This window comes from Amblyomma mixtum, chromosome 3 (genome assembly GCF_055824585.1).
Source record: "Amblyomma mixtum isolate Tamu chromosome 3, ASM5582458v1, whole genome shotgun sequence".
In the NCBI taxonomy this organism is placed as follows: Eukaryota; Metazoa; Arthropoda; class Arachnida; order Ixodida; family Ixodidae; genus Amblyomma; species Amblyomma mixtum.
This window is the reverse complement of record NC_143014.1, coordinates 106,052,401-106,112,648: the sequence shown is the minus strand read 5'-3', so window position 1 is coordinate 106,112,648 and position 60,248 is coordinate 106,052,401. Positions and strand designations below refer to the sequence as shown.

Below are 60,248 nucleotides of genomic sequence, written 5' to 3'. Positions count from 1 at the left end.
TCCTAGATTCATCATGCGCTTGAGCATGCCGCAAAGCTGACGTTATGGCTTTTTTTTTTTTCTGGGAGGTAGGGGTACAGCTGGTGCCTATACCATGGTCCATATCTATACACTGTGACTTAAGCGCACTGCGAATATGCACGTCCTTTCACTGGCTCAAGATTTCTGTTGCGTTCTCAAGCTGTCCTCCTCAGTCACGCGGAGTGGGTTCTCTCATGCACGAATACATTAACTTGTGAGTGCTGACTCACTGGCTGCCTGCTGCCTGGCCGTGCATTCTAATGCGCTTTGAAGAATTCTGCATATACCTGAGCTAATAGAACCTACCCATGAATAAATACATCGCTCAGTAAGACGACTATGCGCCATGAGCACATTAGCACATTATTTCCAAGGTTTAGTTCCGTTCCATCTATCATCACCCCCTGCTGAGTCTCAGGACGAAGGTGCTCTTCTGTGCTCAAGCAGGCAATTTTTGCTGGCATCGATGCAGGCGAACGGTGAAAACGGCCACGTTCCAAGATCGACGCGTATCATGCATCATTTGAGGTAGCCCAAGTGAATCCGGATCTTTTATGTACCCCACATGTTATTCTGAAACGTAAACCCGACATATTATCTTGCTGCCACTTCATTAGGAACCAGTTTTGCTTCTGCAAGGGAGGCGGATTAATTTCATAGCTTCAGTCCTTCCTTTGCTCAAATAAATAAATAAGACGCCATTATTGAATACGCACTATACCTAAGACAGTCCTGTCGCCGATTCTCAGGATCGCATGAATGAGTGAATAAATGAATGAATAGAGGATCAATCAATCAATCAATCAATCAATCAATCAATCAATCAATCAATCAATCAATCAATCAATCAATCAATCAATCAATCAATCAATCAATCAATCAATCAATCAATCAATCAATCAATCAATCAATCAATCAATCAACCAACCAATCAATCATCAATCAATCAATCAATCAATCGTTTGGTTTGGTTTGGTTTATTGGTGTTTAACGTCCCGAAGCAACACAGGCTATGAGGGACGCCGCAGTGCTCCGGAAATTTCGACCACCTGGGGTTCTTTAACGTACCCTGACATCGCACAGTACACGGGCCTCCGGAATTTCGCCTTCATCGAAATTGGGCCGCCGCGGCCGGGATCGAACCCGCGTCTTTCGGGCCAGCAGCCGAGTGCCGTTACCACTGAGCCACCGCGGCGGGGCCCAATCAATCAATCAATCAATCAATCAATCAATCAATCAATCAATCAATCAATCAATCAATCAATCAATCAATCAATCAATCAATCAATCAATCAATCAATCAATAGTAATGTGAATAGCAAAATAATGAAAATTTTATTTTCCATCTTCTTGCACACAAATATACAGGAATACAGGATTGTCGACGCTAAGCGGGAGGCTTGTGTGACTAGGCCTGGCGACATAGGATGACAATGAAAAATGGCTGTACGACCACAATAAATGTTAGGGAAAAAGAGCAATGTCATGAACACACACTGAATTTGGAGACGCTTGACTAAAACAAAAATTATAGAATAAAGGCGAGAAACAGTTGACAAAAATCTTCACGTATTTGTCAAGTTTTTTGAACGTGAGCATCCTTCACAGATATCCGTCTGGTTGGGTTTGCAACATAAAGGACACTTTGGCACCAACCAAGGGTTGGGAACTAAATTCCAGCGGTTCGGGACCAACTCGGTCCTTTCTTCCCAACGTTTCGGTTACCTCCACATGCGCGAATGGCCTTTGTCAGAAGACCACGTCGAAGAAGCTAGGCCTACTCCCTGCTACGTGCCGAACAGACTGAGACACTAGACAGGTTTCGTTGTTGCGACGATTCCTCTAAAGTACGCGGTGAACACGGTGATAACAGAGTGGAGATACATAATGAGCTTCTTACCGGTCTTATCTGAGAATCTTTTGAGGGATTGTCTTGAAAAAGAAGGGGGCGTGAAACCTTTTCGAAGCAACGGTGACAACAACTGCCGTAGTGAAGGCGTCAAAGCGGCCAGGACCCACGACTTTCAGATTCATTGGCATCGTCTTCCCTCCCTTTCCCGAGTTTGTAGCCGGGTTTGCGCATCGCCCTCGCTGCGATTCGTGTGTTGGTCGACTCCCGAGCTGGGAAAGCGTGATTTTGAAAAAAAAAAAAAGACACACAGGTCCATGTTAACGCGAGTAAATATGGTATTTCGTTGTAACCTGGACAAAATATATCACATAACAGGTCTAATCCTTCAGCAAGGGAGCTCCGAGCGAATGAAGCGTTTCTTTCGTTTTTTTTTGCGATAAGGCTCTGTATTTTAATTTTCATAAAATACGGAGTCATTGTTCGGCTGAACACGCATCGATTTGGAACCGGGACTTCTCGCAGTGTTTAAGCACCAGGCGGCCGCTGAGAGAAAAACTAAAACAGCGACTTCAATATTTGTAGCAGGCGGAATGGAACCTAAATTAGCTGGTTATTAAAACTATATTTTCCAACGCAAACAAAATTTGATCCTACGCTGCGATCCTATGAAGCGAAAGGCTTCTTAGATTTTAATCGCATATGAAATGGGTGGTCAGCCAATAAAGATCGCAGTTATGGCAGCCTTGGAACAAGCCTACTTGTAACTCATATAACACAGCGGTACGTGAGCCATAGTGGACTCGGTTATTACACCGTCGCATCTTAACGCACCGCTGGAGTCCGCTGCAACCTCGTCGCTCTAAAGAAAAAAAACGAAACACCGCTTCCATGCATCGGTTGCTGCCGGTTGATTCCCTAAGGCGGCGCCAAACGAATACTTGGCTAGTGTCCATGATCCGAAATGGTTTATTAGTTGTGATTGATACCACGCGCCATTTAGTGTTAACAAAACAGGAATGAAGGCGTCTGTGTTTTTCGCTGTCTTCCGGGGTGAAGGAGTATCATCGATAGCTCTACCACTCTCCCCTCTCTCCATTCCAAGAAAGTGCCCCCTGCAAAGCCCACATGGACACGTGACTGCAGACGGCAGGTTCTCATTTTCTAAAGCGTGAGCGCGGAAGCTTTCGGCTGCAGCTGTGGGTGCAAAAATCACTTGCAAGTTTCTATGCCAATCTCCACCTTATATTCCTCCCCTTGCTTATTTTTAATTACTAACCATTATTTTTAAGTGGCTGCGAGGACACTGCGGTTTTAAAAGAAACAACCACGCGGACGAGGCTGGTCGACCTGCCCACAGTGACGTACTTCAGAAGATGGCGGATCGGGCTAGTTGGTGCACGTTTCACATTTTTCTAAAGCGCTGAAACAAACAAAAATCGCCTGCGGTTTCTTGAAATAAACAGTTGGAAGTAGCGCTCGTCCCTGTCTGTTCCTTCTTTGTCCATGTTGTTTTAGCGCTTTCGAAAAATGACGGACTTCAAGTCTGTGTTCCTATATCAAGAGCTGAAGCAGCGTGTGAGCTACGCAGGTTGGAGTTGGAATTCATATTTTCTGCGTGGAACACTGGCCAGTTTTCCAACCATCGCCTCAAGGCATTGGATCCTGGACTGCGCCTTCGTCTTCCCCATAATATACCGCGTCGTGAAAAAACTTTTCTTTGACGTCTTTGGCTCGGCGTTGCATTTACAAAAGAATACACGTTCCGGATTGGGATGGCCGACAGCCCTGCTTGTGAAAGATGTGGCTGTGAAGAGACAGTTGCCCATCTCCTGAGTGCCCCGCTTTGGCGACCGAGAGACGTACCGCGTTGTGCGTTGGACCGCCTCGAGCAGAGAATAAGATCCTGGGGCTGTGGCCACAGCAATCGTCTGCCTTCAAGGCCTACAAGGCTCTGTTCAGCTTCTTGATAGCAACTGGCTTGAGGGGCCAGTTGTGACTATGCCCTTCGCCCCCTCTCTTTTTCTTTTCAATCCCCTCACACCTCTTCCTCTGTGCAGGGTAGTCAACCAGAACACCTTTTTGGTTAAAATCTCTGCCTTCCCTCTCCTTCTTTATCTCTCTGTCTGTCTCTTTATTAACAATGCGTCTGCCTATTTATCATTATAAGTACCATAATATGAACTTCAAGAGAAAGCATGCCTCACCCAAGGAATTGAGGCTATCGTTTTGATGCGCTAGGTGCGGCCACTGCTACCTCGCCGCAGCCCTCATCCTGCGTGCTCTATTAAGCACATGACTCTGTTTCTGTGTCTTGTGCAGCGTGCCTTCTGGGAGTTCTTGAGACCCCCCTCCCTTCATTTCTTCTTTCGAGAGAGCAGGCTCATCCGGGATCAAATGCAAGACTCTTCGCTGCTTAGGTAACACCGATGAAGAAGTATACAGTGGATGAGGAGGCTAGACAGCCGGGAAGCGATGCCCAATGCGACGGGAATTGACGATGGCATAAAAAAACAACTAAATTGAGAACCATGCACTGCAAGCAGCAATGAAGAATGTTATCAGGAGGGATCATGCTGCCGACTTTTACGCACACCTAAATGGAAAACAAAGCAGGAAAAAAGAATAAAAACATTGTTCCAGCAATACCCAGATACTTAATTTGGTACTTATCCGTAAACCCACTACGCACCGTGTGCGTACATGAAGAACATATTTCGTATTCATGACACGAATGGCTAATTCCGAAACAGTGGCATACTTGAGGCACAGACACGCGCATTGACTGAACACAGCAAAATACCAAAACAATAACAAATGCTGCTGGTGTAGGATAATCCTTGATTTTGGATCACTTACAGTCGCTTTTTGTTGCGAGAGAAAAAAAAAATCACCTCATTTCGTAACAACTACTGGTCTTTGAGGTTCCGAAGAGGAGCAATTCCTGATGTATCTCACCTGCAGAAAAGTGACCTCTTTTACGCATGTGAGCACTTCCTTTTGTACCATCGCACTGATATGCCACGAGCGCGAAGCCATGTTGAGGGCGCTGCTTCGCGTTGCCCCTTTTATATTGGCAGTAGGCCATCGCACTGAACTCAGTAAAGTGGTTGTTTTATTTTTTAATCAACGTCATTTTTTTCAATAAACTTTTTTTCTCCCTTTCTGATCTGCAATGCATTTTTACGAGAAAGCATCACATGCAAGTGAAGCGTTTTTCTTTTTTTAAATAAATACATGTGACAGATTACAGTTTGCAGGGTCACTTTGATTCTCATCGAAGTAGAGGTTAGAACCAAGGCGTACTGTCGTACCCGTTAGCGCCAAGGGACTTGCATTTCTGCGGAGCTTGCAGGGCTGCTTTTCGACAATTCGATTAAGTTCGCTGTCAAACAACGCGTTTCAAAATACTGCCTCAACGACAATATAACGTAAATACATGAGAGCGTAGGAAAATGTTTGTTAATTCCTAGATTCTGGTCTGCATATGTTATGAGGTAATTTGCTCGCGCATGCGTACGGTGCTTGCATCCCGACACCTACAGTGGGCGTCTAGAGCGTCCATTCGCGCCGTACAATTTCTTCCACGCGCGGCCAGACGACCTCTACCACTTCAACGTAACTGGCCGCTGCGGGCGCAGTTTTCGTTTCCACGATGGCAAACTAGCGCGTGGGCGGTGTTTGCCGACTCGACCCTGCACTCTCGCAAGTATTCGAACGCGCTGCAGTGAGTGGCCAGCGACGTTAACTGTGCTTGCATACCAGAACCTGTGTGTGTGTGTGTGTGTGTGCGTGTGTGTGTGTGTGTGCGTGCGTGCGTGCGTGCGTGCGTGCGTGTGTGTGTGTGTGTGTGTGTGTGTGTGTGTGTGTGTGTGTGTGTGTGTGTGTGTGTGTGTGTGTGTGTGTGTGTGTGTGTGTGTGTGTGTGTGTGTGTGTGTGTGTGTGTGTGTGTTGCAACAAGGCGTTGTGCAGCGAGGCTGCCCGCCCACTGCGACAATTGCAGACACGATTCAAGCTGGCGGTGCTGTCAGAGTGGCGCGCAGTAACTTTTCCGAGGTCCTCCCATTTTATTGTCCAAGAGGGACGCAGCACTCGTTGTGTTCAACGTTGCGTGGCGCTCACCACGCTCGCTCTGGTGGGATTCAAGTAGAAGTTCGCCCTTTTTTTACCGCTATCCAGCCGTGACATTCGCATGCCGCGTAAGGGCATTTGCGTGTCCGACCGAACGCAACCAACCTACCACTGTACCGCCAATCACTGTACCGCGTGTCCTGCAGCTGCATGGGGTTCTGCGCTTTCTAATCAATCCGAGCAGCTCTAAACCAAAAACGGTCAGTGTTTTTTTTTTTTTGCAAATTCGTATTTATCTTGAAAACACTGAATTTTTAGCGGGTCTGGTCTGGAAATACCAGCGGTTATTCTATGCGTTCGGCTTTGGGGAACATTTGTCGCGAATGCCACAATGCGGGGAATCTTGCGCCAAGATGTGCAACGAAGGAACAAAAAAGCGGAGATTAAACAGAGCAATGCAAACAAAAGAAAAGCACTTTGGTCACACTGAGCATGGTTTTGTCTCAAGCGACAGCGCTGACCGACAAGGATGAAGTGAAGAAGAGGGATGAACCAAAGCACACACAGTTAGCGCGGTTACTTTAAAATGATCCACCGACAGCCCGACAAAATGTGTCAGGATTTATTCTTTGCGCTGTCCCTCTTTTATTTATTTTTTTTTCAATGTACCTAAAGCGCTCAAAGGCATAATTTTAAAACGTTAATTACATCAAAAACACAGAAATAATCCATGAACACTACAAAATAGAATACAGTTAGCGAAAAACAAAGAAGCTTTAACAGCACTAGTGGCCCATATAGATAAACCTTAACAGACTTTCATTTTAGGATACTTCTTTCTATGTGTGACATGTCCACGCAACCAACTACGAGAACAGTAAATATGAAATGGGTACGACACTTTCTAAAACAGCCTGGAAATTGTGACTTGTAAAAACTTCTTTCGGCAACATATTCCAATCATTTATTGTGTTGAAAAAAAAAGAGTATTTCAGGATATTAATCCGGCAGTTATAATTTTCATGGTAATGTCCATCCTCTTGAAACATCGTGAGGCTCCTTTAAGTGGACGGTTGTATCAATTCTATTTTTATTGTTGTAGATATCACGCAAATCTTTAATCTCAATGATTTTCTCCACTGGGATAACAGTTCCCTTCTATGTACTCCTATTCTTGTTACCTTCGTTTTAGAGTCTTTTGGAACCGAATAAATACATCCCGAAGCACTTAATTTCGTACATTACGAAATGACAGCTCCAAAATGCTCCGAATTTCTCAGATGTAAATTCCGGCAAACACCTTGCGATTGAGTCCGAAAATTAACACCGAAAATACAGAACATTACCCACGATCCAGATGTAGCTTTGGGACATAAAAACAGCAATTATTAAGCCTAATTTAGCCGCCGCGGTGGCTTAGTGGTTATGGTGCTCGGCTGCTAACCCAAAAGATGCGGGTTCCATCCCGGCCGCGGCGGCTAGAATTTCTTTGGAGGAGAAATTCTAGAGGCCCGTGTACTAGTGCACGTTAAAGAACCCCAGGTGGTCGAAATTTCCGGAGCCCTTCACTACGGCGTCTCTCATAGCCTGAGTCGCTTTGGGACGTTAAACCCCATAAACCAAACCTATTAAGCATAATTAAGCCAGCAACAGAAACGGGAACGCAAGAAGAGGAAGTACACAGCACAGCGCTAGACCGAAGACAGCTTTTCACATTAGGCTGCACTGAAATGACACGTGCGTCAGTGCACCGTTTCTGCCGCTTACGAATAGAGAATTTAAGCTGATAAAAACAGTGTGAGCCTGCGCATTGGCAACCTGAAGGTTGAGCGTGTTTCAAGTCACATTACATGCGAGTGTTTTGGGCACCTGATGCGCATGCTTTGTTTGGTTACCTGGGTAGGACATCTTTCAATAAAACATCAGTTGTTAGTCCAGCGCTGTCCTGTGTACTTCTTATTATTGCGTTCCTTTTTTTTGTTTCTGGCTTCATTATGTGTGATGCACACCATCTAGCCCGTGTGGTTAACCTGCAGTAATTATCGAATTAAACATTGCCTCTTTCCATCAAGGGCACCTTTACCATTCTCTGAAACGACTGAGGTCTGAGTTTAGACAAATAATGACCATGTTAGACAAGCCTTAAAAATGGTTTAACTTCGCAGTAATAGAATGCGCATTTCTGGCAAGGGCTTGATCAACTGCCAAGGCGCGTTGTGTTCGAGAGCTTTACGCTCATGCCGGCGTCTTTGCCGGTCTTCAAAAAATCTTCATGCATGCCTCTTAATTTCCTTCTGAGTATTTATGTTTAAATGCGACACCCGAACTATGGGCAAAGTTCCGTGTTTTCGGAGTAGTTCGGAAAGTGTTTGAAGGAGTTTCGTAGCAAGCGTGGCTCAAGTGGGACAGAAATTTGCCCTGGTGGGGAGCTGAGCTGAGGAATATATACTGTTGGCATTTCAACTTTCGGCTGCTGCAGTAATCCGCGTGTTCAGACAGCATTTCCCTTTTGTGGCTATTCCAACATCTCCCAGGACTGCGTAGTGACGCAGTATTGAAAGCGTGTTATTTTTCCTGTGTCCTTTGCCAAGAACGCACTATATATTAAAATTCTCCTTTTCTTCCTTTTACACGCCGAAAATGAGGCTCCTTGAGATGGCGTCTCTGTAAAACATCACGCGATACTTCCACGTAAAACGATGACACTATTTGGTTTGGCTCCGTTCAATGCTGTGATTGAAAATATTATTAGAAGCTGAAGGGGCTGTGCACACCTCGTCGTTTTTTGTTTTTTAACACATCCACCGCGTACTGGCACGCTTTAAACATGAACTCATGCAGCGGGCAGGACTTCTTTTTCTCTTTTTTTCGCCCCTTTTTCCTAAGTCCACAAGAAGCGGTGTGCCCTCTCGCCCCTATGAGAAGCCGCAGCCGCAAATTGCTTGCGTCAGCGCCGTAACGGTGCATGGAAAGATCCGCTCGGTCACTATAAAAGGGCCCACGCAGACGCCACTCCGTTGGCAATCGCTCGCGGATTGGGAATCTTGGCTCCTGTCTCCACCTTGTAACGGACGCCCTCACGCATACGGACCACCTGCGTGTGACACCCAAGCGTGAGTACGCTCGCCCCACGTCTTTTTCCGCTGCCCATGGGCGAAAACTTCGCATTCCGACGCCCCATTGTGAGCCGGAGCAGTAAGAGCAAAATGGGAGCACAGGAGCGGAGAAGGGTTACTCCCTGCGTCTCTCAAGCTTGCCCGGAAATTAAGGGCTATCGTCGTTTATTCGTCAACTGTTCGGATACCGCAAAGCTTCAGGTGCTCGCAATGTTCAAAACGGACGGGCATAAAATAGGCGCTTAAGAGGACAAGTTTGAGCCTGAGGACGACGAACTCATGCTCACTCTTTACCTCGCGCGGGGCTCAGTGACGAGGTTGCGAAGGTTGCGTTGCAAAAAGTGGACGACTTGTTGTTGCCACGGTGTTTCCCTAGTTTGTAAATAAGTTCGCAGCAATGCTGAAGATTTGCTCGCTAACGCAGTTCGATATCTTTTAATATCGGTCCTTGCGTGTCTCAGAAGGATCCCGTTTTTTATCAGGAATTCCACAAAAAACTTTTGAATTCAGGAAAACTTCCTTAACCTTCGTCATTATTACTCTGTGCAAGGTAGGAAAGAAATTCCTGTGCTAGAAAATTATTTATTTTTATTATGCAAGTGTATTGCGGTGAATGCACACTGCATTTGCCACCTCTCGGGAAGAATTTTAAATCCTGTAGTAATGAAGACGTGCAGCTAGATTCGTATAGAGGAATGCTAGTGCCTCTATGATTCCCCCTTGAAGTAAAATTTAAATCTTCATTGTCATGCGGCTCGTAACGGAGAGAAGATGAGCAAATGGTTTGTCCCGAACATAAAGACTGAGCCTTGAGAGGTGTGCATTCGTGATCTGCACCTAGTACCGTGTATCAGCGTGAGAAATGGAGCAAACCTCAACTCTGTCGCAGTGTACAGTAGGTAAATGCATGGACGAATGCAGCCAGTTAAACGCTTATGCGCAAATTTATGCTCTGAGGCTTTCGTGCAGCTAAGTCGTTCATTGCGTGCACAAAACCCTCAGCCTAAATGTATTTGAACTGAACTTGACTTCGTCTGCTCCAAAAACAACTTACAAGCGAAAGTACTGTGCAACAACGTTGCCCAGGTTGCCTACTAAAAGAAATTAATTAGCAAATTTCCTTAATATTTATTCTCAGGCCTGATTGACTGTATCAAAGAGGAGATATCTTTCTCTAATATACGAAATGTCGCCTACACAGTAATGTCTTCCACAGTGTTTGTTGCCTTATGCTCAGTAACAAAGTCCACGGAAACTGAAATCTTACATAATAGCGGTAACCAACCCCTTCCCAGCAGCTTTTTTTCGCAGTGACTTGCGGATGAAAATGGCCAGGTACAAACTATTATGCGCAGCGGCACAAAGTACACCTTGAAGGGACACTGAGGAGAACTACATAGTATTGTTGTTTGCAGTATAAATTGATTCTTTGGCTACTTCTGGTTATGTTCAGATTTGTCCAGCAGCAAAAGTCTAATTCATCACAGAGAAAAATTTGATTTAAAAATCTTTTTGCCAGTCGCTTCAAGCTCATGACGACCTTGCCGAAAAGGACTGTTTGCCACTCTGTGAATGGAGAGGCAGAGTAGCCTCTGGGATCCACACCCAAAAGTTGTCGCCGCAAGCATTTTACATGCGGAATGGGCTGGTGGTGGCGACGCCTGTATCTTTTTTTTGTCTTTTCTAGCTTACGACACCCCTTTTTTCGATCAGAGTGGTCTCTTTTTGATTAGAACGTGGCACCATATCGATATAAGACGACTTCTATTTGTACTGTGTGTGCCCATACTCAACAATTCTGGACAAAAGCATTTTCGAGCGGGAAACCGTTTATGAGTGCAGCTTTTTCATACAATGTAATATTTCAATATATTACATTGTATGAAAACATTGTATTACATATTACAGCAAGTTCATACGCATGAGAAATGTGGATGCAACTGATAACGCTTTCTACGGTAATTTCTTGGTACGCCTGCACGTTGGTGATAATCGCGTCCCTGCAAGCCCTAGCTTCACTTCGTGTCCAGTGGCCAGTTGTGGCGTCTTTTTTACGCGAAAAACACAGCTTTTCGCATTGCTTCTATGAGAAGGAGGCATGAAGAAGGTATGAACTATATACAGACTTAGCGAAAAGTGTTTGGGCCACATGGTTTGCTTGCTTTTCAGCCGTGCAGTGGGGCACTTACGGCACACGTGTAGCTCAGAATTGCTGTGTGTTATATGGGGAGGGAGGTGGGGGTTGGGGGGTGGGGGGGTGGAACCCTCACCTTCCCCTTTCAAGGCCTATCGGGTTTTAGGAGTCACTTAACTCAGTGCTCCACCAGACAGCTCAAAAGCAAACTGTGTAGACTGCAGACCCCCCCTTATAATGACTTCTCAGTGAATAGTGGCGGGGGCCAAAATAAAGCTAAAAATAATTGTGGACGAGCAAAACAGCCTGCACCTGCTAGGCATTCACAGGCTCAAAACAATCGAAAATAAATAAAGAGGGCCTGAAAAAAAAAAAAAGCCAAAGCGAGAAATTTTGGAAAAAAGCCAATTGAAAAAACAAAAAAGTGGGCAGGTAGCGCCAGCAACAAGTCCCAAGGTGTCTTAGCGAGCACAGAGGGATGAAAAGATCCCCGCGCGAGCTGTTTTATGGAGGAATTGAGAGTCTTTAATGGAAAATGCAGGTACCCCAGGATACGACATTATTCACTCAGGATAGCAATTTCACAAGCCTAATAAACAAATTAAACATGGACTTACAGAATATTGTTTTATGGTGTGAAAATAACTTACTACAACTTAATCCTACAAAAACCACTTTCATGATATTCCGCTCTCATCAAAAGCATGTCATCCCGAGCCCAGCCGTTTATCTGGGACATCATATTATCACTGCCTCCGAATCCGTTACATTTCTCGGCATCACGCTTGACTGTCATCTAAAATTTCATCTACACACCAAATCTATCAGTAAAAAAATTTCATTTGGAATAAGGGTGTTAATAAAAACTAGACTTTTCTTTCAACGCCATGTTCTCTTATCCCTGTACTATGCTTTCATTAACAGTCACCTTAATTATTGCCTATCATCATGGGGTAATACCTATTCATGCCATATGTCATGTATTTCTCATCTTCAAAATCAAGCGCTTCGAATTCTATCTTTCAGCCCATACACAGCCACTGCTTCACCTCTTTACTCTGACCTAAACATTCTGCCATTGAAATTCCTCCTTAATCTTAGGTTAGGTCTTCTAATCTACCGCGCTCGCAATAATAACAACCAACTTCTCTGTTTTTCCGTATCTTTCCTTTCTAATTGCAATAACACTAGATTCTCTGAACAAAATAATATGCTTCTACCAAAAGTGAACACAAATTATGGAAAACAAACTGCTTTTTTCTCCGCCATCAAAACCTGGAATTCATTACCACTAGCAATCAAATCCGCACGTTCGCAGCCCGCTTTCTACACTTTACTAAAAAAACATCTCCTATCAACCCATTCAGCTTCATACCATGCTTAAGGTTGCCTTCATCTTATTTTATGTTCCCCACTCTGACAGCAAACGGTCATATTGTTAATCTTCTGGAACCTCTTTTTTTTTCTTTTTTTTTCTTTCTCCGCCTGTGTATTATATCTGCATTTATTCAATGCCCATTGTTATCTTATGTCTTTTTGTGTTCTTTCTATTGCTCTTATGTTTTGCTATTTTATGCCTTTTTTTGTTAAATTATGCCCGCTAACTATTGTATAACTTATTCATTGCCGCAAATTACACTAATAGATTTTAACTTGATTGTATACTTTTATAGCTCCTCTGCCAAACTTATGCACTTTCCTTATGTATTCCTGATGGGAGGTCCCCCAGACAGTTTTCACTTTGGGACCTCCTACTGTACTAACTTTTTTATGAAACTCACAACTCATTTGTATTTCGTTTTAATAAACCTTCAAACCAAACTCGGCTATCTTGACAACAATACATAATGTTTGAAATCGGTTTGTAGCATAGACCGCGTGAATCGCTGATACTTGGTTGACGCACTGATAAGAGATGGCACTATTTAAACGACACTGGTAGAGTCACTGGAGAAAAACCGCGATCCACGTAGCACGCCAGTGGCCTTGGAAGCTTCATGATCACCGCCACCTCATGTGCTCAGCACAAAAAACGCTTTCACTGCATTCTGAAAAGTTTTAAAGTGACTCTAATTCGGCTGCATTCGTCACACTACTTTTTAGGCAAAGCAAGCACTGGGAATGAAGATAATCTTGTTTTTTGAAAGAAAAGAAAATGCAGATTTTAAACTCATTTCAACCCCAACGTGTGTAACTTCGCGCGGTCTAGATGGCACCATAATGGCACTAAAAGCCGACGACTAAGGTTAGACCCAATTAAAAGGTCCTGAGAAGTAGCACACTTTTTGCGGGAAGCAACAGGCGGCTGTAGCCATGAAGCTTCCAAAGCGGGTGGCTTGTGGAAAAGCATCGCGATGCTCAGAAAATTTTTCTTTCCACGGACTCTAGACACAGGTAGTAAGTGCATGAAACCACAGGGGGCGACGCCTGCCACGCTGGCACAAAAGGGGAAGAACATAAATAATTGTCATAATCACCATCATAATCAGCTAATCTTTGTCTACGGGGCTCGTTCTACGCGTCCACATGCTTAGCGGCTGTAGTGCTACAGGCCACTGATGGGGTTACACGTTTCGGGGGCCAGAAAGCGCCCAGAAGATCTAAAACGCTACGCGCGTTTTACGCCAGGGCAGAGAAGGACTCGACTGGTCGGTAACGGCAGATTTATGCGGGAGCACGCGAACATGAAAAGGATTATAAGGCGGCTGAAATGCGGCCAACTGAATAACAGCGGGCGGACGACGTCCTAAACACTTAAATGATCAGGCTGAGACCGGTTCAAAGAGTGTGGCCAGTAGCTACGACCCTCCTCAAAACTGATATGCCTGTCGTGCAAAACATTTAGTACTGACAATCGCGGCGACTAGACAGAGCGGAGCCGAGACGGCCGGGATGGGAAGCGACAATTTGTTTTAATGTAAAATGAGAAAGAGCTGCGTCACGAGAGGCGCCGCAACACACGTTTATGCAGTGGTGATACGGACGGTGACTTTTAGTGCGTAAGCGCTAATCCGATGGGTACCATCCCCTAGCAGAATCGTCCGTTGTATGTCCCGTTGTTTGTGCGCGCCGTCCCGCGGCACTGCCCGCTCATCGTCGTCTTCTACGTAGCACAAATCCGTGCTTTCGCACTGATTCGGATGTAGTAAACACTCTGTGTAGTTTTTTCTTTGTTTCGAAAAAGTTCCAAAAGGGGGCGTCTTCGGAGGGTGGAGGCTTCACACACACTGCCAAATGCTTTCTCGCCAAAAGAAGACTACACTGCAAACGAGTAAAAAAAAAACAACAAGCTTTCCACAAAGCACCCTAGACATTAACTAATCTATGAGATTCGACTGAGTTACTAGTCTGAGCACCTTGAATGTAACTATCAGTCTTAGCTGCGTTATACTAGATGGCATACGCCTTCTCCTTGTCCCGCAAACATTCTGTTAAAGGCTTGGGCAAAACCTGCTGGAGAGTTTTCCATAGTCCCGGAACGTCTGCTTCTGTCTTTTGCTTCCCGAGCTTTGAGGTGAGTACTCAATGTTCCTAAATATTGATAACTGTCATCACGACATGGAAAGTATTCAACGTGCATAAAGTTCATGAAACACCAACCACGTCTGATCAACCGTGAAAAATACTGGACAGTAACCTGAAGTTTACTCCTACAATCATCTAAATCGAGGCAAAACGTCCGTGACCAACGTTGGTAGTAAGAACCGCGGAATACTCTACTATGAGGACGCGGCCCAAACTCACCGAACCTCTGCCATGGCGTGGGTCAGAGTCCCTAGGACAGAGAGCTTGTACCGATATTTGTACGCGCTATCGACCTCTTGCTCGCTTCGCTTCAGGCCAAACTAAGGACTGAGGAAATCGCTCGGCAAGCCATCGCACAACAGCACCTGCTAGGCCGCCTACTTCATCTTAACCAATAACGCGAACATCGGTGGTACAGTGAGCAGTATACAAACAATAATAACTGCACTGATATGCACGGCCGAGTAGAAATGGAAGCGCAAAATATTACTTCGGCCCTGTTCAAAATACCTGATGATCTCGACCACAGTTGTGTGGAAACGATGGTGAATTCCGTCAGCAATGTGATCACCTGGACACCTGCCCGCAAGGAGGCATAGTTCCTTCGGAAAAGACGGCGCAGCCATGTGAGCGATTGTGATGATCCCATCGTCAAGGCAGCTTACCGGCGCTGCAGACGGGATCGCTAATCCCTAAGCACACTAACCACCGCCGGCCCTGCTTTCAACATAGTCGCAAACAATGCTATACTGCACTAATTTGCGGTACCTAGCTAGCGGGACCACACTGCGATCTGCAGGTTCCAGCATTGAGCGACATATCGTATTTAATCTGTAACAGATGGTGCGATAAAAAGGTTATTCCAAACAGCCGTCCCCACCAAGCTTCCAACACCGCGCACCATACCTGCGGAATCGTGGCTAACAAGTGTACGATACTGAGAGATCTATTCATCGGAGTAATTTATATTTTCTATTGTTTCTTACATGGCCCCTACTTTGTGCCGTAAGGAAGGACTTTCCATTCAGAGGAAGGCTGCCTACCGTACAAAAGTTTGCCCTTGTCCTTAATCATCAAAAAGGCCGCCACAACGGCTTCTACAGCGCAGATAAACCGTCCCACCTGGTTAAACCGCTTCAGTTGAAACTAAACAACTACAGGTTGTGGCAAAACGCCCTCCAATTTCGTGAAGAAATGACCTTTCAAAACGTTCCGCGCCCTTTTATCGGTAATCGTTGGTACGCGCATACACAGGGCTCAGAATCACTAGTCGGATGGATTCAAAAGGGTTTTCGTATTATTTACAAGCTATGCTCAAAACGCCCACGGCTGTCAGTGCGTCATTATTTTTGAAATGCAATGTAGCGGTGCAAGGAATGCGTTTTGTTCGCGATATAAATCGCTGATGGTCACGACAGGTTGGTTCTGTTCTGATGCTCCATTCCGCTTCATGTCCTTAAAGACCCCCATGGGGGTATTTTATAAGGGGTGAGATTTACGATGATTTAGAAACAATACGTCTTCAACGTGAGTCTTTAGCGTGATTTGTTATATTGTCGAGAAACGTTGTTCGGCAGGTCATGGCGGCGAGCAGTGGCAAAGCGTTTTCGCTGCACGGGGAAAGAGGCTTGGAAAAATTGGTAGTTTAAGTAGGCAGACCGGAAACTTGAAGCGCACAGCCCGTGTAATTTGTAATAGAATAACATAACGGGTGCTATTCGGGGACGAATAAAAGCATTTGCTAAAGAGGGAACGGACGGCTTCGGGATTTCGTCTTCAAGGATAGAACATGGAGATAGTAAATTTTATTGGCGCAAGGGCAGCTTTGGCTAAAGAGCACCATACCACAAGGTGTTTTATCGTCTACACAAGGTGGGGCTAAAGACCCATTTTCCAAGCATTTCACCCCCCAGAAGCCGAGCACCCCGTACCCCCCGCATACAAGGTGGGTGCGCACATCCCTACCCAACCATGACGGAACGCTAGTATACAACGTTGGAAAGTTCCATCCTAACGATATTAGAATGGAACGCGAATATTGTACAGACGTGTAGGTAGAATGGATGAGTCTCACGGTGTGGTTCTATATTTGGTGCGCATTCTGCATGAGGGCGACGGAGTAATTTGTTGTCTACCCTGCTGGAAGGGCACACAACGCCAAGTCTGTCCAGTGATCGCGAATAATTCGGGCATCTCCTGTCTAAAGCTATTTTCTGGCCAGTGCTTTCTCAAGTCAGAGCATTGTATCTCTACTACACTGTGAACGAAAAAGAAAATAGAAAAAGTAGTGCATATGGACCTCAATTGATGGAAATAAAATTCTCCGAAGGGAAACAAATGCTAGCTCGTATTAAGAACTTGGGATTGGACTCGCAAAACTATGATGAGTTTCCGTACGCAAGATGATTCGTGGTTGTCGCGCACCCATGCGCTGACCGAACGTGATAGCGAACATGATAGCAAAGGTGCCGACGAATCACGAAGCGATCTTACGCACGAAGAAGAATGGCCGCGAATTTCGCTCTCAACAAACGCATGACAGGGGCGCTGTGGGCGCAAATCCGTCGCCGTATACGTACGCGCAGCTGGTCAGAAGCTCTTGTGTGTCTGGCAGGAATCGCTGCTTCTGGTATACGCGGGGCTCTAACCAGTTAGTCTGTAGGGCTTAATTGAATGCCCACGAAACCCATTAACGAAAATTGCTGCAGGTCAGAAAAAAAGCAACGACCACCAAAGAAGCTCTCGCGATCCTCCAGGCGAAGAAGTGGTTCGATGCGATCTTCACGATTGCGTACCCCGTTACCCTAACGTGGGAGTAAGGCTTCTAGTCATATCTCTTATCTAATTCAAAAGTTCATCCTTGGTGCTTTCACCAAGGTGAAAGTTATTAAATCGAAGAAAGTTTTTGCCCTGTGCGATCATCCCATGAGGTGACTGCTGGCGCGTTCTGCTCACGGACGCGTCTCTCGGCCCATAGCGACGCTGAACGTGCGAGACCTGGAAGAAAGAGGCGAGCCTCTGCCGGTGGGCTCCGAAGGGCGTGCCAAGTTGCGGCGCTCGCGTAACGGTGCAATTAACCCGACGCGATTTCCTCGTTCGAGCGGCGCAATTACGGGTCTCGCGTTTAAAGTACGCTCGTTCCCGGGGTGAACAAGTTCACCCTAAAGATGCTGCTGACCCGGCGATGACATCACTCTGCGCGTTGGTCTCGGTCGTACCCTGCAAACACGGTCGAACAACCTGTTTAAAAACCTAGCTGTCTTCCATCTCGCATTTCTGCTCACCTCTGTCGGATGAGTCATTCTTTAATGGGTTCTTGGACAAGGCAGATGACAACAAAATGTATAAATGGAGAAGATATTTCTGGTGCCGTCTGTAGGCTCGAACGTGATGGATGCAGCAAACGGCGCACCTTTTAATTTCTCGCCCAAGGCGCACCGTTTTAACATGAAACCTGTCGCGCTGTGCTTAGGAGAACGTGTGCCAGAAAATGACCATAATAGGGATGCCAATAATTATGGGCGGCTTTGCGCTTGACAGGTATAGCATGCAGTCAGACTCGAAGGTAGAGCCTCAGATGGCTGAAGGACGCTGAAATTCATATGGAAGATATCCGTCCGGTCTACTGGTCTTTTCTAGTGGCAAAATTTTATACGCGAACACTTATTACGAAGCATATTGACAACCCATTTGAATTCTTCTGGAAGCAAACTTTTGGCTTGGCTTTCGTAAAACAGGACACCAAAAAAAAAAAACTTCCTTTATAGAGCGGTCCTCCAGGAGAGAATGTAAATGAAATTGCACTTTGAGCGTCCTTTGAATGTATCCATGAGCCTTACGCACCAGTTGTCATTAAGTAATGGTTAAAAGAAGCCCAAATTTCGCTCGCTTGGTAGAGGACATTATAAAAATACCTTTCAATCACTTGTCAAAATGTAGTGTACTAAAAGTGTATTACTTGATTTGTATAGAATGATCTAATACTCTTGAATCTGTATTTATGTATTGTTCAATATTTGTAACGAACGTCCTCTGTTGTCTTTTCCTTCATTTCATTGGTTGCATATGCTTGCTTCAGTTGACTGTAGTTTTGTGTAATATCTTCTATGCATATAAAACGTACACTTTTCTTTTTTTTATGTTGACGCCTGGGTACGCTATTTCGTGCACTTATTGCATGGGCCAGAACTAGCAGCTTGCTAAGGGCCCAGATGATTTTATCACTCCCTTTTGTATAGCCCTCATCCAATGTGAATAAACTGAAACTGAAACTGAAGAAATAGTATTAGGTTTAGCAATTACCTATCCGCTTTTAAAATACGTGAAGCCATGATGGTAAGTATAATGCATGGTGCAAGTATGATCTAAGCTGCACACCTTAATGTGTTTCTCACATAGAGTTCTGCACGGTCCGCACTCTGGAAAATGTGCATGTCTGCGACAACGCATAGAACTCCTTGGACGCCTGCGTTGAGTCCTGCGCGGTTTTCAAAGCGGATGCTGCCGGAAAGGACCGAATTTTCAGAGTTGCAGGGCCGGCATCGTAGACTGAGTTGGGATGTAACTTCCTCATTATTCTGCAGTACTCGACGAAAGAATCGTGGTCTGCCTAGCCTTCCTAGGGGATTGGTCTGCTTAGCGTGGTCTGTCCAGGGGAATGGTCCCAGAGCCAGGCAAAACTTATTTTTCTAATGTGCTACAGCGGACAGCTTTGCAGTTTTTCATTTTCTACCGTTAATGGGATGAGGTGTGCATAATTTACGAACTTCGGGGTGAACGTAGTATATTCTACTGACAACATACGTATACATAGATGCAGCACACATTTTTTGTTTTTAATTTATTGTCTCCCTTCTGCGGTGACTGCTTTTCGCATCAAAATAAATTGCATCTGTTTGGAGAGAGAAGCAGCTGCTGATGCGTGAGAGGTCATGGCGCATCTTAGCTGAACGCTAAATAAAAAAGGATGCGGTCAGCTTGTACTTGTATTAACTTGTGCATGTTTCAGATCAGAATAATACTTTATTGTGTGCTGAGATGCAAGCCGATTGCATTCTTAACACAGGCAGCTACGATGTTCTGGCGGAATAACAGTTTTTGGTTATCCTGCATGAAAGCTTCCGCCGCAAGATAACTTCAGACATAAAAAACTGCGTTTTTTCAAAACGCTGTCTCCGAACTGACGCAGCTTATGAGATCGTCTTATATCGCGCGCTGTCATTATTGTTCCCATGATCATCAGGTGGAGCTGGAAGCTCCTGCTGACCTCTCTTCTCTAGCGCCCTAATTCACTTTTCTCTGTTTCTCTGTACAGACCATTGAAGGGACCTGCACATATGTAGGCAACGTGTCTGAAGACTTGACTCCAAGGCATTTCTAGCGCAATCTGCTTGCAGCTCTTCGTTCGTTTCCTTCGCCTGGTTTCAAGCGATGGAAGTGACCGCCAGGAAGCGCGCGCTCTCAGCATGGTCGCGGACGACGCCTAACCGCTCTTTGGGACGCAGTTGCCTTGGTCAGGGAAACAACGTCCCTCCTCTTGTATTCCTCAGTCCGTTCGCGCGTAGACAAAAGAGGTTGTCGCAATGCGGCGCACTGCGAGTGACAAGCAATGCCCAAAAGCAACGCTTCAAAATGCCGGCGTGGCGGTCGCGTCGTGAATGGCATCTCGGTGCGCCTTGAACGCGCCCAGCGCGACCTCGCCCACAACGCGTGCGACGCGCCTCGTTGTCGGCCCGGCTGCCATTGTCCCGATCGTTTCACGCTTTTTGCTGACGATCGGTACTTGATCTCGCAGAGGCGCTTCTCTCGGCCGTCTGCCTTTTGTATCGGGGCCTGGACCCAAATATGCGGCGCCTAATGCCCGCAGAATGGCAGCGTCGCTTCGACGGCCAGATGCAAAGGAGGAGGCCCGAAGCGTTGGCACGTCCCCTCCGTGGCTTTGTCGCCTTGCCGTCCTCGGCGCGACCCACATTGGTTAGGTCAAGGAGAGGCGCCGAGAGCCATCGGCGGCCGCCGCCGCAACCCCTGCGTGCGGACCGCCGTAGCGGGAATGCAGTGTCGCCCAGTATGGCACACATATTGTCGAAGGGTGGATCTCGACCCGCCGCTGCACTGACAGCCGACCCGCCGACACTGCTCAGCACTGCCGAGACCTAATGGCTCGTGTACCGGAGCCCCGAGGCCTCGGCGCGGGAGGAACCCGACCAACGGGTCGAAGCAGCGGTGGACGCCGGCCACGGAAGCTTCCGCCTCCTGCTTTTTCCTGCTCTGTTGCGTAAACGTGTACTTCCCGCATAGCTCGAGTCATATTGCATGCACAGACGTTTAACTTTTTTTTCTTTGTTAATCCGGACCGGATAGGCAACAACGAGTGAAAACGGAATCCGCGGGTTTCTCGTCGTTCGGTGGGGTCAGTGTGATCGATACTTTTGTTTGACGTCAAAGCGCGAGGGCCGCCACTACAACCCTGCAATTTTAAGCTCTTGTAATGCTGAAGCTTTAACGCAGGGAGCACCTGAGAAATTTCCCGACAAGGCGGCGAAACTGCCCTGCTTATCACGGAACTGAAAACCTAACTGCGGGAATTCAGACCCTGAAATTGCTCTACTCAGAAATATATCGCGCCTAAACACGCGCACTCGGTCTCTTTGCGACAGGCATCGAATTTCAAAATAATGTCCCCGCTCTCCCGTCTCTGCGTGACAGGGGCATGCCCAGCAATTCTTGACAAAAACATTTTCAACGGGAAACAATTTATGAACGCAGTTTTTGCATATATCGTAAGACTTCACTATAACAATCAATATATCCACCGATCGCCCGTAGGCAGGTTTGCCTTTTTTTATGCTGCTAACTTTTTTCTTATCGTCAAAAAACGTTCCCCATTGTTTTTTTTTCTATGGCAGCCTGCTCTATGCGACCGATGCTCTATGCGACCGATGGAAAAATTTTAAAAGGAAGATTTTGGTGCCCATCGGAAGAATGGACCATTCACTACCTTCAACATTTTCACAATGGTACCTTAGCAATATTCCAATATTCAAAATTGTTGTCCAAGAATGCTGGACATGTTCAAGCCAAAACGGACTGCAGTGTGTGGTAGTCGAAGTGAAATGTTCAGCAAACATATGCATCACCTCTGCATTTTTAGTTGCTGCTACGAATGTTAGTTACCTTTTCGTTGAGAACTAAGGATCGAACTCAGCATATCTCGCATGCAAGGCGGATTGAGCATCTGCCTCGCATATGGGAGGTGCAGTGTGCGATCCCCAGTGCCACCAGGTACCCACCTGTGACACAATGCGCACAAGATTTCCCCTGACCTGCAGCTCGGCTTCTTTAGGGTGTAATGCTTGGGAAATAGGTTTTTGACCGCACCTTCAGTAGATACAACACCTTGTGCCATGACGCTCTTTGGCCACAGGTGCCCTTGCGCTATAAAAATACATCCTCGTCATCGAGATGTGGCAGAAAAAAAGAGTGCAAGCAAGCGCCGCTTTTTCATTAATTCAATTTGTTTCCGAAAGGCCCCCTTTTCTTGAAGTATTACATAAGAGGTAGGGTCAACACAAAATATAACCTTTCTACATGATGACAGGTGCGGCGTGACTTTATCTAGGAAGGCTGATGAGCAGGGGATGGCTGTGATTTAATGCGGAAGGTAGTTCCAGTGACTTGCTATATGGAGGGAAAATGACTTGGAAAATGTAGCCGTACGAGAACGTTGCCGTGAAACTTTCAACGGATGACCGATGTGGTGAGACGTGCGGGACGGAGGTGCGCAGATGCATGGTTCTTGTTTGAGCCGAGAATAATAAAAATGTCTTGACAGAGGCTGTATAAATGCGGCAACGGAGGGAAGGAGGGGGTAATTGGGACTTCAGCTTGAGAGATGAAACGCAAATATCGGATGACTATGAGCGATGTAGCACTGCTTCAGGACAAAAATTAGTCGACTTTATACTCCCCCTCCCCTTATGCAATTGTAATTTTGCCGCGTTGCCTGCGCTGGCGTCATTTTATTCCGCATTGTTTGTAACGTAAAGAGCCACGAGGACACAAATGATGTTGTTGGATGAAAATATGTGCCCACTTGAACTTACGGCGCAGTTATTTGGTACGCTGCACAGAAACCGCAGTGACAAGGAACTAATGTTATAAACATACATTTGCAAGCTGAACACATTCCATGAAAGCATAAGCTACGTTCTAGCCACCGCAGTGGCTCAGTCGCTATGGCGCTTGGCTGCTGGCCGTAAAGAAGCGGGTTCGACCTCAGCCGCTGCGGTCGCATTTCGATGGTGGCGAAATGCTAGAGGCCCGCGTACTGTGCGAGGTCAGTGCACGTTAAAGAACCACAGGTGGTCGAAATTATCCGGGGCCCTTCACTACGGCGTCCCTCACAGCCTCAGTTGCTTTGGGACGTTAAATTCCATAAACCAAACAGTAAGCTACGTTCTCGCTTTTGTAAAAATATACGCGAGGGCATGATCCCGCGCTTCGGACTGAAGCGCCCGTTTGAGTGTGGCATGAAGTAAAAAAAAAAAGAAAGAACAGAGCGCACGCTCGAAAATTGAGGCCCTCCACAATTATGGACGCCGAGTGTGTGCCCGCGGAACGAGAAAAGCCCAGTGTATTGTGCGCGCGATGAGTGCCTGCGCGTGCTTCGCGAACGCAGCGGTTGCTTGTAAGCGCGAGTTCATCTGCAATAATCGCTTCCTTGGTTCGTCCCGTTGAGCAAACAGCGCATTGTGCGAACAATAGATTTCGACATCCGGCCGCTTAGCATAGCAAAGACGGCGTGCCAACCGTTCATACGCCGACGCTGTAAATACCGCGAATGGATACAAAGCACCGTAAAATTAAAAAGAAAACGGTACGCTCTTATGTTTTGCTCAAGTGTAAGCAAGTCTTATTTTCTCTGAACGTAATTGACTTTGATGCCCAAAGAGGCCTGATCGCTCTCGGGCAACATTGCAGAGAATGGTCCGATATGCCAATGCTTCGAATAGATACGTTGCAAGGTTAGCTTTCGCAAAAAGCAGTCAGTGTATACCCTTGCGACTTGCAGTATACACTTTTAGTACTGGTAAGGGCTACAGTTTTGAGAGGGGTTTGTGCTAAATAGTGACAAAGGCGCACGAAAAGGAGGCCGTGCATCTAATATGCAAATAAGCTACTGGGTTTCCTGTGGGGAAACTTTACTGACTGCAGCATATTCAGCCCGTAAGCTTCAGCAGCTGAACACCGCAACCTCAGCCTCTATGGTCAAGTCGCACTCCATTTAAGCTGGAACAGGTTTTACCTTAATGTGACGCCACACGCAAAGAAAGGGTGCCGCGTGTACCTCGCGCCGCAGTAAAGACAGGTGCCTGCGTCGCTCCTGCATAGTGACAGCTGGCCGATTCGCTGCTTGGAGCTTGTGAGCATTATCCCAACTGAATTCCTTTCTCCCAGTTGTGACGTGGAATTAAAGAAACAAAAAAAAAACAACTTGGGGGACACCTAATCACTATTAGTTGTGAAAATGCGATAGCTGAAGAAAGACGTTCTGAGACTGCCAATCACACACAGGTAGCTCATTCCTCCGCTCGCGTCAGAACCTCCTCCTTTCAAGGAATCCACCCTTTGGGTTCTTTTTCTGCCATCAACCTTTCGGCCCCACCCTCCACTCTCCTACAAGTGGAGAGGGGGACTTCCCATGCTCCAATTTGCCACCTGCCTACCGTGGTAGGTGGCAGGCCGCAGTTGGCTCTACCGCTTACCACTCGTGTACCAACCCTGTAGGTGGCAAAATGTGACACCGCTGGCTGGGTGTGGGGACATGGGGCTCTTATGATATCGCATAAAAGGAAGAAGAAAACTACGGCAAGGACAGCATTTTTTTTTTTATTATTCTCGCCAAAATGTTCTTTGTTATTTCACTTCAAATATTCTTCTGTCGTTTTTCATGAATACATTTTTCAAAATTCACGTTTGGCTCCGATATTTTGTCGTAATTTTATGAAAATTTCCTTATTTATACCACTATACCTTGACCAATCTCCCCTCGTGGGTATGTGCCATTATAAAGAGGTGAAGAAGAAGAAGAAGACAGCATTTGGAAGGACAGACAATGTGACCTATGGACAGTGCAAGAAGAGGAAATGCGAGTGTTTGTTTTGTTTAGCCTTCTTACTGCTGCCTCGAGCTTTCTTCCTCTAAATTAATTTGTTTAGCTGTCGTTGTCAATGTCCAAGCTTCGTGTCCAAGCTCGACGCATACATATTTCGGAGGTTAAACTGAAACCTCTTCCGAAACTTGCGTATAAGCCTTTTTCAAAGCCCATCCATGCGAGCCAAGCCGGATTCAAGTTAGCATCGACGCAGCTCCTTCATATGTCCTATTCGACAAAATGGCCTATCCAATCCCGTTAGTTGGTTAAGTAACAAAAGTTTGCCAAGCTGATTTTCGCGAAATGATCAGAGAAATTATTGGAGGTGCTCTCAGATAATGAATGACAGTTTACCAGTATCCCTCAAGAGAAAAGTATGTAACAGCTCTATCTTACTGGTATTCACCTAAGGGGCAGAAACATGCAGGCCAACGAAAAGGGTTCAACTTATATCGAAGACAACGCAGCGCGCTATGAAAAAGAAAATGATAGTCCTGAGTAGCGTCAAGAGACTGGAAATGGACAGAGTGGGCCGGGCAGCAAACGAGGGTTAATGAAATCCTAGTCGAAATCAGCAAGAAGGAATGAGTAGAGGCAGCAGGGCATACAATGCGAAGGCAAGATAACCGAAGGTCTTTAAATGTAACAGACTGGTATCCAAGTAATTGCAAGCGCGGCAGAAAGCTAGGTGGGCGGATGAGATTAAGAAGTTTGCGGTATTAGGTGGCCGCAGCTGCCACAGGAGCTGGTTAATTGGAGATATATGGGAGAGACCTTTGCCCTGCAGTGGGTGTGGTCAGTCTGGTGATTACGTTGATGATCAGAGCACCTGTTGCATGAAGCTTGACACACCCGCCGGAGCTGCTTAATTATTCCAAAGCATGTGGACCTAGACAGCTGCGACTAGTAGCAGTGACAGCACTGACACGCTGTCGCGAGTCCTAAGAGATGATTATGCGGCGGCGTTCTGCTAAACATCACATGTCTTTCAAAGGGTGTAGAAAGCAGAATACGTCGTGCGTTAGACGTATTGCTCGCGGTGACGAGACAAGCAGGCAACACTTTCCAGTTACGAAGCATTATACACGGGGCATGGCTGTTAGAGCTGGCACGGAGAGTTGGCGCTGTAAGAGTGGCGAGGGCATTTTGGACCCCTTGCCATGTCATGCCATTTGGAGCACCACGGAAGTGAACCGATCGAATGCCACACGGACATCAGGCACAATTCAAGAGCAGTGCTGAACGATTCAGGCGAACTTCGTGTAGCAGCTGCCGCGGTGGCTCAGTGGCTATGGTGCTCGGCTCCTGACCCGAAAGACGCGGGTTCGATCCCGGCTGCGGCGGTGGAATTTCTATGGAGGCGAAATTCTAGAGGCCCGTGTACTTTGCGATGTCAGTGCACGTTAAAGAATCCTAGGCGGTCGAAATTTCCGGAGTCCTTCACTACGGCGTCCCTCATAGCCCAAGTCGCTTTGGGACGTTGAACCCCATAAACCAAACCAAACCCAACCGAACTTCGTATAGCGTGTCATGCAGCTCTAGCGTGTGGCAGCCCCATTCGGTCGACTGAAGGATGGCTTTGCTGCTGGGGCTAACTATGTCGCGCCAACGCGCGCGCGCTACTGTAAAACAGGCATGACGAATGCGACGTTGCGCTTCACCCGAAACGCGTCCCTTCTTAACGCGGGTCCAGCTCGAATGACAAAGACGCGTGGCGTCTAGTGGGCAAAGCTAGAATCAGGCACGTACAGGACGCCGTCTAGAATGGGGACGATGAAACATTAGGCCGTCGGACTGCACCTACCCTATAAGACATGACGTTTACCATGCACGACGCCGCAAGGAGTAATGCGTGAAGCCTTCACACTCGGCCAGACTGACTTCGACAATATATTGGGCCTTATGCTACATTTTCTTCATAACGGTGTACAGTCGTGCCTCGTTGATACGACCTCCGTTAATATATGGGAGACTCGAATTATACACAATTTTTCTGAGTACTAAACTTTTTCAATGCATTTGCGCCTCGTTAATGCTCAGAGCCCATGAGAACAAAACAATGAGAACAAAACCTCCACGGCTCCAAACAAATGTTTCATTTTCTGCATTTTGAGTCCAGGGCTCCAGACGACTGCAGTGAAAAATGCAAATGAGTAACTGATGGTCCTTTTCTTATGTGATTTCGTGACTTACAGTGCAAGGTTGGCCAGTCGACGGGCCTTGTCATTTTCCGCATTCCATGGATGGCTGTGATAAAAACTTTCCTGTAGCTCGTGCCACGTAGAAAGCTGCATTCAACAGCTGTCATCCGACTGAGTGCTGATATGGAGTAGCGGTTCGTGGGATGTGGACTGTCGTAGTAGGAGATAAGTCATTCAGCCATGAGGCGCCATCAAGCGTACACTAGGCGCGTAAAGATACACCGCATTATTTCACTCATTATGGTGCCCAGGATAGTCAGCTTGTAGCTGCCAAATTTGTGTTTAATTTGAACTTCACTGGCCACCACTATGCACAGAATCAAACCGTAAGCATAGTGTGCTTTCTTTTTGAACTTCTTTTCCTTCCAATTCGTTATTGCGGATCACTCGCTTTATGGGCAGCTTTGCTCGGGAACCAATCCGTCCATACAAACGAGGCACGACCGTATTAGTCATACCGGAGTCATAAATTTTCAGCATCTGGGTCTTAATCTAATCTCACTGCGGCTGTTTTTGCCCTTATAAAAATGGTCTATAGATAGTCTATAGACTTCTTATTGACTCTATTGACTTCGTATAGATATTGATTTTTGTCCTTTCATATTCTATAGACTGTCTATAGACAAAAGTGTACTGAAAGTGTATGGCCATAAATCTATAGATTGTCTATAGACTGTCTATGGCTTTTGTACTGCCTATAGACTGTTCTCTAGGATTTGTCTATAGACAGTCTGTAGACTTTATAGACAGAAGTCTATAGACACTCTATACCCTGTCTAAAACTTTTTGTAAGGGTGGCAATAAAGCTAACTTTAGTAAAGCTGAGATCTGGGCGAGTTGGTATGCATGTCATGTCGTTGTCCCGCCTTTTTGCGCTGTTCACCAGTATGAAAGCTAACTTTCCCTTTCTCTCTCACATAACTGCGCACTTTTTGGGTCCACCAAGTAACACACTGCCGGAAACCACCTTCTCCCTCACCAGAGGCCTGAAGAAAAACTTTCTGCGAAATCGCCTTTTCGAATATATCTCGTTTGCGACACTTCGTCGTTCGTTGCGAGAGGCCCCACGTAGCTTTCCCACTGTTCCCTAGCCCAAGGAATCCTCATTCTGCAGGTATCTAGAAAACCACGGGGCGGTCGTTCCTCCTGACGGGGGCAGATATCAATTAAGCGAGCTGTCGCAGCCATCCGAAACGCCAACGCTGGCGCGACGCACGCGCCCCTGTCAACGAAGCCACTTCGACCGGCGACACCGCGGCGTCCGTTCGGCGACGGCCGCTTCGTTGCCCCCTCGGAGCGGCCTCTCGTAACGACGCGGCAATCTAAAGAGATAAACCACGTGCACCACAAGTCCTGCCGTCGGCGACGCTGACCAATCATGTCACGTCCTCGATTCGGGTGCCCCCGCGCCAGGCGGCATCCATGCGTCAGCCGAGGGGGCGAGAGGAGCGCGCCGGACGGCTCCGAGACGACGGGCAGCGGGCGACCCCGAGTCGGGCACCGGGGGGTCAACGCGGCAGAGGTTAAAGCTGGGCCTAATTGAACAGCGCCCTCGAGAAAGTTGCCGCGTGCTCTCCGGGCGGCTTGTTTCCCCAGCCGGGCCCGCCTCGACTGCCTTACCTCGGCCGCGAGAGGGGCGAAACTGGCTCTTCTTGCCTCGCGGTCATTTGTTTCGCCGCGCATTTGTTCAGTTACGTTCAGCCCAGGGCCACTAGGGTCCTAAAATGTGGACGCTAATGGAGCGCTGTGCAAGTGCGGATGTGCGTACGCAAATTGTTGTACCAACAGCGTTATCAGCACGAAGCAGGAAACACAGTCACTGGGCGGGACGCATGTTGATGCCGTCGTTGTTTTTATGGTCCTTGAAGGCAGATCCCTTTGTTTTTGCGATTTAAGCGGGTAACATATGCACTGAGAAGCTTTAAGAAGAGAGAAAACTTAGCCGTGTGACAAAAAAACGTTCGAGGTGTCAAAAGTTATAGCCCCGTTAATAACAGCAACGACTCCATAGAGCGAGGATCAGCTGTTGCCCAAAGATGGTAGAACGATGACATGCAAGCCAAAGAAAAAAGAAAAGCAATTCACTTACTTCATTGAAAAAAAAAAAAAAAGATTCTGTTTTTACGAGTTGTGAGGAAGCGTTCTGCTGTCTAGAGTTAAAGAAAATGATCACATTGAAAGTCTTGTCATCAGTTTACAAACCAAGGTTCGAGAAGCAAAGCCTCGCTTTGATGTGACGCTGTCTGCTTTCATGGCGCACAGCCCTAATATGGTTTGGCGATACTTATCGGAAGACCACACAACAGATTTCACCATTTCAAATTCTAGTGAAGCTATCAACGAGCCTGAGGACGTTCTTATGAATTTAATACGTTTTTCCAGTCCATTTTTACGAGAATGGCCTTCACGCTTCGCTGCCCGCATACACCATCGAGCAACCCATGATGGAACTAACCACAAGTGAAGCTGCAATCCTTTCTCTATTACAGAATCTTGACATCAAAAATTCACCGGGTCCCGATTCCATGTCAAACGCCTTTTTAATCAGATGCGCTGATTAAGTGTGTCTAAGTATACCTGCATATTATTTACACAAGGTCTTTACAAACACTCGTAGTACCAGATGACTGGCGCTAATTCCTATACACAAGTCCGGTTCTAAAACTGAATTGAATAACCATCGATGAATATCGTTAACAAGCACAAGATACATTATTTTTAAACCTATCATCTCAAATTTAGAAAATAACAACCTTATCTATTATAAACAACACGGTTTAAGGATAGCACTTTCAACTGTAACGCCGCTTGCTGAAATTACTCATGACATTGCCACCACAACTAATGAAGGCAGTCAGGTAGATGTAGTATTGATAGACTATTCTAAAGCGTTCGATGTTCTTCTTGATGATGACCTTATAACTAAATTATTGACGTTTGGCATGGACTTTAACATAGTGTCATGGATTTCCAGTTATTTACAGGGCAGAAAACAATGTGCTAAAATAGGTGAATACTTTTCCCATAATCCTGATGCTTCTTCGGGTGTATCCCAGTGATCAGTTGTTGCGCTTCTTTTGTTTTTCATCTACATCAATGATATTCACTTCTGTGTTCCTTTACCAATTCAATTTTGCCTTTTTGCCGACGATTGTGTTGTGTACAAAGCCGTGAAAAAATTAGAAGGCCAAATTCTCATTAACGATTTCATAAAATCAATTATCGGTTGGCGTGGGATTTGGGGAATGCAATTGAATGCAAGTAAGAACAAAATAATCACATTCATTAATAAGAAGCACCCTCTAAATTTTACATTCACGTTTGTGACACACAGGTTAAAAATATGATCAGATGAAATATTTGGGACTCACCCTAACATCTAACCTTGATTGGGAGCCCTACATCAAATCCATTTGTTTTAAAAGGGAAGGTAAATTATATTAAATTATATACGGAGAAAACTGCATAACGCAGCTGCTCATATCAGACTCACTATGAAACACTTATCAGACCCACCTTGGCATATGCATGTCTGCTCTGGAGCCCTTAACAAAAACATTAACAAATTAGAGCACATCCAGATATTAGCGGTTCTCTTTCTTTACTCAGCTTACTCACGAGCAACTAACGCCGCGAACCTAACCACTCGAGCAAATTTACAAACAATGTCACATCGTAGAATCATCACAAGATTCAAGTTTTTTTTTTACCTCCTGTTTCACGGCCACTTTAAAATATCAAATTCACAATAATTACACCCTTGTTACGAACACTCCTCTAGAACCAATCATAGTAAACTAATTCGTCCACCAGTCAGCCGTGGAAATATGCAAAAGTATTCCGTGTTTCCAGCGGTCATTTCCTATTAGAATAAATTGCCATAACAGGCTGTAGAGTGTACGTCCGTACATTCATTTGTTAATATTATTGAGAACATTAATATTATTGAGAAAACATGTATTTTGTGTATGTGCGTGCGTGTGCGTGTGTACTTCCTGTGTTGACCACAAGAATATTTTGTAAACTTCTGCATGGGCCCGAAAAGGGCCTGCAGTACGTTTAAATAAATAAAAGTAATAGACGTACGCTTCATTTTGTTATACAATTCGAGCATGAAAACGAAAGAATGCTCGAACGCGGGCGTTAGCATTATCTTCTATTCAGTCTCGAAAGCGTTTTCTCTGCTCTCGGCATGTCTTGTGGTTCTGACAAATATTGACACTGCCAATAATGTGCTCACGTCAGCGCCCCCATTTCGTTCCCTTCGCGCTCAGACCTTCCCTTTTTAAGGAGGGCCTCTTCTTAAACGGCGACGCGAAGTCGAACGGCGGTAAGCGACGATAGAGCTCCTTAGAGCCGGGTCTACGACGAGATGCTATGTGCTTAGCGAAAGGCACGAGGTACCTTCAATAAAGGCTGCTCGTGTTCGTGGGCAACCCTGTTGACTGTGCATGCAAGGGCCTCCACTGAAGTCCTTACCTTTGTACCAATGGTTTCAAGCGTGGTGAACGTTTTACAGCGTCAGCTCTAATACTCGCATTACTCAAGGTCGCGTCAGTGTTGTAACAGAAGGTCATTCAAGTGGGACCAGTGGGTGGTTCATTTGGTACACAGATTGTGTACCACCTAATTGGCGTAGAATGTTCGCGTGGTATCAAACGATTCAGCGTGTTACGGAGCATAAGATTACTAGAATCAAAGCGTAGCGCCTCATAGGGATTCGCACCGACGATCTTCGGTTCCCCAAACAGCAACTTCTTGAAACTGCAAACGTCCATTACGGCCAAACTAATAGATGTAGGACATTATAAGTGGTGTCAAACGATTTGTCTTCTTGCGCTGTATACGTTGGCATAAAAAAGTAGATATCTGGATATAACGAAAAATTTGTACCGGATATAGCGAAGATGGCTAATGACGCAATATTCGTTCGATATTGCTAACGCACGATGCTCATACGCTGCCTAAGCATTTTTCTCTTTTTTTCAGCAGGTCCCCGCACGAAATATCAAGGCAGACACCTTAGAGTACAACGAGGGTATTCGGTTTGGGCTGCCTGAAACGTAGGTTTGGCTTCTCGGGCAAAAATATAGCAGGCACAGTATGCGCTCACGAATATCGCTTAAAGCGCAAATCTCTTACTTTAATCACATATCTCCTCTTCTGCGCTGACTGCAGCAGCTGCGTACCACATTCCAAAACACTTTCTAAAGTCGGAAAGCCAGCCCGTTTTGATTTGTCATTTGATATGACACGAGCAACTTCATGAAGAACAAGGGTGTAAGGCAGGAATGCGGAGAAGGCACGCATTGATTCTCAAGGAAATGGAAGTGGAGAAATAAGAACTCAAGATATTATAACATTCTGGTGGTGGGCTAGCTGGGGAATAGTTCCATCCCTACGACAGTTTGCGCTCAAGATATGAGCTTAGAGGCATGTTTTCGCAGGCGGCGTCCCGCAGTGGCCTTACGTCGAAGTTTTGAGCTGTCGGGATGGGTCGGGATGGATGCGAGTGTAAAAACGAAATCAGGAGGAAATGAAACTCGGCTCATAACCTTAGCGAAAGTTTTCCGGGAAAGCAAGTCCTGAAAAGTGCTTTAGTTGCTGTCGTAGTTTATTTAAGGCACCTTTGCAGATGACCTCGAGGTACGGAGGGTGAATGCTGTTTCTGCATTAGCTAGCGAACTGAGATGTACAGTAGTGAACAAAAAGATACATTTTCAATTTTTTTGTGTGTAAATTGAAAACATCAGGGATATTAAATATCTATATGCTAAATCAGAATATATTATGATACAGTAATGTCATTGTCTTCCATCAGGAGTTGTTCGGGGCGTAGCTGTTTGCTTGCAGTTCGTTTTTCGTTTTGGGGCCTTTCGTTGGCATTTCCCATTGCGTTAATTTTCCGTCTGTTCTAAGTTATTAACGTGCTTTCATTTTCGTGTGACATGTTCTACGGTTACATGTATTACTGCATATTTTTATAAGCAGTGGACAGAGTGTGATGTTAACATAATATCATCAAGACTGCTGAAATGGCAATTATCCGCGGCCGCAACTATGGGATAAAACACCATCAGATTTCACTGCATTTCAGAGCAGAGTAGGTTTTGTTTTTCAGCCTTCACAGGAGACGCGCCACAACAACCAGCCAAATTTTCGAGAAAGACATTGTTGGCGCGAGCCTAAAAGCTCTAGACTGACTGTTATCGACATTTCCGAAGATTTGGCCTTCTCATCAGGCTCTACAGTAACTGCATGGACTGAGACACGACATGTGCAATGTGCTAAACGAAACGGCAGTAGCCCAGCTCAAACCCCGAACATATTTGGAAAGAATTGGGTTTCCAGGATGATGTAGGTAAAGGAACACCTGGTGTGGATAAGTCACGGATGAAAAAGAGTGATTACATTAGACGAATTGAAGTTCTCGTCGTGCGGTAATGATGAGATTCAGTGTATGCGTCGCCACAAACGCAATTTATGTAGACCTCGTTATCAGCTTTCCATGTTAAACTACAGAGACGGACACAGAATGGCACGGGGCTGATTCTTCGCAAGTGGAGTTTGTCTGCTTGACTGTAATCAAGATACGATAAGCTACGAGGTTTATCAGGGCATTTTGATGCTTCCATAGTCGCACAGGAATCTGGGATTTGGATATGTGTTTTAACAGTGAAGACCCGAAGCAGTCTTCTACGCTTGTGAAAAATTGGATGGAGAAGACGACGGTAGACCTAATAAAGTAGCCAAGCCAGCCTACTGGGATTATTTCAGTTGATAATATTTGGACAAGCATCGGGCATCGTCTGAGGGACAAAAAGCCAGCAGTGCTGAGGAGGAAGTCGAGAAGCTGCTGCAAAGCGGGGAAACATGGATTAGACGTCCACTGGCAGCTTTCTGGACGCCATGCTTCGGCGTAGTCAAGCAGTAATCGCCAGAAGAGGTTTGCGTGTGAAGTACTGACGCATTATACGTTATTGAGAAAAGACGTCCGTGAAATTGATGTCTCATATTGTAATTAAAAAAAAAAACATGTAATCAACCATACCTTCAAGCAGCACTGAAACAACTTCTCTAATAAATTTACTGCGAGAACAAATTGTCGCTTAATGTGATGCTAAACATTGGTTGCTACTGAGTAAAAAGTCTGACATTGTCGTCCCACCAACCTCGTTCACAAATTTTAGAGCGGTAAAAAAAGTTAAATTCGAAAAACTGAAATATAATATCTTTTTGTTCGCTTCTGCAAGTCAGAGCTGCTAATTTCTGCGATCTGAAAGTGTGACTGGTCACAAGCCGAAGCACTGTCAAAAATTTATTCATTGCAATCATGTTAAAACATAAGTGTCATAAAAAAGAGTTGAAAAAACTGCAAATTGGTTTTGAGGAGATGAAAAACGGAGTAGCTCTCTCTCAGTACTCGGTGGCCACCTCAAACGCACTGTGAAGGAAGGGAGGGAGATGGGAGCTACAGAATAAAGAGAGAAGGAGGTGCCATAGGGTAGGGCTGCGGAATAATTTGGACCATATGGGGATCTTTAATCGTGCGCAGACATCGCTGAGCACAAGGGCGCCTTTGCGTTCCGCCTCCATCGAAACGCGGCCGTCGAGGCCGGGTTCGAACCCGGGTACTCCAGCTCTGCAACCGAGCTCGCCCTAACCGTTGAGCCGCTGCGGCGGGTAAAGAGTTGACGAGCGTCCACATCTTTCTTTCTTCCTTTCTTTCCTTCTTTCTTTCTTTCTTTCTTTCTTTCTTTCTTTCTTTCTTTCTTTCTTTCTTTCTTTCTTTCTTTCTTTCTTTCTTTCTTTCTTTCTTTCTTTCTTTCTTTCTCCTCCTTTCCTTCCTTCTTTCTTTCTCTCTTTCTTTCTTTCTTTCTCTCATTCCTTCTTTCTTTCTTTCTTTCTTTCTTTCTTTCTTTCTTTCTTTCTTTCTTTCTTTCTCTCTCTCTCTCTCTCTCTCTCTTTCTTTCTTTCCTTCTTTCTTTCTTTCTTTCTTTCTTTCTTTCTTTCTTTCTTTCCTTCTTTCTTCCTTTCATTCTTTCTGTCTTCCCTTCTTTCTTTCTTCCTTCCTGTCTTTCTTTCTTTCTTTTTTTTGGAAAGGGGGGGTGGCTGCCGGGATAGACGATGTGCTTTACGTTCTTGAGGCTGCCAAACGGTAACCATGAGCACATTGGGGTCAGGAGGTCAAGCTTTACCGTCGCGCGCTCAGACAGCTGCTTAAGAGGTAAAATACGCACTTGCAGCCAGAGTCTGTGTCACCACAAGGCACACAAATTAAACGCTGAAAGATAGACACAAAAAGAAAACGAAAAAAAAAGAAGGTGGACTAGGGCACCACGTAGCTGCATTCCTGGCCGTCGACAAGAGACGGGCGCAATTTTCGATCGTCGTGTGGTGCGGCCCTAGGCAAAGGGGATTTCCGGCAGGTCGCAGTGACGTAATGACATCTTGTTTCATTGTTGCCCGCGGAGGTGGGAGTCTCGGGGGCATTTCGGCGCCAGCGTTGGGGCGCGCGTGACTCTTGCGTCAGCTTCCGTCTGCTAAGTGTCCCGAGCGGGCAACTTCAAGCAAGAGTAGTGAAGAAAGCAACGGGCCGATGTGAGAGGGGGTTCGTTGAGGTGAGGGGTCCTGCGCCGTGCGCTCGTCCTCGGTGTTCTCAGCTTGCGATCGATCATGGAGAATGAGCGAGCATTTCGCCGACGTGTCCTCTCGCCGACGGCGCCTTCGAAAGCGTCTCGGTTGCAACCGGAGAAGACGGCTGCACATTCACGCCACTGCCGACAGGTGTCGGGCTGAGCGCATACGCGTGAACGCGCTCATCTGCCGCCGGACGTGCTCTGCACAGCTAAGCGCGCACCTTCCGGGTAAAGAGGCCTGGCGACCGGTGCACTTGACTGAGATAGTCGATCACAGGAGGCACGCAGTGTTTACTAACGTTGCAACGTGCGTAGTGAGAGAAAGTAGTGAGACCAAGCAGAAGGTGTTTGTTCCTTAATGGATTTTGGAGCACACCTGGGAGGATTCTTATTCGCGAACAGAGTCATACACGAGCCAAGCGGAACTGCGGCATGTACACATAAAAGTTGTTTTTGCCGCATTGCCATTCTAAGTATCTTGCGCGTGGGTGTATAGGGACGTTCAAAAAGGCAACTCGCATAGAGAAATCAGCAGAAGAATATTCAGTTCTGTTTTTTTTTTATTCTCTACTCGGTCCAACGAAACCATACTGAGCACTTTTTAAAGCTAGCGCGATTATCCCCAGAGCTTCATTCGTGAGGTGCCTGGGAATGTTTTTGCTTACGCTCACAGCGTCAGCTGCTGCCTTTTCATAAATGCGCTGTTTCGTAATGCATCTGAGAAATACATCTTGCAAATATTCTCCGGCATTGCGGGTCGCCACTGATACGACTGCGCTCGACGAAAGCCCCGCTTGCGTCTCGCCACGACACGGGAGTCGACGGCGTCCGGCGAATGCCCTTGAGCGTGTGCGCCGTCATTTGCATGCGGGGTAGCCCGCCAAGCGTATGTCCAAGCGAACCTTGCTGGACAACATTTAATGTTTGTTTCTTTTTATGCTCACAGATTAACTTGAAGAAATCAGTATTTGGGCTGAGATAAAATTGACAATTTATACACCCCGCCGATATGTGGCGTAGAAACACAGGTGCACCTCACCAGCTCAGCCTCATTGTGACTTAGGAAAAGTACTCTGTCCTGGAAGGGCGTAAGCTAAATTTTTGCGAGACCTGCCAGGCGATGGAAAAAACCCTTTGCCTTGTAATGACGGTGAGAATAAATACGCTGCTCTTGTAGTTAGCGCACGGGCTCGTTTCTGCTCAAGCATACAAATTCCGTTACGCGTGTCTAATGCGGCGAGCTGCGGACCAAACGATGCGGCGCCTTTTGCAGCTGCAAAAGCAGACATGAATCATGGGTATCGTGTCGTGAACACCGTAGCTCCTTCAATATGACGCGTTCTGTCGTCCTTAGTGCACCGCTGAAGCTTTGTGGATAACTGTGACTACATCTGCACACTGTGACGCGATTTGAAATGAATCACTTAAGGCTTTTAAAGTACAGTCTTTGTCAAAAGTAACCAGGCTGCATGGTTTGCTTCTAGCTCGTACAGTAGAGCCCTTACAGCTTCCCTGAAGCTGAAAGGGCCGTTAAAGATAAGGACTGGGGGTCTTCTTACCTTCCAGCACCTTTTGATCATTAGGAAAACCACAAGGGCTCCACTATACAAGCTAGAAGCAAACCATGCAGCCTGGTTACTTTTGACAAAGACTGTACCTTCATGAAGGAGCTTCATCACCGATTATCTTCTCTGTAAGAAAACAACCTGTCTTTGCCGGAGTATAGGGCGGGTGGGCTGCACGACCCAGCTCGGCGGGACAGTTCTCGAGCTAGGTTATGAGCCGCCTCATTACCAGCAAGGGAGGCATGAGCAGGCGTCTAGATTAGGCGAATGCGCCGCGTGGGCTGATAATTTAGCAGAATCCGTGCTGCTTGTGGGGAGATTCTTCCAAACGTGTAGTTATGTATCGCCAATTTTGAGTCGCTGACAATGGCTTCTGCCGAGGATCCCGCAATGGCTAGAGCAATGGATGTTTCTTCTCCAACATTTGTGTGCTTAGTGCGTATAGTGCCACCAGTTATGAGTGTACCACGTTCCGTGGTAACCACAGCTACCATCTTGTCAGCCGAAGAATCTGCTGCATCTACATATACAACAGAGGTATCATTAAGAAAGCGTTTGCCTAGGTAGGTAGGAAAGACTTTTATTGCTCTAGAAAGGTGCTAGTAGCAGACGAGAAAGAAGAGGTCCATCTTCCTTCTTCTCACAGGGTCGGTGCCCCTATTCCAGGGCTCCGCTGAGCTTCGCTGCTCGTTGGGCGTGCTGGATCAGACCTTGTTGGCAACCCAGATCGCCGCTGGAGAGCCGGCTCTCCCACTGTTCTGCACTCGGTTCTTTGCGAAAGCTGTCGTTCTTACTGCATTCCCACGTGATGTGGTACAACGATGGTTTGCTGCCACACCACGGGCAAGTGTCCCGATATTGCGTCGGGTAAATCTTGCTAAGGATATGCAGGTTTGGGAATGTTCCTGTCTGCAATCTTCGCCGATACACTGCCTCTAGTTGATTTAGATCAGGATGAGGCGGCGGATAGCGGATCCGTACCCCCTTATAGTAGTTGAGAATGTCTGAGTACGTATTGCCTAATGATTTGGCTCTCTCTGCACGACGTTCAGCGTGGAAGTCTGGGTGCATGTTCCGAGGTAGTGGAGGAATGACCAGAAGCTGGCGTAACTAGGTTGCATTATCTGCTTCCCAACTGTAATAGTGGAGCATTGGCATCACCCTTCACATTGTAAATCTCTGCATGGTAAGTAGAACCCTTATCCTCACCTTTCAAGACGTTTTTAGCGTTTGGGAAGCCGCAACGACTCCACTATATGAGTGAGAAGCAAACAATGCAACTTGGTTACTTCTGGCAAATGCGGTACATGACAGATGATATAAAAAAAAATCCAAACAAAACAAGTTCACAGTCATAAAAAATTGGAGGGGACACTTCAGCTCCGCCTTAAAGGTATGACGCGATAGCGTTAGTGGGTTATTGATACCCATATATGCAGAACTGGACGTTCTCTACTTCACATTCATAGATCGCTGGGAGTCCTCATACCACTCCTGGCGCAGTGGTGCAGCGGTTAAGCGATGCGCCACTGCCCTGCGGTGGCAGGTGCTGCCACCGTTGGGACTTGTGCAACCCAGGTTGCCCTTCCCGAGCAAACCTCGCGCGACCAATCATTAATTTAACTGCCACTTTCCACGATGAGCAGGTTGTCACAAGGTCACGCCAGCAAGGTGGCGTGACGTAGGTGGCCCACCTTCCACGTTGGTGGGCCTCCTAGGTTGATTCTATGGGGCTCTGGAGATTTTTCTTGGATATTTCACTCACGGCCAACGACGCCGACGACGCCGGCATTCCTGTTATACGGGCTCCTTAACGCTATCGTGTTAAAAGGCCACGTCGAAAAGCAACATCCCATAAACTTGAGATAATACATTATATAGGACACGTTATATCAACAATGTTTCATGTTCCAAGAGCAATATCAACTAACTTATCCTAGAGAGAACAGAACAGGCACGAATACGAATACATAAAAATAAATCAGCAAAGCGCACATGGGATAGATGCATTAACAAACGAGCACGGTAGGCTGGATTTTTAAATGATGGTGGGGAATGGCTAGATTACGATGATGAAGGACAGCGGGTTCCAGGTTGCTAAGTCTAAGAATATTACTGTGTACTTAACATAGTTAATGAACGCGCTCAGTAGGAGTGTAATACGATCAGAGAAGCTTGTTATCTTGGAGGTAGCCAGACAAGCTGTAGGTATAGAAGTAAAGCTGAGGGCATTTGTTCGCAGGCGATAAATTGGGGTAGCTAGCATCTGCTTATCTCCTGTACACTGCACGGATTTAAACTTAGAGGGGTGTTTTTTTATTAGTTGAAGTTTTAAGCAGTGAAGCTATATACACTGCTGAGCGGACGTTTCTGGGTTTCCGAAGCTCACCTTTATTTGCTGCTTGAGACTAAGACTGGACTCGAGCAGGAGGCGCGCTTTCCAGATCGTGTAAATTGTTACAAAATTTGTAGATACCCAGCGCCGTTTGTAAGGCTAGACGCTATATTTTATCCGCCAGCATTATTCTTGGAGCAAAAAGAAAAAGAGTATAAACCAAATAACTGTGGTTCAAACTTCTTTAGTCGCATATTAACGACAAAGTGTCATATATGTAAAAGTCCGATGTAAGTTTCCATTACTCCACAGAGACATCAAAAAGGGTGCCGTCCGCGGAAAATGGATAATGGTCATTTTTATTGGGAATGTAAGACGACAGTTCCCGCCTCCTCTCGTGAATTATGCTCATCACCCAGTGTGTCGTGGGACAACGTAATAACCCGCAATGTAATTTCAACTTTTTTTTTTTTGCAGCAATCGGTCTACCTCACAAAAGCAGAGGAGCTATGAAGGTTCTTGTGCTTATCGGTGAGTAATACTACGACTGCCTTTCATGTGTTTGGTGAACGTTTAGAATGCCAGTTTATTCATTTAACGCGCTTAATTCATTGGTTGCGAGCTGGGTCATTCTAGGCAGCTAAGTAAAGAGTACTTAGCTACCAAGAACTAAGAAACAGCACGTTGGCTTCGCTCGAGCCACTTCCGTGTCGGCAACATGCGGCATATAACGGCTTTAGCTAAAGTCCGTGCAGGCACATGTGCAGGTAGAAGCAATATCGGAGAGAACACGGAAGCGCGCGGTCGTCCCGCTTCGTGAAGCACTGCCATTGAGAACAGGCAAGAATTTGTGGCACAGGCACATGCTCAGTAAGCATAGTCGGCTACTCTTTCTGCGCGTGCATCTGGTGCTGCCCATTCTCATCGGCTCTCGGCCACAGTGCTTCAGGAAGCGCAGAGGCCACGCGCTCCCGTGTTCCCTCTCACACTGCTTCAACCTGTACACCTTTTCACAGTTCGCGCACCATGAGGAAGCGGTGGCAGTCCCACAGACAGTTCTTGCGGTTGCTATGCCTTTATGATGCTCGCCTTAGGCGGGCTTCGTGGCCTGCCGTGCATTCTGTCTGAATGGTGAGGTGCACACCTAGATATCGGTATCCGGTGGCGTTGGTCGGCGGCGTTCCACGGGGTAGCGACATCAGGCACTTCTGCGGGAAGGAGAAGTTCAACACTGCCGATTTTCTGGCGTTAAAGAGCAAGCCTAGTGTGGCCAGTAGGGCCATCGCGTGGTAGCCACCGGAGTTATTAGAGAGGTCACACGCTTCTGGAGCGCGGGCCATGACAGCTGCCATGAGCCTAGTTTGCGTCGCTCTTTTTAGGGGGCACGGCGCGAGTTGCACTCATTTTACAGCAGCTGCCGATGCTACAGTAACAATAATAATAATAAAAAAAGCTGAAGATCATTGACCAGATAATTGCAATATGCCAGACGCTGAGATGCTGTACTGCTTTAATTAGTCACCACTTCTTTCTTCATTTCTTTCATTGCGGCGCCGGCCCCTATTACGACATTGACGACAGTACCTCGTACTTGTCTAAAAAAATTATGGACGCGTACACAACTCGTCGCTAGCGCACGCGTGTTGCGGTGTTAAATATGAAATTCCATGATTAATAAGAGGCACTGTTGTAGGTATTGCAGGTATATACGCCGCGTCACTCTTAACGCTTTGGAACTCTGTAATTTACTTACGGCAGCCTTTAGAAAATGTTATGCCTTGTGCGAAAGCAAAGTAGAATGAGGTTTCACCAGACCATAAAAAAACTTTACTTCTTTTTGCTAGCTATGCCACATGCGTCTGTACCTAGAATGTGTTCAAATTCCGGCAATGCAAACAAAAAATGACGCCATGGTTATGGCAATGTAATGCGACATTCAGAGACAGCTGGATGCGTCCCGCTTGCGCAGCAACAGCGCCTCTTATCGCCGGCTTTGCCGTCGCATCTGAGAGAGGAAATGGGGCGCAGCTGGTTTATTACGAAGTATTCGCGTCGCCCCTTTCGCATTGTGCGATGTAAGTATCGACCAGTGCCCAGTGCCCCTTCTAGCTGCTGTCCTTGATGCGGAAATCGCCTGCCCTGAGACCTCTCGGTGTGAGCTACTAACAGCTATCGTTGTAAAAAGAAATAAATTTTGGGACGCTATAGTTGTATTATGACCTGCACTGTGCGCAGGTTTGCGAGGGAGGGGGCAGGAGGTAGGCCTTTAAGTTTCGCTTTCACATGTTCGTTTCAATGCACTGTGTGCCCTTTTGTTCCTGCAGCGTTGCTCGGTGTGGCCGCGGCTCGTCCAGGTGCAAGGGTAAGCTTTTCACTCACAGCGACTCACAGCTCTCAAACGATTCAGTTCTTTCTTTTGCAACAAACCTCCTTTATTTTGGAACAAACTATTATTAACTAGCAATTAAAATTGCAACGTCCCCTCGTTATTATGGACCATGCGTTATTATTTCAAAGGAGGTTATTCGTTTCCAGGTCATAGACTTTGTTCTGGTTAACACGTTATCCCTTGGCTGAATTTTTTTGCGAGTTTATTCCGTTAAGGTAGTTTTATAAAATATGTTTGCCGGAAAAACACGCTCCGTCGGCTTTGGTGCGTGAAAATCTAGTTAACTGTGCTGCTGTTAACACTGTCGAAATGCGTTGAATCTATGGTGTCCTGTCTCTGTCCTCCATTGTGTTCCTATTCTTGGCGTACCTCTTGGCGTCTCTCTGTTGGCCTTCGTCGCTAACTCCTCACGGCGCGTGCAGCACCGCCGCGAGGCCTACGTGCTGCCGGATGGAGCGGAGCTGTTGCTGGGCACCGTAAAGACTACCTTCAAGTGTCCCAGCGACGGTTACTTCGCGGACGTGGACAACGACTGCAAAGTGTTTCACATCTGCCACGACGCGTTCGGTCCGGAGGGGGCCGCCGGGCACGAGATGCAGCAGTTCAGCTTCCTGTGCGGGAACCAGACCATGTTCAACCAGCTGAGCCTGACGTGCGCCTACGAGGAGGACGCGGTGCCATGTGAGAACGCCAAAGACTTCTACTACCTGAATGCCAACATCGGCGACCCTAAGGCAGACTTCCTCAGCGACAACGACATCCAGCGCGCGGCGCCGCTGGTGCCGTCGCTGAAGGCGCACGGCGCCGGTTTGTCGGTCGGTCCTGCCCCGTCACCGCCTGCAGGCGGCCCGGCACCGGGACTCGTCAGGCCGCCACCCGGTGTGCTCCCCAGGACGCCTCCCCGCGGTCTCGGCCGCGGCGCGGCCTCTGAACTCAAGGAAGTCACGGTCACGGCGCCGCCGACCACTCCATCGCCGCCAAGCACGGTGCAAAAGGAGGAATAGTGTCCGGGCTCTGTCTGCTCTTACAACATGCTCTTATCCATACAACGGCCCTCGCTTGCTCTTCCGTACGTCGTCTTCCGCTTGACTGCAGGGGTGTCGGGCTGGCTCTGCTCAAGACGCTTTCCAGAGATGGCTACCGCATCTGTCGTCCGTTTGCCACCTTACTCATAGATAGCTTGGGGTGGTATTCGCTCTCTTGCTTACCGCGTATAGCAACCTCTTGCTTGCATTCTGGGGAGAACAATATTAACTGTTCATAGTGTACGAACAGTATCGGAGTGCGCAAAAGGAATAACTTACCAGCTTTCACGCGCTTCGCAGCTGAACAGAATCCTCTTTGCGAAACGGACCTCTTCGCTTTATCCATGTATAGATAATCTGAGCAGCCTATTGGGCTGGCTCGAATCAGCGTTTCCAGCATGCCGAGGGATGTAAACGAGAGTCGGGAAGACGAAATATGGCTGCACAGTTCGCACGACTTAGGCCAATGTTATTTCACCACTGATGTTGATTCACCGGAGTCAGATGTCTAAGCACCAATAAATGTTTATTTTTTAAACAGTTGTTCTGACTATGTGAGCGTGGCTTAGGAAACAACCACAGAATAACAACCCAGAAGTTAAGCCAACGTATTGGAATGCGCAGCTTGGATGTGCAAACAAAACGCTAATAACCTATAAGAAAGCTGTACAAGTGACATCAGTTTGGGGCTAATTTCCAGCCCTAGCGTGCGTTCGTCTACATTACAATGCTCCTTTTTAGGGTGGTTATCAAGGTCATAGTGGTTAAGGCGACGATATTACAATCGCAATGCAATAAAATGAAAATGGCTCTGCAGAGCGCCAATAGAGGAAGGAATTTTCAAAAATGGCCACGCGTTTGGGCTCTTCAGGATGTTGTTCTCTTTGCGGTGTGAGCGCTCACTGCTCCGAAATTGGAGCACTCAATATTACACTAAATTACAGCCTTGCAACTTTTTCTTGAACTACACTTCGTTAAGGAAAAAAAAAGCAAAACACGTCAGCAGCATTTTTTAAAAGTATTATTATGCTTCGGAAGAAACAAATCGAAAATATGATCTGCGTGGGACATCTCTAAGAAGGTCACAGCTGAGTCGACATTCTCTTTCATTCTTTCCCAAGCACTACTATACTAGTCCTCAGGCTGTTTGTGGGAACCGAATGAATGAATGAATGAATGAATGAATGAATGAATGAATGAATGAATGAATGAATGAATGAATGAATGAATGAATGATGGCGCAAAAAACGCAGTGGCCACCGCGTGTGCCCCATCTAGCGTATACACTCCCTTGTGACGTACACCGCTCGCAGTTCACGGGCACAAGCGCACAGCGGATTTTACAGCCTCGCATGAATGGGAGGGTGGAATCGCATTCAGCCGCGCATTTCCTGCGTGGAGGGCGCCCGCATTAGAGGCGCGAGATCGTGCCTGGAGCACGTTAGCAGCTACACAAATCATCCTCTGGCAGAGCGGAACGTATGCGAAACAGTTTCACTGCGCGTGCAAACGCGGCCTGAGCTGCGAAGAGAGGGCGAGGGGGAGGCGGCTGCCTGGGAGGCTTCGTCAGCGGCTCGTCTCCGTGGGCGTCCCAGCCGTGTGGGCCATCGTGACATTCCGGATGCGGCGACCTTGCACGCTGAGGCTCCCGCACCGCCGACTCTATCCGTTGCTCCGGCCAATAAAGCATCCAGCCACAAAGGGAGCGCGCACTGTCGTCTCCGCCGGCCCGATCGTGACAGACGATGTGGCTGGGCGGCCTCGCTCACTGCCCCGCTCACTGCGATTAATTTTGTTTGCTCCGCTCCAACCTGTTATCCGGTTTGCTTTTTTTGTCCGCTCAGATCCGCACTGTGTGGTCAAAAAAGAAAAGTTGGAAGAAGAAACACAGAATAAATGAACATCGGCTTGCACAGACTAACACTTGGCGCGCCACGTGTAAGCTTTATGCTACTTCTGTTTGTTTTTTCGCGTGCCTCTCCAGATATGGAAGCGGCTTCGAATAGCCGACTGCGCGGTAGCCGGTCCGCTGAAGTCATCGCCGGTGCATCTCGGCTGACATATACAAGTCGTAGCCGTAGGATTATCGGGACCCATGTAGCCCCCGGGGCACGTCGTCGCGCTTCACTGGCGGCTCAGGCGGCCATCTTATTGCGCGGCTATGCGGCGGCGAGAACGCCGACTCACTTATCAGACTGTCGGACGGTGGACGGGTCGATCTCGATCGACGCAGTATCGCCTGTCTGGGTCTCCGCGGACGAATCTGGGTCACAGGTTACCCGGCAAGAACACGGGGCACTGCCGGTTCGCCCTCTTCTACATCGAGCTCTTTAAAGAAAGCGAAAGCTTCCAACGAGCTACGAGTGTCTCGACGATTCCTCTCCTCTGGTGGGGGGGCAACGGCACGGAGCGCATACTTGTGTATGTTCGTTTTCTTTTCATACGCGGTATTAATATACTTGTCCACTTGCTCCCCCTCCGCTCGCTTCGTCCAGTCGCTCTTGAAACATAGGCACGTGCGGCGTGATAGCTGGATGACATATTTGGGTCCCACAGGGGTCAGGATCACTTCTTCGGTTGAGATGCCATACCCGACCGCTTGGTTTATTTCAATGCTTCTCGCCATTATTTCGCAAGAACATGTTCGACTCAGAATCCGGGGGACAAGATTAGCGCTCACGCTGCTAGTGAGAACGTTTTTCCGATGTTATCTGAAGCTCGTTCTGTGCGGGGACGTAAAGAAACTTTTGACAACTGAAGCACGAGGGAGGGGTGTCGCCCATAAGAGTGGAGAGGAGAGTTGTAAATTTAAGGAGATTTTCTGAGGGCTTATGCACAATTGTTCGTTTCCACCAGGGTTCCTGCGTCGCCATTGATTCTCGCTTTGTACTTAGAGTAATTGCCTCTGCCACAGACACGAGGAAGAAGTCGTCACCAAAAGAAGCACGCTGGGCCGATTTAAACGAAGGCACATTCACTAACAACGCAGAATGAGATACTACCATCCTTAAAGGTGTTAATGGCAAATTTACTGAGCCAGTCATTATGCCTGCAGTTGAAGTAGAAGCCATATGGGGCAACAGGCTGGCCACTGACAGGCTGTGATGTTACGGCGTGAGGCTTCAGCCCCAGGTATGATGTAGAACTGTAATTGTCAAAACTTCTCACTAAACAGGAAGTAAGCGGCATCCGGGAGCATTTATTCCCGGGAGTATTGGATTTGGGCCAGCACTAAAGCATGGAGTGTCTGAGAGTAACATGGAAGAAATGAGGCATTAATCGAAACAAGATATACGCAGTCAGAGACAAAGATTCTGCGTAACTGACAGTTTAGATAAGGTAGATAAGAATGCATAGAAATACTAAGCTGATTTATACAAAAGACAAACCCTCCATTGCACTAAGCCTATAAAAATAAAGGGCAAATATAAAAGCTAAAGGTCTTGATGACGAACTTCGTATCGCTTATCAGTCCCTTTGGCTAAGTACCGTATTTACCCGATTCTGACGCTCACTTTTTTGCGCTACAGTCGAACCTCAAAATGGCATGCGTGTTACAAAGGGATGCAGTATCGGAACCACGCAAGGAACAGCCCCAACGTCATTGCCACCACATTATGCTGGTTAAGCCATTCTGCGCTGGCAGTTGGTATAGTTGGCATCTTGGAGACGTTACGTCGAGCAATTTTTTTTTGTTTGCCCCAAAAATGACCATCCTATGTTGCGGAGCCGAGCCGTGGGGCCGGTGACCTCCGGCCCGCGCGCTCCTCCGGAAACTGAAACTATCCGCGATCGTTGGTAGTCCGGTTTGACCTGACGCTTGGGAGGCTGGTCAGCCGAGCCGCATGATAGTGTTGAAGCCGTGGAATGCACGCTTTTTTATCCGCGTTTATCTCAATTTGCCACCAACTTTTGGCCTTGCAATTGCGTTGTTACGCGTCTGTTGCTTTGTCGTGTGCTCACGGCGATGACAGCGAAACATCGTCAAAACAGTCCAGGGAGCCAGAGGAAGAAAGCGGAAGCTGATGATATGAACGTCTCTTGAAGCTTCTGCAGAAATAGTGCTTGTTTCCATTTGCACGGACATGAAGATCGGCTACGCGTTAAGATCGGGTAAATATGTAAGTGGAATTCGGTCTCCATAAATGACACTGAAAATAATCAAACACCTTAGAGCACTGCCACGGAAGGATAACGTTAGCCTTCAGGTTTGGAATCCGAGCGGAGCTTATGTCATGTTATGTGACAAGCTTGTGACACGGCATTGTATATAAGTTCTTGTGGAAATAGACCACTTCAACAGTTCTGAGTTATAACTGGACAGAAGAACCCGAGTTCTCATGTGCTTCTCCAGCGGTTGCACAACTCGCTACAAGATTCAACGCACTGAAACACCAGTCCTGTTTCATGCCAAAGGGCCCACTGCACGCCTAAACCTCTCAGCAACCGTTCCTAATAGACATACGACCCCTCTGGCAGCGTTGGCGTTGCGAATGTAACAAGGGGGACTCCTCTGGATCATTAATCAAGACATCTCTCGGGTCGCTCGCTGAAACGCCCATCTCTTCCTCGTTACTTCACCCCTTGGATAAGCATGCAGGCTAATGAAATGATGGCTCGTCTCGCATTTCTTCGCCCACGTCTCGCCTCAATGAAGGCGGCGTTAAACGTTAGGAGCGCACGCCGGGGAGGATCGCACACCTTTGTTTAACTCTCATGTACTTGATTGCAGTGCAGCCCCGCTTTGTCTCTCTCCCTCTCCTTTCTTTATTTTCTTTTGAAAGTCTCTGCAGCGCTGTTTAAACAAAGCGTCAAGGGAAAGCGATGGAAGTGCTTAGCGTGAGAGCTGTTTAGTTTGTTTCTCGTTTTAAACTGGCGTCAATAAAAAGAGTTAAAGGAGTTTTTTCCAATGAGAAAAATAGAGAGGAGTGAGAAATTTATAACACGAAAGGCAAACAGAGAGAGAGAGAGAGAGAGAGAGTGATTTGCCTGGTGCAGATTGTTCTAACGTTCCACTTTCCGCGGGGTTCGGGGAAGGGGATATGGAAGAAAGGCCGTTTTGGCGTATTGGGACGGCAATGAAGACAAAAGAGAGGATGCGTGCGAGTCTGTGGCAGCAGGCTAAATGATTACAGCGGTAGAGAAACTAAGCTGGAAATGCTGGTCGCATATTGTGCGTTTGCAAAAATTGAGCAGAAAGGGGACAAAGCACGACTGATGGTTATTTTTTCACCCGTGTGCCGTTCTTTTTCGGTAGCCTCGTCGTCGCCTTCTTCACATCTGGCTGGGCAGTTCATGCATCGATCGTCAGTCGCAAAAGTTCCCGGGCCACCACTCTCATAGCAGGAGTTGGCAGGTGCTGCCACGGCGGTGCATTGACCGACGCGGCTCGCCAGCCTGCGCCTTAATTATATAGCCAAGAGCATTTCCGTTACCACTCTCCTTAATTATATAGCCAAGAGCATTTCCGTTACCACTCTCAAGTTCGCGCTAACAGTTAATGCGGCTGTTTCAGCAAGTAACGCTTTCACTCCGCCTTTGCCTCTGAGTACTTTGGCCTGGGGAACTTTTGTGACAAATGACTAGTGCTCCAAACAGTTGACTAGAGCGCTGGCAGAGAGCGCTTACGCGCGCTTTGATGGGCTTTGCCACTCCCTGATCGACTCAATGAAACTTCGTGAGGCACGATAAGTAAACTATGGCCCACAGGAAAGCTCACGCATGGTAGGACATTGTTTTGAACCTCGAGGCATTCGCAAATGGCGCCAGCGCATGACGCAGTCCATCTTTCGGGAGTTCTAGACAGGTGTATGAAGCACTGTACATCACTTTTAAAAAGTAAAGAGCTCATGGAATTTGATCATAGGTTGGGCAGTGAGGTTCTTGTAGCACCTGTGGAAGCCCTGATTTTCAGAGCGGTGAGAACAAGAGTTCCTTTCACGTTCAAGAGAGTTGGAAATCAGGTGATGCACAGCAAGGCATGCAATATGACCCAGAAGCGATCTCCTTGGGCTCTAAACTTCTCACAAAGGCCGTACGTACACCAGAAAAGTACGCAGTAAAGCACGCAAAGCAGCATAAAATCAATGCGGCCACCTGCAACTCAGAAATTTCAATACTAAGCCACTATGTCAAATATATGCAATTACTTGAGATTGCTTCACGGCATCGTGACCGCCCAAACGGGCCTCGCATATGCACATATGCATATTAGACACTTGTGTTTATACCGCAGTTCATGGGTCTTGTGGGAAATAGATCATGTTGGGCTCCTTTTTTTTATTTTTTATTCCCAGTCTTGGAGGAGCAGCCAAAAGGCCCTATTTTGCGATGCTCCTTTTACCCGCCGTCCGGGCATATCCGTCTTTTACCTTACTTATACTTTTTTGTTGGTTTCGACGGCTAGGTTAAAAAATATGAGCGCAGGGCACATGAGCTCTCCTTTGCTGCGTTGCACGTGCTGTTTCTTTCGGCGGCGCTAACAGCGAAGCTTCGTTTGCCTACGTTGCTGCAAAGCTATCAATCATAGCGGCGGCCTTGCCCTGGGGTAAGCGGCCGTGCTTACTCCTCAGGAAATAAAACATTCGAACACGATATTATCGACTAGCTCATGTTTTTTGGCGCATTTTTACACGGCAGGTACACCTTGCGTAGATTTTTGCGTTGATAAACGATCGATGCCTCTCCGCTTGCTCCTGAACTGGTTGCCCTGTGTTTGCAAGGCTACTGGATCAGAAAGCAGCGAACCAGTGAAGCTGCTTTTTCATGCGCGTGAGCTATTTTACCATTTTCTTCGCGAGTTGAAGAGGAATAGTAAGCTTCCAGAGGGCGTTATTTTTCTATGCCTTCCTTTTTTCCAGGATAACTCGAGAGAACTGCAACTTGTTCCTGCTTTTCACACCTCGCACTTGTTTACTTGCCTTCGTAAGAAGGAAGAGAAAAGGGTGTAAACGCTGGAAGGTTAACCAAGTGGACAAGTAGTTTGCTGTCCCAAGCTGGCGGGAGTGGACACGGGGATAGGAAAGGAAAAAAAACGAGAGGAGGAAGGCACTGTGGGCACGCGCGGGTGCAAATAAGCACTGCACAAAGACGCGGCCATTCGGACTGCCCGATCGATTTCGGAAAACACAGAAGAGTACATTCAAAGTTTTGTGAGCTGATGGGCGTGGTGTTCAAAGTTCCAGAATTGTTTGCCTTGACAAAGGCCGGCCGTACGCATGTCCAAGTGCTTCCTAGAGCCACATCATCTCTGAACTGGTTTAGTTGGTTTAAGGGGGTTTAACGTCCCAAAGCGACTCAGGCTATGAGGGACCATCTCTGAACTCTTCCGGAAGCGGCGGCAAAGGGCGCGGTCTACAGTTCATTCCCAACCTGTAGGCGTGGCATACTAGGCTAGCTGCAATCGCGATGCATGAGGAATAAGCTTTCATTGAGGTCGTTCTCAAGTCCAGTCTGTATGAGAGAATTTCCTCGCCTCAGCAAAGAATCGGTCCTGATCGAAGCAGCAGCTAAGTGTTCAAAGAGTGGTTGGTGTTGGATGTGCGTTGTATTTCGCCTGTCACTATCCGATTATGATACGCTGTGAGTGGACTGTAAAAATGTCTCACAGAGTCTATTTTGTTGGCGGGATTGAGACAAAGTGGTTATCTTTGTGTGATGATCGCGGCTGCAGTTGTATAGTAAACATCGAAAAGTAATTTTGCTCTTTGCTTCACTAACATGGCGGTAAATTTCGGTTTTGAGTACCGTTTGTTTGCGAGATTTCATATTTCATGGCTGATTGCAAACAGTTCAGAGCTGCCTTCGAATCTGTAAAGACAGAAGAGAGAAGAGGGAACGGAACGGCGATGTTTGCGAGATGAGGTTGCTGTTGGATAACGTGCACGAGGGGAAGAAAAAAAGCGCTACCTAAAAAAAAGATAAAGACAAAACGAAAAGAAGTACTAACGTGCACAGGTCAGATGCAGCACGTGGTAGAGCCAAATCGCTCAAGCCCGTCGACCCCGTGTAACCTGGAGCAGCGCTGATGAGCGCGGCGGGTTCCGTCTAACAATCCTGTGCTCCGTCAGAGGTCGGTTGTCAAGGTGGTTAAGAAGTAGACACAGCGCTTGTCTTTCTAAACAAATTGAGGGCAAACAAAAAAAGATGCACAGTCTACAGGTGTCTTGTCACTTCTACAGGCGTCAAAGGCAGGTCCGTCGGCAGTCATGATGACGAAGGAATACTTGTTAGCGATACTTGTTTCACGTCTATGAAGCGTGGCAGAAGACGGAGCTGCAGTTGAGGGTCAGGAACGGTTATGCGAGCTCCTAACATGCGAGTGCAGTGAAGCTAACATGAGATCATGCGTAATGGAGAGGTACTCACTCCGTCGTTTTTTGAGACGGACACGGCCGCGTAATACCTGCAGTCGTGAGTATAGCGGACGGCTTCATCAACGCAGAAGTTTCCAGCGATCCTGTCACTGGTAGACTACTACATAAAGCTAAAAAGAAAAAAAAAAGGATTCCATAGCTGCAGCATCGACCGTAAAAGCGTGCCCCACGACTTTTCTCCGAAGGATGAAAATATGAGGACACTTGGGGCCTGCTTGTTTTTCACTTAAAAGACAGGAGGCCCAACAGCAAGTCTCGATTGATGATATTACCTCTAGAAAGAGGTACAGCCCCCGTCAAAAGTATACAGTCCAAGAGGTTTTGCTTCTAAGCTGTTTAGCAGGGTTCCCTAGCCCATCTAGCACTCTAAAGCTTGGGTGGATTGAGAACGCAAAGTCATTCCTCTTTGGAGAGGTTACGGTTGCTGAGGATGCATAACGAGGCATACAGCAGGACTCACAAGCAAACCCCTCGGGCCGTATACTTACGATGGGGGGTGTACGTTGTCTTGAAGGAAACTGCTTGACCATTAATACCTTTGGCAAATGGCGACACCTGTCCCGTAATGTAATCAGGAAAAATTTTTAAGTGGATATCTACACACCTTGTACCCGAATGTGAGGCAACGTAAGATTCGCTGCCTTTTGAAGTCTCTCACAGAATGAAAATAACATCATTCCGTATTGAAGGCTGAAATGAGTGCGATCGCGAGTCAACAAGACCAGCGAATGAGGAGAGCATGGGGCTCAGCACCGTACCCAAGAAGACACCCCGCACAGTTTGATGAGATGTCAGCTGGTCTTGCTCTCGCCACAGAAACCATCTGCCAGAAAAATGAAAGCAAATCAATAGAAATACCCGACATCTAAATTTAACACATTCTGCAGTCCTTAATAGCATGGTGCACTTTTGAACTATGGGGTCTCATGCGCACTTTAGAACCCTCGAAACAACGCCACGAATAGTTCCGTTTCCAGAAGTGGCGCCGGTAGAGGGCATTTCCATTCTGAGGAACCGTGACCTCACGCCATGACTTGTAATGGTGCAGAAGTGTGAGCGGATACCATTTGCGAGCACAGTATTCACAACATGAGGCCCAGATGAAGATGGCTGCTTGCAGCTATGTAATGGAGAAGAAACCAACCATACACAAACCTCAAGGATTAGCGACCTGACATGAAATAACGAAATAGGTGCGGCATACGTGTACGGCGAACTTGCCACCCTTGCGCTGAAGACGAGTTTTTGGCCCAAGAAAAAGGACTTGAAAGGAGCTGGTATTTTGCAGGCAATGTGAAAATGCTTCGCAAAATTTCCCGAACATGAGATAAAGGCTTACGCGGATACTGTGCTTCGCCGAAAGGCTTACAGCGTTGGGACAATGTCGCGTTTAATCTTCTGCATGCGCCTGGCGTGATGCATCTTTACCTATGCTCCGTCTACCTCTTTGTTGCGTGGTTGTAATCCGCATCGAACATTGTTTTGGCAGCGGCCTGTATGAATGATGGAATTTTACATAACATTTTCGGTGTGGTCCGGCAGGCCTGAATATACAAGCCAGCCACTATATATTCATGTGCACCTTTTGGAAGCCGCACATGCAGCGTTCAAAAGTGCTGAATGAAAACCATCAAGTCCACTGCTAACTACAGAGCGCTTCGTTTCGCGCAGTCTAATATTTGAGCTTCCCGAAATTTTCTCTCCGTTTGTCCAGCGCAGAAAGCTGCTTTTTTTTGTTTTAGTTGACGGAACCGCTTCTTAGTGCATGGATTCGGTTTTCTTGCCCTAACATTTGAATTCAGCACCTCAAGATCCACTAATACTCTAGTTTGGGCGAGTTGGTTCATGTTGAAAGAAAAAAACTGTCCTCGTTTCTTGCGCCATTAACAGTTTTTTTCTTTCATCAAGATCCACGTCAGGAACGTCAGACCACCAGCCGCATGTGGTGACTCCACGGTGGGCTACTTTTGTGCTGCTTTTATGCGTTTTTTATTTTATATTTTGGTATTCATACACCACTCGGATAGAATCGCCCGAAACCAAAAAGTACCTCGCTTTATCGCGCTCTGAGTTGTTATTTTTTAAGAGGAATTTTAGAGGCCCAGCCGCCCAATATGCTCATTGCAAAGTCGTAATGATGTGCAATGCAGAATAGGGCAGGATGAGTCCATACGAGTCTCTAGTTTACAAGGTTTTCTTCCCTAAAAACCGCTTTCTTTTTGTAAAATATGCATATTTGACACCCTTGCAGTCTATTGCTGCAGGCCAACTTAACGATATGATTTATAGTCCCTTCTGCTTCAAGGGACAGGCCAATCCGTGGGGCTTCTCTGCCAGAAAGCACTCCACGTTGCCTCCAATGGATATCGAAACAAAACTCAGAACCAGAAAGCGTCTATAGTAACGCCACGTTTCTGTCATATAGATAGCGACCTTGATAGACGGAAACGGAGATTGATTGACTGATTGATTGGTTGATTGATTGGTTGATTGATTGGTTGATTGATTGATTGGAATACGTCCCTTATTAAAAGCCCTTCATATGCACATTGCTTGAGGCATCTGTCCGGGCGTGCGGCCTCACTGCTGTGTGACAATTCGTGCGCGTACACCAGTGCCCGCACAAGCCCGGTCAGTGACTCCCTGGAAGCGGCCGACCGCGCCATCCTGGCGTCGTGTCGCCACGGAGAGACAAGGCCACATAGCGCATAAGATGGCCGTCGACGACTCCTACGGTACCTACGGTGGGGATTAAGCCTGTCACGAAGATTCCAGGGAAGAGCTGCACGGAGTGAACCCGGTCAGCGACTTTCCCGGGAAGCGGCAGACCGCGCCACCCTGGCGTCGTGTCGCCACGGAGGGGGGCTCGACGCTGTCACGAGGAGGGAGATCTGCGCGGAGTGAACAAAAGGAAGCGGCGAGCGGGCGGCGCCGCGGGGTCGGCGAGAAGCAGCCAGCGGCTACGGCCAAGGGGAGGCGGCAGAAAGACGCAAAAGGCTTAAAAGGGGGAGCCGACGGGAGGAACGGGCAGAGAGGGACGATTCGAGCGGGTGGTCGAGACGGAGGAAGGCAGAAGACCTGGGCGGCGCATGGACCAGGGAGCCCGGAGTCTAGCCTTCGCTCGCGTTCGGCCTCCGACAGCGCGCTTCAGCACCTGGCAGCTCCTCCAACGCCTGGCCGAGAACGAGAGCCGCACAGCCGCGAAGAACCCCCCCGCCCGGCCGCAGCGGACATCCAGCCATTCGTCGAGCCCGTGCCACAACAAGCTGACTCAGCTCCGACGTGGACGAGCCCTGCTTCATTTCCCGTAAGCGGCATCAAGCCAGATCCATTTATTAAATCATATCCTAAAATCATTCTTGGAGTCTGTGCATCAATCTCCTCATGCCCAGTGTGGACCCAGAGTCATTTTAAGAAAATGAGCCATCACAGTTGTTACGGCGGCCTAGGCGGGCACTAATTCGGTCGCCATCGACAATACTTCCGTACTCCCAGAGTGAAGGACGAGCGTTCAGTTTGGCTGTGATAGCCAAATGATCAAGACTTGCTACTAGCACGTCACTCTGTCTGTACGCGTACGCGTCCAAAAGAAGGAACACGACGTAGCTCCTGCTCGTAGCTCAGCCGACTTACTGGTTATAGTGGTGTAGGGTGGTGAGTATAAGAGAGACCATGCGCAGCCAATGACTTTCCTGCAGACACTGCAAGGAGAGACGCAGATGCTTCGCATCCGAACAGACTGACGGTGTTGTTCACATTGAATTCACAGGTGACAAGGTTAAGAAATTTGTTCGCAGACAAAGCACCAGGTAGTTTTTGTCGTGGCGAAGCACATTTTTATCATAGAACCTGTTTATACAATCCGGTCGGGGAAAGTTTCAGGGCAACTTATTGTCTGCATAAATAATATAAAAGCTTGCAGACTAATCCATGCCATGCCTAAATTACCAAACTCTATGAAATGCAAAAGAATATTCCTTTATGCAGTAGGCATGTTCTCGTTGCGTTTCTCTTAACGGAGCTCCCATAAAGTCCCAGTCATTATTCCAGGATGTCATGTACGCCTTGTAACTTCATGGGCGTTCCTCTGTTATCCAGCAGAGGTCCGACCTGTATTTCTGAGGTTGGTTCCCACCGAAGCATATTATATTACAGCACTAGGAGGTTAGCCCGTTTCGCAACGTCCAGCTTCTTAGCAGGTGCCTCTCTGCACAGGAAAAGCAAAGGCGGTGCGCAGGAGTTGATTTTCCTTTACACATGTGTGGATGGAAGGATAAAATTAGCAGAGAAGGCAAAGTCAAAATGTAATCTTAAATGCATTTCATGAATTAAAATTAATTCTAGGTTCTCCGACATAACACTGTTGTTTTTGCGATTGCATAAAACAAAACATGGCGCCCTCATAATTAGTTTGACTTGGTTGGCCTTGTGTGTCAGAAGGGAGAATACTAGAACTGTTACCATCAAAGAAAAAGAAGAAAACGCTGCGATATTGGTTCGTTACTGCACCTTAGAGCTGCTTACACTTTTCGGATAGAAGTAAAGAAACCTGCCGCAACGTGAAGCAGTCGATAGACGAACCGACAAGCTTTCCACCCACTTGCATTGGACTACCAGCTGGGCTGCACCTCAACACAAGAAATTCTCAGATCGTTAGCTTTTTAAACAGCCTTGCGTGGTTAGGGGTCCTGTTTGTAGTGAGCTCTTATGGACGCGAATATTGAGCCTTGCTTTAAACTATCGGCATTTTCGTACTTTACCTTTGCCTAAATGTTCCCTTGTTTATGCAAGCCGCAGTCATGGCCCAGCAGTTATGGTGCTCGGCTGCCGACCCGAAAGACGCGGGTTCGATCGCGGCCATGCCTGTCACATTTCCATGGGGGCAAAATGCTAGAGGCCCATTTACTGTGCGATGTCAGTGCACATAAAAGAACCCCAGGTGGTCGAAATTATCCGGAGCCCTCTGCTACTGCGTCCCTCACAGCCCGAATCACTTTAGGACGTTAAATAACATAGAACCAAACCAGACCTATTTATGTCGCCGCCGTCCATAGAACGGACAGCGTAAAAAAAAAAAAAAACAGACGAGAAAATACAAACGCATAAAAATAAGGTTCTAAATGTCCAGTCTTCACTATTAGGGCGGGAAGCGCAAACGTCGTGCATTCAGACAGGCTTCTGCAGTGCGGATGCCGCAGGCCTACAACACCAGTAGTCACGCGCCTTAGGAGGTCATGCAAGAGACATCTTGCTTGAGACATCCTTCATTAATAATCATGAATACCTGAGTTCGTGATCTTCGCGCTGCGTCATTAAATGATATTGTCACGCTCTAAGGAGAATTAGTCCGCTATCATCGAAGTCATACATCTCGAAGATGGATTCATTAGGGCGCTACAGGTAGGAACTGCTCTGCCAAAAAGCTATGACACCGGACGTGTTGCCTTGCGTGCGAGCATGTGAAACAGTCGAAGCTAACTCCTAGACTGTCTTCGGAGCTTCCTCCAGGGGCCGATACAAAGGTTCCAGGAAAGGAAGGCAACAAATTAGTAAATTTAGTAAATTTAGTACTAAGTAGTAATTTAGTAGTAAATTTAGTAAAATTAGTAAAGTAGCGACTGGCGCTTACTATTTTCCCACTCTTGTCGTTTAGAATTAGCTAGCTTATTGTGAAATGCTCCACTCTGTCCCTCTTTCTGCATCGGCTATATAAGAAAACCCACGTTATTCCCATTCAGCATCGGCATAGCATTGTAATATATAAGATTCAGTTCTCTTTTGAACTGGTTCGAATTCATTTTCCCTTCTTCGATCCCACGCAACCAGAATGATATCTAGTAAAGCTGAGATCTGGGCGAGTTGGTATGCATTCATAATGGTGAACAGCGCAACAGCGCAGCAGCTTGTCGTTGTCCCTCCTTTTTGCGCTGTTCACCAGCAGAATGATATCATATGCTATAGGATTTGTACTTTTACCATCGAAGACAGGCTTTAATTTTTTCAACCACCAGGAAAGCAAACTTTTCTTCCAGCTTCCTTCAAGCAAACTTTCCAGCTGTCAAGTAGCGGCAGAAGCCTGCGGCGCTATCTCGCTCACGGGAGCACTACTCCATCAAGTAGTTGTGCGTTATAGCTGATGTGTTGTCGAGGCAGGCATGCGTTTCCAAACGTAGTCGCATTTACTTAGAGTAAGCTACTTTATTTGGACTATTATTCATCTACTGATAGTCTATCCAGTCGTATACAGTAAAGCCGCAATAGTAAGGTTCGCTTATTGCCTGCCGCTTTTTATACTTTCTATTATCCAAAAAATTTAGCTCGTATGAAGACCGTATTCACACGAAAGAGAGACCGTGCTGGTAAATGCTGTCGACTTAGAGCGCAAGTGCCCACTTTATACCCAGTTTTATGCCCACTTTCGTACTTGCGCGATTAGCTGCTGCAAATAAGGGGACCTTAGTGGGTTAAAAGTCTTGCTGCACGTATTTGTTTCTGTCATGCGCACGCTAAAGAATTAGTGACGCAGTTTGTGTGAGAATCGCTGGTGAACAGTTCCAAGGTAAATATTCTTGAAGGTCGCTCCCACGTAATCACAGTTTCTGATCGCAAAATTCCGTTGCTGTTCGCAGGACGTGTCAATGAAAAATTGATGACCAGCACCGCTGTGGAACGGAAAGAGCCGCAACCCGTGGCCAGTGTTTCAGCGGCGCTTTAGCCTGTGTAGTTAAACAGATGACTTTATTGACTCTATCTTTGTAGTGGCGTTTTTAGCGCACTGCATTTTCCCCGTCCTCAAGAAAGGCTCTCGATGCGGAAAAACGAAATCCAAATCGCATCTGTTTGCGCAGAGTATGACAGGTACTACAGGCAAAAATTAGGGTGGGCGTGTAAAAAGCAAAGAAAAGTAATAGCGCCCGGCCCGCACCGCTTTGAGCACAACGGGCTGGTACTTCAGGCAGATATTAGTGTGGGCTTAAAAATAAATAAGAAAAAAGTGCCCTGCCCGCACTTTTTTCTTATTTATTTTTAAGCGCAGTCGGAAGCCAACGGAGGGAGGGCGGCGAGGGTGCTACGAGGGAGCGCGGTGCCCTCGAAGCCGCGGGGCCCTTCGGCTAGGTGCGCCGCGGCGCACACGAGAAGCCGGCCGCGGAGGCGCGGGACTTTCACCGCCATGGGGCCCGCAAGGGGTGACGCTCGTCTATTACCGTAATCCCCGGGTCATGCTGCGGCAACCAGGTTCAGGGGTCGTCTGAAGGTCACTCGGAGAACGGGGCTCCCATGTCTCCCTTCGCGCGTGCTTCATTAAGTCAACCTTTGCGGGCTCTCCTTTCCGGCCAGCCGCGGAGCGCCTGAAAAACGAGGCCCGTCCGAGGGCGTTGATGACCAATGGCCGCCGATTTCGCGGGCCTTTCGCCGGCGCCTCTGTCGCCGCCACGGACGGCGACGGGGCCGGCGAAACCGAAATCGAGGACGCAGCGGCCACTTCTTCTCAGAGCCCTAATGGCGGAAAGAGATGCGTCAGACCCCCTCGATAATGCGTTCGCTGAAAACAACTGCAAAAGCAAACTGAGGCCATTCATCTTCAGTTGTCAAGTCACCTGTGGGCCTCCGTGGCTTTCAGCGTCGACTGCGCGGCCTCTTGTCTTGAAGGGTGAAGAGAATAGCAACGAGCTGTGGGTGTCAATACAGTAGTAAGAAAAGGAAGAGAATGAAGGGCTTGGCGCTACGCATTTTTGACGCTCCAACACTTTCGTCACAGACGCCATCGCGCTCCCTCCTACACCACGTCCTACGGACGCTCTGGCTCCGTGGCGAGGAAGTTCTTGATGCGTAGCTGCACACACGTGACCTCTCAACAATTCCCCACATGTGCATATGTGTGGAACGCAGCAGAGCACGCGCTACCGCTCATGGAGGAGACGAAAACGAATGCACGCTGGCATAAACAAACGCGCACCCGCACGCCGAATCGTATCGGAACTTCACCTTTAAAGAATCCACTCATTCGCTTATGCTAGAGATGGCCCAGTTGCAAAATATACGCTGTAAGGAGAGCATTTATACGCATATATAAAAGTGACTTCGCTGACACGGGAACGCCATGTTGCAGGAAATGAATCTAGAACCTCCGGAATAAATTATTTTCTGCCGGTTATTAGAGTGTTCCAGTGGTCAATGCCGGGTCATGCATGTTATGCGGTAATGCGACAGATAAAATCAGTCATCTCCCCTCCAGTAGCCGGGATGCATGTTCGCCATAGAATTATACTGGTTACAGGATTAATGAGATTAAATAGAAGGGTCGGCCAATGTTGTGGGATATGCTTTGGATCTACCTATTGAAGGACGTCTGTAAACGCGAGATGCTCTGGCGTGCAAGGAAAACCGAGTGTTAGAGACTACGAAACGTGCGAAATCATTTCTGCCGTTCGAGTATTATCCCGGTAAGTAGTTTTATCTCGGAACACGACTGTCCCGCTTAAATGGTCCAGGAATTTCTCATGCCATCTAGGAGAAAGCAGCCTGGACAAAGGGGCGACAGGAGCCTGAGGTAATCTGCTAGTGCACGAGAAACCATGTAGCCACCCATTCCCGCACTGCTGGAATGCGCCCGAAGGTTTGGCTCAGTTCTGCGTGCAGGCAGGGCAGGCAATAAATTCACTCTGTACTCTGACATGGCGGCTTAGAAGTTGTGCGGAACAGTCAGAACCCTTGCAATCAGGCACTTGTCTGCAGCAGCCGTGCCTTGCATGGACAGTAACGACAGCTCTTAGTTGCTGAGCCTAGCAGAGAGGCGCTCGTAAGTACAGAAAAGCACACCCGCCGCCGCGGTGGCTCAGTGGTTGCGGT

The 60,248-nt window shown here is 47.2% G+C and overlaps 1 protein-coding gene across 1 annotated transcript; it reads left to right on the top strand.

Annotated features, from left to right (window-relative positions):
* The first annotated feature begins 8,976 nt into the window (after positions 1–8,976).
* Positions 8,977–43,529, top strand: LOC149351259 (uncharacterized). Its single transcript, XM_089580539.1, has 4 exons — positions 8,977–9,054; positions 40,087–40,140; positions 41,934–41,971; positions 42,421–43,529. Exons 2-4 carry the CDS (start codon positions 40,119–40,121, stop codon positions 43,000–43,002), a joined length of 642 nt encoding a protein of 213 aa, XP_089436665.1. The 5' UTR covers positions 8,977–9,054; positions 40,087–40,118; the 3' UTR covers positions 43,003–43,529.
* Positions 43,530–60,248: the final 16,719 nt, after the last annotated feature.

What these genes read in the sequence shown, in the direction of transcription:
- LOC149351259 (XM_089580539.1), top strand. Translation starts at nt 40,119, where the DNA reads ATGAAGGTTCTTGTGCTTATCG. An exon ending in GAAGGTTCTTGTGCTTATCG is followed by an intron (nt 40,141 to 41,933) that starts GTGAGTAATACT and finishes TTGTTCCTGCAG; the next exon opens with CGTTGCTCGGTGTGGCCGCG. An exon ending in CGGCTCGTCCAGGTGCAAGG is followed by an intron (nt 41,972 to 42,420) that starts GTAAGCTTTTCA and finishes CGGCGCGTGCAG; the next exon opens with CACCGCCGCGAGGCCTACGT.